The 72,089-nt window shown below is 39.3% G+C and overlaps 2 protein-coding genes across 2 annotated transcripts in view; one reads left to right on the forward strand and one right to left on the reverse strand.

Moving 5' to 3' along the window:
* The first annotated feature begins 11,661 nt into the window (after positions 1 to 11,661).
* On the forward strand, positions 11,662 to 13,451 carry LOC131158211 (thaumatin-like protein 1). The gene is made up of 4 exons (XM_058112915.1): positions 11,662 to 11,774; positions 12,111 to 12,196; positions 12,300 to 12,972; positions 13,088 to 13,451. The coding sequence occupies exons 1-4, from the start codon at positions 11,677 to 11,679 to the stop codon at positions 13,281 to 13,283; spliced, it is 1,053 nt and encodes a 350-aa protein (XP_057968898.1). The 5' UTR covers positions 11,662 to 11,676; the 3' UTR covers positions 13,284 to 13,451.
* A 58,379-nt stretch (positions 13,452 to 71,830) lies between these two features.
* LOC131162621 (calmodulin-lysine N-methyltransferase) overlaps positions 71,831 to 72,089 on the reverse strand; it is a 5,325-nt gene continuing 5,066 nt past the window's right edge. Inside the window, exon 7 of the mRNA XM_058119231.1 lies at positions 71,831 to 72,089. This exon is cut by the window's right edge and continues 372 nt beyond it. The gene's annotated coding sequence lies outside the window, so the exon portion shown is untranslated.

The following is a 72,089-nucleotide window of genomic DNA, read 5'->3' on the forward strand; positions in this document are numbered from 1 at the left end:
TAACTTATTATTGCCCTTCTTTGAAGCATATACGCTTTCGAGGTTGTTCCACAGAGTACGTGCATATGTCTCTTGATCAATGCGATTGTAAACATTTTCCTCAACGAACTGCCAAGGCTTGGTAAACCCAAAAAATTATTTGAATCTCCTCCAAAGAATTGGAATTTAATAATCAATAGTGCATCTTCAAAAGTTTAAAAGAGAACATCTTATATGGTATGATGGTAGACGGTTCATGCAAGAGACATAAATAAATGTAATTTTTTTAAAAAAATTTATAAATTATATAATAAATTACCACAAATTATGACTCATGTTTCATGTCGCTACCTCTAAACTTTATTTTGTCTCATCATTAATTAGTCCCAAACTTCAAAAATAGTTTAAATTTTGTCTCACTATTAGCCTAAATTCAAAATTTTGGATAGAGTTAGTCTCCAAATTATTAACTAGGTTTAATACTCATATTAATTATGTTTCATGCTAAATTTTTTTTTAATCTTGTAACATCCGTCAATATTTTGAGGACTATTGGACCAAATATATATATATATATAAAATATGAAGTATATATGGAAGATGTCCGACTGGGGCATGGGCTGGTGGGCTTAGCCCATCGTGAAGAGAATCCACCATCATATCATGTGAGCTGCCTCCTCTTTCCACGCAACTTCTTCCTTCCTCGGGGACTCTAGGCTCTAGGTGTCCGCTCGTTACCTGTCGGTGAGACACGGGCGCTGACCAACGGTCGGCGAATTTCTCAGTGAAAATATCCAGGCAGAACTGACTTTCTTTTAACTATCAATTATTCCTGAACCACTCATCGTTCGACACGTACAATCTCCTGATGTACCATGTCCAATCACGTGTTTCTTAGAAAATTTATATATATTTAAAATAAAGAAAAAGTGGTTTTTGTATCTCAATTTTAAAGAAAAATATATTAAAAACTAAAATCAATGTGTTCAATTTCGATCTCAACTCAAATTTTGAAGCTCCAAAACTACGGAAATTTTGATAAAAATTTTGGTTTCGATGTCAATTTCTTTCAATTTGAAAAAATAACGAAAATTAGTAATAAAGCATGAAATTCTTTGTAAAAATTTAAAAATGGTTAATAAATATAATAATATTAATTTTAGGACTAATATATTACAAATTAAATACATCAATGTTTTACAGAGATGAAAATATTGTAAAATAGTATGTGTATCAAACATATTTGTAAGGTAACGTACATTTAATATATTCAGTTAATACAAATGAAAATTATAAATTATTTATTATACAAATAATGATAATTTAGACATGAATGGTTAAATAAAATGTTATCATAAGTTTATTTTTTCATATAATTTCAAAAGCACTTGTAATAATATTTTGTTTTGATAAAATAAATTAAGATAAAATTTTCACTTCACTTCTAAATTTCTCATTTGAATTATGACCAAATTTTATTATATAGTTAAAACTTCGACAAGTTTCGCTGAAATTTCGAGGTTTCGATAAATTTTGGATAATTCGTTGAGATTTTGATGGATATTATGCAAACAGAAATCGACGACCATTTCGATTTCGAGGGTGACGAAAATAAAAAATTACGATTATTTTGTAAGAATTTAAGACCATAGCTAAAATCACCAAATATGTAATATAATGTTAATATTTTATAACCCACTAAGATGACATTTGCTACAAATTATTAGAATTCTACATCGAAGAGTACATTATAGTTGTATGAGTTAAAAGTATTAGCATGTTATCTTGTGGTTAATGAGTTTTAAATTTTATTAATCATTGTTTATTATGGTAATAATGCTAAAGATTATAGACATGTGATCATGCACATGTTATATTAGAGGTGACTTCTTATAATATTGTGAATCTTATAAATTATTCTGTTACACGTGAATTCATGATGTTATGGACACATTCTCTTTGGCGTATTCTTAATTATTATTATTTTTTTCTTTTTTAAATTTTTCTAGGAGTATCATGTTTCTAACTATAAAATAAAATAATTTTTTCTTTAATTATTTACAAAGATAAGAGAAAAAAATAATACGTAACAAGTTAGTGGATCATATTGATTTTCTTGTTATTAGTTTTTTAAAAATGTCAATGATATTTGAAACATTTTTATGTATTATATTTTATATATTTAAAAATCATATCAAATTAAAATTTTCTTTATTTTAATTTTATGTAATTTTTATACTAAATAGAATATACGATGAATTGTATGTGAATAGCCCGCAAACAAGGCGAGCAGAGCCGAGCAATGGTAGCTCGAGCTTGGGTCATTTATTTAAAAGCAAGTTTGAGTAAAACTCGAACTCAACTCGAGTTTAAAGTTTTCTCTACGAATTTGACTCTTTTTAGCATTTATATATATATATATATATATATATATATATATATATATATAAATTGAGTTCAGCTCAGACTTACTCAACTAAAGTTGAACGAGTCTAGATCGAGCCCAAACTCGACACTATTGAAACTCATTTCAAACTAATAAACGAACCAAACCAATAAGCTACTTAAATTAATTGATAGTTACTAAATATAATTTGATAAAAATATATTTTAAATTAAATATTTTATATGATTAATATTAATTCTTTTTATTAGCCTAATCTTGAGATAGTTCACGAGCCTAATATCAAGTTAGTTCACGAGTTTCTAACAAATTAATGAACAAGTTGATAAACGAGTCGATTTGCAAGGCTAACAAGTTGAGTATGAACTAACTCGAACTCAACTCATGTAGTTGACGACTTCGAAATTTGAGGTCAAACTTGACTTATTTAACTTAATAAACGAGTTTGAATTAACTATTATCGAATCGAACACCGAGTAGCTCATGAGTAGTTGTCACGCCCCGAACCCTAAAATGGAACCCAAGGGTGAAAATGTAATCTAACATGTCCCTGTATCACACAAATCACCACAAATACAGTACAAAGGATGAGGGTCCGACTCCGTGGGGTTCCTAGGCACCCTAAACACATCCAAACAAAATCATATACGCAGTGGAAAAATGTCATCTATATACATATGCAGTACCATACCAGAGTCTATAAAAGAGCAAACACAATACTCTATCAAAAAACGTACAAACGGGTGCCTAACACATCCCAAAATGGCAACCCACCAAAATTACAGTCCTAGCACTTACCTAGCGCTAAACGTGGTACACCGGTACTACGCTCCCTACACTAGGACGCTAGTTCCGGTTACCCGAAAGACCTGTAAAAATGTACCTACAGCAAAGGTGAGATACCTCTCAGTAAGGAAGAACACAGATTACATCGGTGTGTGGCATTTGAGTGTTATCATGATATAACATACACGCAGTTAAATGCATTCCAGTACTAATTTACACAGTGCATACACGCACACATACAACGGCTATTTATACGCAGCCCCGTCACAATACATACACATGATCAGTAATCCTCAGTGTTGCCACACTCTTCGACCCGAAGTCGGCTCGTGACATACGGCGTTGCCCCGTAGCCAACCCGCGAACACGGCGCCACCAGCACATGGCTAGTCCCCGACTTCCATGGCATCGTACTGACGCTAAACTGGTGGATCCACACCCTTCGACCTGATCTGCCGGAATAGGATCACGCCCTTAGATATAGAGCCAGACAATCTCAGTACCTGGGACAATTTCGGAACCGCGTTCTTACTAGCATTTCAACATATCACACACACATGCATGCTCATATAACCGAACAAACCACACTCATTTGGTAATATAAATCATGGTTTTCTAAGAAAATACAGTTTAAACAAAGTCAAGGCACGACCATCCCAATCACGCAATATAAATCACACATATACTCGATTTTCAACAAAACCCGAGATTCAGCCTGTCGCCCCCTTTTTCCCAAAACTGCAATAATAAAAAACCCATAGTTTTCCCCATTAGATCTCCCCAAATAAGTAGCCAAAACACACACAGGACTGTGGACCACAGTTCCACCGAGTCCGATTTCAAAAATAACCAATATAACACAGTTTTCCCTTACCTTAACCCCGTAAGCAAATCCCAAACTCCAAGGTCCCTAAACAGTGAACCGAGTTCCAAAACCTACAAATCACAGTACAGAATATGTTCATAAGACAGTTACCTACAAATCTACCAAATCAGAATTGAAAACCGAGCCTTACCTTGATTTTATGCCGAAACCCGAAAATCTCCGAAACGAGATTCTGATCCATAGAAGTTGTAGAGAATCCTTCCACGATCCTCGTGGTAACTTTCATTTTTCGATTCCATCAACGATCAGCGAAGAAATCTAGAGAGAGAGAGAGAGAGTAGGGAGAGTTTAGAGAGAGAGAGAGAGAGAGATAAAAATCTAAGTTTGCTTAGTTTGGAATAAATGAGAATTTCCTTTTATAGCCCTTTGACCCGGGAATTTCCAATTTTGCCCCTCTCTTAATATATTTAAACCTATTTTTCATATTTTGGGTTCTTACAATCTCTCCTCCTTACAAAAATTTCGTCCTCGAAATTTGCCATTTCTCATTCCCATATTCATACATACAATCAAATACATAGACACAACTCAAGAGCGAACTTGCAATCATCACAGCACAGTTCCATCATACACATACACATAGACACAACTCAAGAGCAAACTGGTGATCATCACAGCACAATCCCATCATACACATACACATACATACCCTTACTTATGGTGGAGGAATACCATGGTTACATATACAACAGTCTCATGAGTTCACAATACTCACACTCCCGATGACTAACCACCTATCCCAACCCACAATAAGATCATGTACAAGTGCTCAAAATAACTATGGATACTTCCGGCGTATATCCGTTTCCAGTTCCCAAGAAGTTTCCTCAACCTCGTGGTTTCGCCACAATACCTTCACTAACGGTATCTCTCTGGTACGAAACTTCTTAACTTTACGGTCCAGAACCTGAACAGGTATCTCCTTATACGCTAAAGTATCCCCAATTTCCAACTCATCATAACTAATCACATGTGAAGGATCCAACACATACCTCCTCAACATGGAGACGTGAAACACATCATGTACCCTCGAAAGTTCTGGAGGTAATACAACTATGTAGGCTACCGGACCCACTCGCTCAAGTACCTTGAATGGTTTGATATACCTCGGCCTCAGCTTGCCCTTCCTGCCGAATCTCATCACTCCTTTCATCGGAGCAATACACAGAAATACCTTACCTCCCACTTCAAACTCTAACTCTTGGCGGCGAACATCTGCATAACTTTTCTGCCGGCCTTGAGCCGATTTAATCCTCTCCCGGATCAAACCTACCTTCTCAGACGCCTGCTGCACAAGTTCAGATCCTAACACCTGACGTTCACCAACCTTATCCCAACACAAAGGAGATCGACACCTCCGACCATACAAAGCCTCGAACGGTGCCATCCCGATACTAGATTGGAAGCTGTTGTTATAAGCAAACTCCACAAGTGGCATAAATTGTATCTAGCTACCACCGAAGTCTAACACACAAGCTCGCAACATATCTTCCAATATTTGTATCGTCCTCTCCGACTGTCCATCAGTCTGGGGGTGGAACGCTGTACTGAAAGTAAGCTCATCCAGAATCGTGAAGTAAACCTCAAGTCCCGATCTGATACTATGGACATCGGTATCCCGTGCATTCTCACAATCTCATGCACATACAAATCTACTAGCCTACTCAAAGGATAGCTAACTTTCATAGGTATGAAATGAGCAAATTTCATCAATCTATCCACGATCACCTAAATAGCATTCTGCCCTTGAAGTGTTGGTGGCAAACCGGTCACAAAATCCATGGAAATATGCTCCCATTTCCATATCGGAATAGGCAAAGGTTGCAACGGCCCTGCCGGCCTCTCATGTTCAGCTTTCACCTGCTGACACGTCAGGCACTGCTCCATGAACTGAGCAATCTACCTCTTCATACCAGATCACCAGAAGGTCTCGCGCAAGTCCCGATACATTGTACTACCAGGATGTACCGTATACATAGAATGATATGCCTCCTCTAGAATCATCCTTCTAATCTCATCATTGTTCGAAACACACAGTCTGGTCCCAAACCCCAGCACACCTCCTTCAGAGATGTTAAACTTTGTAGCCAATCCCTACTGTACCTTTTCCATAGCCTTTGCCAACTCTGCATCACTAGCCTGCGTGGCTTTTATACGCTCAAATAGGGTCGGTTGGACCACCAAACTAGCAAAGTAAGCCTGATGATCACCAACCACCAACTCTATACCTGAGCTCTCCAAATCCCGTCTGATGTGACATTGAGTTACAACTGCGGATACAGATATAGGTCCTAACTTCCGACTCAATGCATCAGCCATCACATTTGCCTTCCCCGGGTGATAACTGATCGTGCAATCGTAGTCCTTAATCAACTCTAGCCACCGCCTCTGTCTCATATTCAACTCCTTCTACGTGAAGAAGTACCTGAGGCTCTTATGGTCAGTGAAGATCTCACATTGCACCTCGTACAAATAGTATTACCAGATCTTCAGTGCATACACAACAGCAGCCAACTCCAGATCATGCGTAATGTAATTCTTCTCATACTCCTTCAGTTGCCGAGAAGCATACGCCACAACCTTACCCTGCTACATAAGCACACATCCTAAGCCCTTTAGAGACGCGTCGCTATAAATCACAAATCCACCATCTCCCAAAGGAATGGTCAACACTAGAGCAGTAACCAGCCGGTGCTTCAACTCCTAAAAGCACTACTCGCAATCATTGGTCCACTCAAACTGGACTCCCTTCCTAGTCAATCAAGTTAGAGGTCCAGACAGTTTAGAGAAACTCTCTACGAACTGACGATAATATCCTGCTAGTCCTAGAAAACTCCAAACCTCCTGCATATTCTTTAGCCTTACCCAGTCGATCATAGCTTCAATCTTTCTAGGATCAACTGATGTTCCATCCCCAGTAACCACATGGCCTAAGAACGCAATCTGACTTAACCAGAATTCACATTTCTTCAACTTAGCATACAACTTCTTCTCTCACAGAATATGTAACACTAACCTCAAATGTTCCACGTGTTCTTCCGTACTCCTCGAGTATATTAGAATGTCATCAATGAATACCACCACGAACCGATCTAGGTACTCATGGAAAACCCTGTTCATCAGATCTATGAACACCACTGGAGCATTCGTCAACCCAAAAGGCATGACTAAAAACTCGTAGTGGCCATATCTGGTTCGGAAAGCCGTCTTCGCTACATCCTCCGCTCTAACCCTTACCTAATGATATCCTGACCGCAAATCGATTTTCAAAAAGACCCGCGTCCCCTGCAACTAGTCAAAGAGATCATCTATACGAGGTAAAGGATAACGATTCTTCACAGTTACCTTGTTAATCTCACGGTAATCAATGCACATCTGCATCGACCCGTCCTTCTTCTTCAAAAACAGTACTGGAGCTCCCCAGGGCGAAATATTAGGTTGAATGAATCCCCTGTCTAGTAATTCCTGCAGTTGCTCCTTCAACTCCCGAAATTCTTCTGGAGCCATCCAATACGGAGCTTTAGAGATCGGCGCCTTACCAGGCAGCAACTCTATCGCAAACTCCACCTCACGATCCGGAGGTAAATCGGGTAAATCATCTGGGAACACATCTAGGAATTCGCTAACTACCTGAATATCCTTTCGAGTCTCAACTCATCGCGCGGCGGTTCCTCCACACAAGCTAAGTACCCCTAACATTCGTCCAAGAGTAGCCTCCTCGCCTGTGATGCCGAAAGAATCCGTGATGTTGAACGCACACACGATCCCACGAATTCGTACTCCTGCTCTCTAGGAGGTTTGAAAACTACCACCTTCCTAAGACAGTCAATCACGGCATAACTGGAGAACAACCAATCCATCCCCAGAATAACATCAAACCCTGACATGTCATATACCATAAGATTCGCTGGTAGAAGCTTCTCTTGAATTTCCACTGGGCAGTCTACCCATATCTTCCTACAGAAGGATACACTCCCAGATGGTGTAGTAACAGATAACACCTCATTCATATATCGAGTCTCAACCTCACACCATCCCACAAAATTCATAGACACAAAGGAATGGGTTGCACCCGAATCAAACAAAACAGAAGCTTTATTCGAAAGTAATAATATGGTACCTGTCACCACGTTACCTGCATGCTCAGAGTCCGTTGGAGTAAAAGAATATACTCTGACTGGAACTGTATTCGTCTGAGCAGTTCCCCGAGGCATCTAATTACTCCCTCGATCCCCACTAACTGCAGGCACGTCTCGCCTCGGTGCTCGACAATCGCGAGACATGTGGCCTGGCTGATCACAGTTGTAGCAACTACCCCCAAATGACCGGCACTCACCCTCGTGCCATTTGTGACATCTGGTACAATGACCACCAGTCTGGCTCATCTGAGAGTCCTGGCGCTCAATATTCTGGCGGTAACCCGTGCCTTTGCTCCTCTTCTTCCATGATCCTTGATGAGATCCTGTCTGAGAACTAGAAGGTACAGTCCTCTTCCTCGATTCCTGATCCACCTCGTCCTCTCAGATACCAGTCTCGATCACCATGGCTTTATCCACCAACACTGAGAACTCGCGGATCTGAAGCATACCCACTAGTCTGCGGATATCCTTCCTCAAACCCTTCTCGAACCTCCGAGTCTTCTCATACTCACTTGAGATCATACATGGTGCAAAGCAGGACAGCTTTATGTATCGAGCCGCATACCCCTGCACCGTCAAACTCCACTGAGTTAGCGTAGAAAACTCATCTGCCTTCGCATCTCGTACGGAAGCTGGGAAGTATTTGTCAAAGAACACCTCCTTAAATCGGCTCCACGTCATCTCCTCAGGACCAGCTCTTTGCTTCTCCAACAGATTCACTGCAGTCCACTATCGACCTGCTTCCCCAGACAGCTGGAAGGTAGCATAAAGAACTCGCTGCCTATCCGTGCAGTGCAGGACCTCCAAGATTCTCTCATTCTTTTCCATCCAGTCCTCTGCTGTCGTCAGGTTAGGTCCTCTAGAGAACGTCGGAGGATGCATGCGTGTGAACCTCTCAATGGTGCACCCCGCGGCAGTAGGAGAGTGCTTGCGTCTCCTCACACTCCGCTCGATCTCCCGCAATACCTGCCTCGTCAAACCCCGAGGCACAAAAGGAGACTCAGCACTCGCAGTCTCCTCGGAGCCACTTCCTAAATTATTATCCTTGGGCTCCATTCTACAACACAATAGGAATCTATGAGTATCCCTATAACATATACAGTTAACACAATGATCTACACTAATCGTGTTAACTACTTCCTGCCAGGTCTAGTTCTGTCCTATCACACCGACACGAAAGTCATCAATGATCTGCCCTGCTTTTACTGGAATCGTCATCCTAGGAAAAACACGGAATACCGTCGACAAATTTCGATTTAGCAACCGAACAACCCTCAACCAACTCTACCCACATCCACTTCCTATACTTTAGTATGTACTCATAACTAAACTTAACCAAGTCTACAAGATCTAGTAACCTGGTTAGCTCTGATACCAAGTTGTCACGCCCCGAACCCTGAAATGGAACCTAGGGGTGAAAATGTAATCTAACTTGTCCCTGTATCATACAAATCACCACAGATACAGTACAAAGGATGAGGGTTCGAACCCATGGGGTTCCTAGGCACCCTAAACACATCCAAACACAATCATATAAGCAGCAGAAAAATGTCATCTATATACATATGCAGTACCATACCAGAGTCTATACAAGAGCAGACACAATGCTTTATAAAAAAACGTACAAATGGGTGCCTAACACACCCCAAAATGGCAACGCACCAAAATTACAGTCCCAACACTTACCTAACGCTAAACGCGGTACACCGGCCACTACACTCCCTACACCAGGACGCTAGTTCCGGTTACCTGAAGGACCTGTAAAAATATACGTACAGCAGGGGTGAGACACCTCTCAGTAAGGAAGAATATAAGTTATATCGGTGTGTGGCATTTGAGTGTTATCATGATACAACATACACGCAGTTAAATGCATTCTAGTACTAATTTACACAGTGCATACACGCACACATACGGCGGCCATTTATACGTAGCCCCATCACAATACATACACATGATCAGTAATCCTCAGTGTCGTCACACTCTTCGGCCTGAAGTCGGCCCGCGACATATGGCATTGGCTCGTAGCCCGCGAACATGGCACCACCGACACATGGCTAGTCCCTGACTCCCAGGCATCGTACCGGCGCTAAACTGGTGGATCCACACCCTTCGGCCTGATCTACCGAAATAGGATCACTCCTCGGATATAGAGCTGGACACTCTCAGTACTTGGGATAATTTCGAAACTGCGTTCTTACTAGCATTTCAACATATCACACACACATGCATGCTCATATAACCAAACAAACCACACTCATTTGGTAATATAAATCATGGTTTTTCAAGCAAATACAGTTTAAACAAAGTCAAGGCATGGTCATCCTAATCACGCAGTATAAATCACACATATACTCGGTTTTCAACAAAACCCGGGATTCAGCCCGTCGCTCCCTTTTTCCCAAAATTGTAATAATGAAAAACCCATAGTTTTCCCCGTTAGATCCCCCCAAATGAGTAGTCAAAACACACACAAGACAATGGACCACAGTTCCACCGAGTTCGATTTCAAAAATAACAAATATAACACAGTTTCCCCTTACTTTAACCCCGTAAGTAAATCCCGAACTCGAAGGTCCCTAAACAACGAACCTAGTTCCAAAACCTACAAATTGTACAAAATATGTTCACAAGACAGTTACCTACAAATCTACCGGATCATAATTGAAAACCGCACCTTACGTCGATTTTATGCCAAAACCCGAAAATCTCCGAAACGAGATTTCGATCCATAGAAGTTGTAGAGAATCCTTCCACGATCCTTGTGGTAACTTTCGTTTTTCGATTCCGTTAACGATCAGTGAAGAAATCTAGAGAGAGAGAGAGTAGGGAGAGTTTAGAGAGAGAGAGAGAGAGAGAGAGATAAAAATCTAAGTTTGCTTAACTTGAAAGAAATGAGAATTTCCTTTTATAGCCCTTTGACCCGGGTAATTTTTAATTTTGCCCCTCTTTTAATATATTTAAACTTATTTTTTATATTTCGAGTTCTTACAAGTAGTTCTACTTATTTGTAACTCTATATAAGAAAATCTTAAGGATAATATGAATGATGATGATAAATAAATTATGAATCTAAGGTATAGGGTAAATCACGACTTTTGAACTTTATTGAAAAGGTGGAAAGTTTCAAAAATCTTGACTTAAGTATTGAATATTATTCCTGTCCTAAAATTTGAATGTAAAAAAAATCTGTAAAATTATTAAAATTTTCTAAAAAAAAAGCATAATTAAAAAAAAAAAAAATTAAAAACTTTGCATCATTTGATTGAAACTCGCCAGCGTGCTTGTCTTTTGCAATAACATATATATTATTTTCTTAAATCTTTATCCAGTCCTTCAGGAAATGAAGAATGAATTTTATAATGAACCATTAACGAAATCTGAAAGCTAATTGGTCGGCGGAGGGAACTGATCTGTCCCACCACCACCACCAGCAGCTGCAGTGAGGCGGTCGTCGCCTCTGCCCGCTTTTATAAATAGCGATGCAGAGTGAGGATTTAGATTCTCCACTACGCATCGCTCACGGTTGCCAACCCCCCCCCCCCCCCCCGGCGGCCTTTTTCATCTCCTTCTTTCTAGAGTACGTTCCCAGAAATTAACATTAGTTTATTATAGCCAAAGAAAAATTTTACGGTACCATATATTAATTTTATGCAGTTTTATGGGTGGTAAGCCTCATCTTCTTCTCCTCCTGCATTCCTCCTCTCTCACGGCTATCTACCTTAGCAAGAAGCCCTGCCTCGGCTACTGTTCTTCTTCTTCCTATGCAATTTCCCTAATACACTGACGCCATAAACACCCCTTCCTTCAATCTTAGCACACAATTAAGCACGACTAAGATATTCCAATTGCAGCCATTTATATCTAACTGATTGAGAATATTAATTATGTGTTCTTTTTATTGAAAAAAATTAAGGAGTATCATTGATATGGATCTCTCCCTGTTCCGTTCTTTTAATCTGGTGTTGATCGCTCTCCTTCTGTTGCAGCTCATTTGTCAAGGTGATTATACTTTTATTTTCGTTAATTTGAATGGTTTATTGAACTGGGTGTTAATTAATTTGCAGTAATGGTTTGAGATGTTCATCTGGTTCTGTAATTTCAGGCGTTTCAGGTACTACATTTATATTCGTCAACAAGTGCGATTTCACGGTATGGCCCGGAATCCTCGCCGGCTCCGGCAGCCCTAAGCTAGACAGCACGGGGTTCGAGCTCAAAAAGGGAAGTTCCCGGTCCTTCCAGGCCCCCACCGGCTGGTCCGGCAGGTTCTGGGGACGAACCGGCTGCGACTTCGACGGCTCCGGCAATGGCAAGTGCGCCACGGGCGACTGCGGCTCCGGCCAGGTCGAGTGCAACGGCTCCGGAGCTTCTCCTCCGGCGACTCTGGCAGAGATCACCCTCGGCTCCGGCGGCGGTCAGGACTACTACGACGTGAGCCTGGTGGACGGCTACAATCTGCAGATGATCGTCGAAGGGAGCGGCGGGTCGGGCTCGTGCGCCACCACCGGCTGCGTCACCGACCTGAATCGGCGGTGCCCGACGGAGCTCCGGATGGGGGACGGCGAGGCGTGCAAGAGCGCGTGCGGGGCGTTCGGGACTCCGGCGTATTGCTGCACCGGAGAGTACGGAACGCCGGACAAGTGCCGGCCGTCGGAGTACTCGCAGGTGTTCAAATCCGCGTGTCCGAAATCGTACAGCTACGCCTACGACGACGCCACCAGTACGTTCACGTGTACGGGTGCCGACTATACCGTTACATTTTGTCCTTCAGTCCCAAGGTAAACTAATTAAACACTGGTTTAATTTCGATCGTTTACCCTAAAATTATGATTATTTGTAAAAATAAGCAAATTCTGTGAGGCTTTTTAATTTGGAAGATTTGTGGTTTTACAGTTTGAAATCATCGCAAGATTCGTCGCCGAAGACGGCGGAGGGGACAGGGTCGGAGCCGGTGGAGCAGGCGGTGTTGGCCGGCGGGTCGTGGTTGGCGAACTTGGCAAGCGGAGACGGGAGGAGAACCCACCACCCCGGAGCTCTTCAATTTGTATTGTCCGTTACTGTTGCAGCCACCTCTCTCCTTCGCAGATAGAAAGAGAGAAAGGGTTGAACGTGGGGATGCACGGACATGAGAATCATGTCAGATGAGGCATATGTAAAGTTTTTTTTTTTTTTTTTTTCAGTTTAATTTTGTAATTCCTTGCTTTTTATGTTTGGAATAAAGGGTGGAATGTGATGGGCTTTTGTGTTTTGCAAGAAATTTGGTGATGCTTTGGAGCATTTACAAAAGCAGAAATTCCGGAAAGCAAAAGAGAGACGAGAGGTGTAAATTGCCTCTTTGCCTTTTGCCTATGTCACATTTTCATTCATTTTATTTCTCTTTCCTTCTTTTCAACAAAGAGAAAAGGTATTGCTAACATAAATCCCTAAATGGAATTTACTCCGAATTCAAAATAATTTACTCCAAATTCAAAATACAACTTACTCGTTATTAAATTTTACTTACCTGTATATAAAGTTGGGCGACTCTCGCTCATTGACATGTTATCTGGATGACAATACAAAATTAGACAATAACTTGTTATTAGTATACCAACATGAAATCATAGAAAACTATTTCATATAAGTTGAGATCAATAATTGTAAAAGGCTCCTTTGCAATAATTTTAAGTCAGACAATTCATTCACCTCAACTAAATTTTTATCAGACTATTAAAGCTAAAATTAGATCAAATTAATCAATCTATATCTTCAAAATAACTCTTGAATCAAGAACCATGCCTGATTCAACTCATCAATTTTCAATTTTTTTATTTTGAGTTCGTTAAACACATAATCAACTCTACACTACGTAACGAGTAACAACTTTTTTTCGAGACCTTCTATCCATCGATTCTAATTTATAATTTTTTTTTTTCATATCCTAAAAAAATGGGACTTTACTTTATGGAAAGAAAAGGGTGGTGAGAATGGTAAAAGGTGAGCTCCTGCTCTCCCCGCCATTGAACGGGTGAAAAGGGAGACACAAAGCTTTGCCTAATATTATAACATAAAACACGATTTAGCATCCTCACAATCTTTCTTCGTCACTAATAAAATTAGTGTGGGATTCGACAGCTTGAAAATATTCTTTTAGGTCATGCAATGTGAGTTGCAAAAGTGTTACAGTGCTCAAATATTTTCATAATAAATAATACGAGATTTTTATGAACTGCTAAAAAGGTTTATGCAACTGTATTAAGATATTTTAAGAATTCAGATAAGATATTTTTATTATTTTAATTGCGCTGATATTTGTTTTAGTGATTTAATTGATTATTTTAGAAGTTTTCATCAATAATTTTTTAAAATTATTTTTTAAATATTATATACTTATTTACCTCCTACTTTGTGCATATTGTATTATATATTGTATGTACACTACTATATAAAACAGTAGATAAGTAAAAGTGCGATATTTGTTAGATAAGTGTATAGAGTTGCTCTAAAATTAAAATAGAATGACTATGTAGATTTAAAATATAACTAAAATAAAAGATACCCATAAAATTTTTAAAAATTAGAAGAAAAATGATACAAAATTTAAAATATTTTTACTATTTTTAATTTTAATGTACAACAAGATTTATCTTGTCGCACTTAAAAGTGAATTTAAAAAAATAATAATTAAGTAAAATAATCATAATTTTTATATAATATATTAAATTTTAATTATTCTAATTATTATTTGATTCAAGGGCAAAAATGAAATCTTTTTTAATCAAACTTTTAATTTATATTAATTTTGAAATATTAACCAAACAAGTTACTGATTAGTTTTTTGTTTCTATTTTTTTTTTTTTTGAAACAATTTAGTACCAAAATATTTGTACATATTATGATAAAAATTTATAAAATTATTAAGTTAAGATATTTTAATATTTAATAATACACCATTTTTGCTCTACCAAAAGTTTATGTGAGAGTGATGTAATGACCCGAAGAATAAAAGTATTTAAATAATAAAGAGTGGAGGAAATGGAAACAGAAACAGAAGGAGGCAGCAGGCTTCGCTTTCGTCGACGACATTACACTTTAAATATAATAACTCGGAAGATTTTTACACAAGGCCTCGTCGACGAATACAGAGAGTTCGTCGACAAGCGCATAAGTAGGCCTCGTCGACAAAAAAATACCGAGAGAGGTTTTTGGGGCAGTCTGAAATTCGTCGACGAGGGAGGAAGTTCGTCGACGAAATTCCTTAAAGACTCGTCAACGAGATGACGTGTCTCGTTGACGAATCCGACTCTATAAATTGCTAAAATTCAGATTTTTTACAGAATTTCAGCGCAAATCTTTCCTTTCTCTCTCTAAAACGCACCCCTCTCCTTCTCTCTTCGATCCTGACTCCATTTCACGCCGGATCGATGATCTGAAGCCACCATGACACTCTTGGCGAAGTTCTCTACAAGTCTGCCATAGCAGATCGTCGGTGGAAGAGGTTTGAAATTCGTCCCAAATTCAGGGTAAGGTGTTTTGTTCAGAATATGTTTCCCCTACAGTTATAAGAAATGTTGTAGGCAAGAAAATACTGATATTTTGTTCTGAGAGATGTCATTTTTAGGATGTTAAGTGGAGAACCCTACGGATGTAGGGTTAGAGTTCAGTGAGAGGTTTTTCAAATTTAAGGTAAGGGAAATATGCTATGCTAGGAAATTTGAATATGTTAATAGAAATTTTACCAACATATATGTATACTAGTTATTATGTAGTTTTTTAGAATATATGTTCTTAAAGTATGTGTGGCCTGAGTAGATAATATTTGATGTAGAACTTTATACAGTTTTTCTAGTATATGAAGTTATAAAGAACATACAGATATAGCTAGATATTCACAAGGATTATACAGACAGATATACGTACATATACAACTTTTATGCAAATAGTTTCACAAAACAGATATATATACATATATATATATATATATGTATACAGATGTTTACTTAGATCAATATGTTATAGTTTTATACAGATCAGTATATTGCAGATGTTTATCTAGAATAGTATATTTACAGTTTTGCTCAACATTTGCAGTATGCCATGTCTCCTATTACCATAACATTCAGAGTATACAAACATGGTGTAAGAACCCAAAATATGAAAAATGGGTTTAAATATTAAGAGAGGGGCAAAATTGGGAATTTTTGGGTCAAGGGCTATAAAAGGAAATTTCTATTACTTCTTCATTAAGTAAACTCAATCCTATCTCTCTCTCTCTCTCTAAACTCTCTTTACTCTCTCCTTCTCTCTAGAATTCTTTGCCGATCATTGATGGAATTGAAAAATGGAAGCTACCATGAGGATCGTGGAAGGATTCTCTACAACTTCTACGGATTGGAATCTCGCTTCGGAGATTTTTGGGTTTCGGCGTAAAATCGAGGTAAGACTCGATTTTTAATTTTGATCCGGTAGTTTTGTAGGTATCAGTCTTGTGAGTATATTCTGTACAGTGATTTGTAGGTTTTGAAACTTGGTTCGCTATTTAGGGACCTTGGAGTTCGAGATTTGCTTACAGGGTTAAGGTAAGGGGAAACTGTGTTATATTGGTTATTTTTTGAAATCGGACTCGGTGGAACTGTGGTCCACAGTCCTATGTGTGTTTTGGCTACTCATTTGGGGGGATCTAATAGGGAAAACTATGGGTTTTTCATTATTGCAGTTTTTGGGAAAAAGGGGGCGACGGGTTGAATCCGAGGTTTTGTTGAAAACCAAGTATATTTGTGATTTATACTGTGATTTGGGATGGTCGTGCCTTGACTTTGTTTAAACTGTATTTTCTTGGAAAACCATGTTTTTGATTACCAAATGAGTGTGGTTTTTTTGGTTATATAAACATGCATGTGTGTGTGATATGCGGAACTGCTGATAGGAGCGCGGTTCCAGAATTGCTGATTGGATCGCAATTCCAAAATGATTCCAGGTACTGAGAGTGTTTGGCTCTATATCCGAGGGCGTGAGCCTTTTCTTGCAAATCAGACCGAAGGGTGTGGATCCACCAGTTAGCGCCGGTACGATGCCATGGGAGTCGAGGACTAGCCATGTGCCAGTGGCGCCGTGCTTCGCGGATGGCTTCGGGCCAACGCTGGATTGTCGTAAACCTGCTTCGGGCCAATGAGTGTGATGAAATTGTGTACTGATCATGTATGTGTATTGTGATGGGGCTGCATATAAATGGCCGCCGTATGCGTGAGTATATGCATTGTGTGTATGAGTACTGGATTGCATTCAACTGCTTGTATGTTGTGTCATGATAACACTCAAATGCCACACACCGATATAACCTGTGTTCTTCCTTACTGAGAGGTGTCTCACCCCTACTGTACGTACAATTTTACAGGTCCTTCGAGTAACCGGAACTAGCATCCTGGTGTAGGGAGCATAGTGGCCGGTGTACTATATTAGCGCTTAGGTAAGTGCAAGGACTGTAGTTTTGTTGGGTTACCATTTTGAGTTATATTTGGGCACCCAGTTTGTACATTTTGTTAGAGCCATGTTCTGCTCTTATATAGACTCTGGTATGGTACTGATATAGAATGACTTTTTCCGCTGCGTATATGATTATGATTGGATGTATTTAGGATGCCTAGAAACCCCACGGGGTCAGACCCTCATCCAGTGTACTGTATCTGTGATGATTTGTATGATACAGGGACAGGTTAGGTTATAATTTTCACCCCCGGGTCCCATTTCCGAGTTCGGGGCGTGACAGCTTGGTATGAGAGCTAACCAAGTTACTAGATCTTGTAGATTTGGTTAGGCTTAGTTATGAGTACATACCAGAGTATAGGATGTGGATATGGGTAGAGTTGGTTGAAGGTTGTTCGGTTGCTAGACCAGGAATTGTTGATGGTATCCTATGTTTTTTCTAGGATGACGATTCTAGTAAAAGCAGGGCAAATCATTGATGACTTTTGTGTCGGTGTGATAGGACAGACCTAGACCTGGCAGGGAGTGGTTAACACGATTAGTATAGATCATTGTGTTAACTGTATGTGTTGTAGGGATACTGATAGATTCCTATTTTGTTGCAGAATGGAGCCTAAGGATAATAACCTGGGAAGTGGCTCCGAGGAGACTGCGAGTGATGAGTCTCCTTCTGTGCCTCAAGGTTTGATGAGGTAGGTATTACGGGAGATCGAGCGGAGTGTGAGGAGACGCGATCGCTCTCCTACCACTACGAGGTGCACCATTAAGAGGTTCACATGCATGCATCCTCCGATGTTCTCTGGAGGACCTGACCCGATGATAGCAGAGGATTGGGTGGAGAAGAATGAGAGGATCTTAGAGGTCCTGCACTGCACGGATAGGGAGTGAGTTCTTTATGCCACCTTCCAGTTGTCTGGGGAGGCGGGTCGATGGTGGACTGCAGTGAATCTGCTGGAGAGGCAAAGAGCTGGTCCCAAGGAGATGACATGTAGCCGTTTCAAGGAGGTGTTCTTTAATAGATACTTCCTGGCTTTAGTACGCGATGTGAAGGCAGATGAGTTATCTGCGTTGACTTAGGGGGGTATGATAGTGCAGGGATACACGGCACGGTACATAAAGTTGTCCCGTTTTGCACCATGTATGATCTCGAGCGAGTATGAGAAGGCTCAAAGGTTCGAGAAGGGTTTGAGGAAGGATAACCGCAGACTGGTGGGTATGCTTTAGATCCGCGAGTTCTCAGTATCGGTGGATAAGGCCACCATGATTGAGACTGGTATTCGAGAGGACGAGGTGGATCAGAAATCGAAGAAGAGGACAATACCTTCTGGTTCACAGACTGGTTCGAGTCAGGGATGGTGGAAGAAGAGGTGCAAGGGCTCGGGTTACCGATAGAATACCAAGCGCCAGAATTTTCAGGTGAGCCAGACTGATTGTTATTGTACTAGATGCCACAGGCGGCACGAGGGTGAGTGCTGGCCATTTGAGGGTAGTTGCTACAACTATGGCCAACCAGGCCACAAGTCTCGTGATTTTTGAGCACCGAGGCGAAATGTGCCTGCAGTAAGTGGGGACCGAGGGAGCAACCAGATACCTCGGGGAACCATTCAGACGAATACAGCTTCGGCCAGAGTATACTCTCTTACTCTAGCGAATGTTGAGCATGCAGGTAACGTGGTGATAGGTACCTTATTATTCCTTTTGAATAAAGCTTCTGTTTTGTTTGATTCTGGTGCGACTCATTTCTTTGTGTTTATGAATTTTGTGGGACGGTGTTGGGTTAAGACTCGAGATATGAATGAGGTGTTATCTGTTGCTACGCCATCTTGGAGTGTATCTTTCTATAGGAAGATGTTGGTAGAGTGCCTAGTGGAAATTCAGGGAAAGCTGCTATCGGCAAATCTTGTGGTATATGACATGTCAGGGTTTGATATCATTCTGGGGATAGATTGGTTGTTTTCTAGTTATGCTGTGATCGATTGTCGTAGGAAGGTGGTAGTTTTCAGACCTCCTAGAAAGCAAGAGTAAGAATTCGTGGGATCGTGTGTGCGTTCAGCGCCACAGATTCTGTCGGCATTACAGGCAAGCAGGCTACTCTTGGACAGATGTCAGGGGTACTTAGCTTGTGTGGAGGAACTGCCATGGGATGACTTGAGACTCGAGAACATTTGGGTAGTTAGTGAATTCCCAGATGTGTTCCCAAATGATTTACCCGGTTTACCTCCAGATCGTGAGGTGGAGTTTGCGATAGAGTTGCTGCCTTGTAAGGCACTAATCTCTAAGCTCCATATCGGATGGCTCCAGTAGAACTTCGGGAGTTAAAGGAGCAGCTGCAGGAATTACTGGACAGAGGATTCATTCAACCTAGTGTTTTGCCCTGGGGAGCTTCAGTACTATTTGTACAGAAGAAGGATGGGTCGATGCGGATATGCATTGATTACCGTGAGATTAACAAGGTAACTGTGAAGAATCATTATCCTTTACCTTGTATAGATGATCTCTTTGACCAGTTGCAGGGGACGCGGGTCTTTTCAAAGATCGATTTGCGGTCAGGATATCATCAGGTGAGGGTTAGAGCGGAGGATGTAGCAAAGACGGCTTTTCGAACTAGATATGGCCACTGCGAGTTTTTGGTCATGCCTTTTGGGTTGACGAATGCTCCAGCGGTGTTCATGGTTTCGATGAACAGGGTTTTCCATGAGTACCTAGATCGATTCGTAGTGGTATTCATAGATGTTATTCTGGTATACTCGAGGAGTATGGAAGAGCACACGGAACATTTGAGGTTAGTGCTACAGATTCTGTGGGAGAAGAAGTTGTATGCTAAGCTGAAGAAGTGTGAATTCTAGTTGAGTCAAATTACATTTTTAGGCCATGTGGTTACTGGGGATGGTATATCAGTTGACCCTAGCAAGATTGAAATTGTGGTCAACTGGGTAAGGCCGAAGAATGTGCAATAGGTTCAGAGTTTTCTGGGACTGGCGGGTTACTATCGTCGGTTCATAGAGGGTTTCTCTAAACTATCTGGACCTCTGACACGATTGACCAGGAAGGGAGTACAATTTGAGTGGACTAGTGATTACGAGTAGTGCTTTTAGGAGTTAAAGCACCGGTTGGTTACTACTCTAGTGTTGACCATTCCTTTTGGGAATGATGGATTTGTGATTTATAATGACGCATCTCTGAAGGGCTTGGGATGTGTGCTTATGCAGCAGGGTAAGGTTGTGGCGTATGCTTCCCGGCATTTGAAAGAGTATAAGAAGAATTACCCTACGCATGATCTGGAGTTGGCTGCTGTTGTATATGTACTGAAGATCTGGAGACATTATCTGTACGGGGTGCAGTGTGAGATCTTCACTAACTATAAGATCCTCACGTATTTCTTTTCGTAGAAGGAGTTGAACATGAGGTAGAGGCGGTGGCTAGAGTTGATTAAGGACTACAATTGCACGATCAGTTATCACCCGGGGAAGGCTAATGTGGTAGCTGATGTGTTGAGTCGGAAGTCGGAGCCTACGGCTGTATCTACGGTTGTAACTCAGTGTCACATCAGACAAGATTTGGAAAGCTTAGGTATAAAGTTGGTGGTTGGTGATCATCAGGCTTATCTTGCTGGTTTGGTGGTCCAACCGACTTTGTTTGAGCGTATAAAAGTCGCGTAGGCTAGTGATGCAGAGTTGGTAGAGGTTATGGAAAAGGTACAACAGGAACTGACTACAAAGTTTAACATCTCTGAGGGAGGTGTGCTGAGGTTTGGGACCAGACTGTGTGTTCCGAACGATGATGAGATCAGAAGGATGATTCTAGAGGAGGTGCATCATTCTATGTTTACGGTACATCCTAATAGTACGAAGATGTATCAGGACTTGCGTGAGACCTTCTGGTGGTCTGATATGAAGAGGCAGATTGCTTAGTTCGTGGAGCAGTGTCTGACGTGTCAGTAGATGAAAGCTGAACATCAGAGGCCGGCAGGTCCGTTGCAGCCTTTGCCTATTCCGCTGTGGAAATAGGAGTATATTTCCATGGATTTTGTGACCGATTTGCCACCAGCGCTTCACGAGCAGAATGCTATTTGGGTGATTGTGGATAGATTGACGAAATCTGCTCATTTTATACCGATGAAAGTTAGCTCTCCTTTAAGTAGGCTAGCAGATATGTATGTGCAGGAGATTGTGAGAATGCACGAGGTACCGGTGTCCATTGTGTCAGATCGGGATCCGAGGTTTACTTCTTGATTCTGGATGAGCTTGCAGGAGGCATTGGGGACGAAGCTTACTTTCAGTACAGTGTTCCACCCCCAGACAGATGGACAGTCGGAGAGGACGATATAGATTTTGGAAGATATGTTGCGAGCTTCTGTGTTAGACTTCGGTAGTAGCTGGATACAGTTTATGCCACTTGTGGAGTTTGCTTATAACAATCGCTTCCAATCTAGTATCGGGATGGCACCGTTCGAGGCTTTGTATGGTCGGAGGTGTCGATCTCCTTTGTGTTGGGATGAGGTTGGTGTACGTCTGGTGTTAGGACCTCAACTTGTGCAGTAGGCATCTGAGAAGGTGGGTTTGATCAGGGAGAGGATTAAATCGGCTCAGAATCGGCAGAAGAGTTATGCAGATGTTCACCGCCATGAGTTAGAGTTTGAAGTGGGAGGTAAGGTATTTTTGCGTATTGCTCCGATGAAAGGAGTGATGAGATTCGGCAAGAAGGGCAAGCTGAGCCCGAGGTATATCGGACCATTCGAAGTACTTAAGCGAGTGGGTCTGGTAGCCTACAGAGTTGCATTACCTCCAGCACTTTCGAGGGTCCATGATGTGTTTAACGTCTCCATGTTGAGGAGATACGTGTTGTATCCTTCACATGTGATTAGTTATGATGAGTTGGAAATTGGGGATACTTTAGCGTAAGAGGAGATACCTGTTCAGGTTCTGAACCGTAAAGTTCAGAAGCTTCGTACTAGAGAGATACCGTTAGTGAAGGTATTGTGGCGAAACCACGAGGTTGAGGAAGCTTCTTGGGAACTGGAAAAGGAAATACACTGGAAGTATCCACTGTTATTTTGAGCACTTGTACATGATCCTACTATGGGTTGGGATAGGTGGTTAGTCGTCTGGAGTGTGAGTATTGTGAACTTCTGAGACTGTTGTATATGTAACCATGGTATTCCTCCACCATAAGTGAGGGTATGTGTATGTGTATGTGTATGATGGGACTGTGCTGTGATGATAGCCAGTTCGCTCTTGAGTTGTGTCTAGGTGTCTGTGTATGATGGGACTGTGCTGTGATGATCGCCAGTTCACTTTTGAGTTGTGTCTATGTGTATGTGTATGATGAGATTGCGTTGTGATGATCGCTAGTTCGCTCATGAGTTGTGTCTATGTATTTGATTGTATGTATGAATCTAGGAATAAAAGATGGCAAATTTTGAGATCGAAATTTTTTGTAAGGAGGGAAGATTGTAAGAACCCAAAATATGAAAAATGGGTTTAAATATTAAGAGAGGGGCAAAATTCAAAATTTTCGGGTCAAGGGTTATAAAAGGAAATTTCTATTACTTCTTCATTAAGTAAACTCAATCTTATCTCTCTCTCTCTCTCTCTCTCTCTCTCTCTCTCTCTCTAAACTCTCTTTACTCTCTCCTTCTCTCTAGAATTCTTCGTCGATCATTGACGGAATCGAAAAATGGAAGCTACCACGAGGATCGTGGAAGGATTCTGTACAACTTCTATGGATCGAAATCTCATTTCGGAGATTTTTGGGTTTCGGCGTAAAATCGAGATAAGGCTCGATTTTTAATTCTGATCCCGTAGTTTTGTAGGTATCAGTCTTGTGAGTATATTCTATACTGTGATTTGTAGGTTTTGAAACTTGATTCGCCGTTTAGGGACCTTGGAGTTCGGGATTTGCTTATGAGGTTAAGGTAAGGGGAAATTGTGTTATATTGGTTATTTTTTGAAATCGAACTCGGTGGAACTGTGGTCCACGGTCCTATGTGTGTTTTGGCTACTCATTTGGGGGAATCTAACGGGAAAAATTATGGGTTTTTCATTATTGTAGTTTTTGGGAAAAAAGGGGCGACGGGCTGAATCTCGGGTTTTGTTGAAAACCGAGTATATTTGTGATTTATACTGTGATATTGGGATGGCCATGCCTTGACTTTGTTTAAACCGTATTTTCTTGGAAAACCATGTTTTTGATTACCAAATGAGTGTGGTTTGTTTGGTTATATGAGCATGCATGTGTGTGTGATATGCGGAACTACTAATAGGAGGGTGGTTCTGGAATTATTGATTGGACCGTGATTCCAAAATGATTCCAGGCACTGAGAGTGTCCGGTTCTATATTTGAGGGCGTGTGTTTATCGCCTGCCACGTAGGTAAGGGTGATCAGCTCTATATTCGGGGGCGTGAGCCTTTTCCGGTAGATCAAGCCGAAGGGTGTGGATCCACCAGTTAGCTCCGGTACAATGCCATGGGAGTCGAGGACTAGCCATGTACCGGTGGCGCCGTGCTTCGCGGATGGCTTCGGGCCAATGTTGGATTGTCACGAACCAGCTTCGGGCTGATGAGTGTGACGACACTGTGTACTGATCATGTGTGTGTATTGTGACGGGGCTGCGTATAAATGGCTACCATATGCGTGCGTATATGCATTGTGTGTATGAGTACTGGATTGCATTCAACTGCTTGTATGTTGTGTCATAATAACACTCAAATGCCACACACCGATATAGCTTGTGTTCTTCTCTACTGAGAGGTGTCTTACCCCTACTGTACGTATATTTTTACAGGTCCTTCGAGTAATCGGAACTAGCGTCCTGGTGTAGGGAGAGTAGTGGCAGGTGTACTGCGTTAGCGCTTGGGTAAGTGCTAGGACTGTAGTTTTGTTGGGTTGCCATTTTGAGTTGTATTTGGGCACCCAGTTTGTACGTTTTGTTAGAGCCATGTTCTGCTCTTATATAGACGTTGGTATGGTACTGCATATGTTGATATAGAATGACTTTTTCCGCTGTGTATATGATTATGATTGGATGTGTTTAGGGTGCTTGGGAACCCCATTGGGTCAGACCCTCATCCAGTGTACTGTATCTGTGATGATTTGTATGATACAGGGACAGGTTAGGTTACAATTTTCACCCCCAGGTCCCATTTCTGGTTTCGGGGCGTGACACATGGTATATAGATATATATTTTATAGACAAATATATAGAGATAGCATCAAGATGCTGCAAATACAGAATACGATTACAGAATTTACAGTATAGAAAGATAGCGTTATGGTAATTTTGGAAACATGATTGAAAAAGTAAAAGAGCATATATGTATATATATAGTATCAGATCCCTGATGAATGAATACAGATAGATACAAATACTAAATATAGAGCACGGTACCGTTGCTAATACAGATAGAGTGCAACCACATATCTCAGATAGTGTGTGGGTATCGTCAACCGTGCTTGGAGATTATGCAACTCCCCAGTTCGTTGGGTTGAGGGGGGCGGTTTGACGAGGTAGCAGCCAGTACCGTGCCTAGGAGAGTATACAGTTTGGTCGGGGTGAGGTAGTGTAGAGTATGGTGACTTACCTGGAGGGCCGACCGGGTTAAGTCCCGCCTACGGGTCACACAACCCTGTCATGAGGGGTTAAATCATGACATACAGAGTTTCAGGGATAAAACACAGTTATGTATATGTATACAATTTTACAGCTTTTGTTGTATATAATATGATATTAGTAGTATGAATGATAGAAAGTTCAGATGATACATATATTTTAAGCTACTGTACATGTGATATATAAGCTTCACAGATTTACCAGATCATGCAGTTTTAGATACTATTATTATAGTTTTACGATTCGGTCACCACACATTAGTAATAACATATATCCACTTACTGAGCGTCATCTCATCTCATTACTTTATCATTTTTCAGGTGAGCCACCTAGGCGAGCAGATCAGGCTCGCAGATAGGGAGTTTATTTGATTACCCTGGTTGTAGGGTGAGTTTTTAACAGAGTTTTGTATTTTTGGGGTAGATGATACTGGAGGGAATTATTTTGTATGACTATGGTCTATTATACTGGATTCTGATATTGTATAGTATATATGGTTATATGATTTATGTTTCCACTGCGTAGGTATGAATACTGTATACAAGATTACCCTGGTGCTTGCTAAGGCCCGAGTTTCATAGCAAAGGGTATCAGAACAGTTTATATATATATATTAATGAAAAAAAATGATGATGATGATGTAAATTTTGAGGTCGTTACAAGTGAAGTGTTGAAATATTTTAAGGATTTCAAAGAAATTTTTATTACTTTTCTAATGAATTAAAAGATATTTTTATGAATTAATAAAATTTATATAAAAGTTAAGGCTATAAATGAGTCGAGTATTCACAAATTACTCTGTTCTCGACTTGATAATAACTCGTTCATAGAGATAAATGAGACGAACTCAAACTTATATTTTTAGTTCAAAAATTAAACGAGTTTAGCTTAAATTGTTCCGCAATTAGAATTGTTTAAAAATACAAGTAATAGACTTAAGAGTTAACTAATAAAGTGAATTTATGAACTTTCTAGTATATAGGATAAAAAATAGACTTGTATATTCCCTTATTAGGAGGCTCATTAATTTATATATTTGATTTTGATTTCAAATTAATTCATAAAAATGTGCACACATATACACACATCATAAGGTTTTTTTTTTTTTACATAGGAACTTCAGCCACCAACAAGCCCTTTGGATCCCTTGATGCGGCACCAAACCTACGGATTAGCGTCCTCCTCCTAGGTCTCGCTAATTAGGAAAAGTCCAGAATGCGGACACGGCTTCCGTGCATCAGTTGGACGTTCGGCCAACCCGACCCCCGGGACACTTCTCCATTACCATTCACGGTCCCCGCTGGCTCACAGAATAAATTCTCACCATCCACAAGTACCGTTGGTTCCGTGAGTATATCTACCTAGAATTGAACCTCCAATACTCCTTCTTACGTGTTTTCCACCGAGCCATGCCCGTGGGGGCCACATTATAAGTATTTTCTCTTTAGTCATCTCTAATCGCATATTTTATTTATCATTTAAAAATTTTTAATCACACAAGACAATAAATACACAAATTAAAATACTGAATTTTTTAATTTTAATGAACTAAATCATTTATTTGTCTATTTTCATGAGCATTTTCATATTTAAGTCTAAAGTTCATTAATGTATAATCAAAATTTTAATAAAATTAGTTTTGACTCATTTAGATTCCTTTTGAGCTCGATTAATAAATGAGTCAAACATGAACATCGTTGAGCTCAACTCCTTTAATAATTGAGCCTAACCCAAGTTCGATCTACAAGACTTGTTTATTAAATGAGTCAAGCTTTCGAGTCGATTCAGACTTATTGCAGCCTTAACAAAAGTTAGTGGTAATTGCATTGAGATATTCATAAAATTTATGAGATATTTTTGTAGATATTTTCTAAAGAAGCGAGATTTTTATTATTTTAAGGATTTAGGGGATTTATATTTTTTATTTATCAACTCCTCTTGCCCAACAATCATTTCATCATTGAATTGCCTTTTTTAACTTTAAAAACTGCAAGGCATAATGGCATATTGGAGCCAAAACTTTGCTCCTTATTTTCTAATCATGCCCTAAAAGGCCCGCCCTTTAGGATTATTATACTCTTGCTATTCTTTTTCTAGAAAATATCCAAGAGAGTAGCGCCAATTAACAACTTAGTGCATGCTTAGATCCGTCCAATAAGTAACGGAAAGAACTCAAAGCACTAGTTCAGATATGGGACCACAAATTTCAAATTTTAGATTTGAATATGTACGTAATTTGATACAATTTTATAGAACGTTTTATCTAAATTCATACAAATTCAAAAGTAAATCTTGAAATTCATGCTTCCAAAGATAATAATATTTAATCATTTCAACCCCTTTTTCCTTTGATAATTAACAAAAAAAATGCCTTTTCCAATATATATATATTATAAGAAAACCAACTATTTCATTCAAAATAAGCAAAGAACACACATTATATGTGTATTTCATTGTTGAAAATAATATTTAAAAACTTGTTAATTCCATTTTACATTATTGTGCAAAATCATATATAAAGACAAATTCAATGATGAGTTAAGTAAACTTACCATATCAGTCAACTTGTAAATTTGTCACCAACTTTAGTTTAAAATATGCACTAGAAAACGTGTATTGCTAATACCCATTTCTCCCATACTCGCTTTCACGCCCCGAAGCCAAGAAAACGTGTGGGCTGTGGCTCCGAAGCCACGAAAAATGTGGTTCGCCGAAATCCTACCTCTTCTAATACAATGGAATTCTTGTGGCCAAATTGAAGGTATCACTATTAGTAACCAACAGGGAAGGAAAGAAAGAAAACAAAGAAGCCAAAAAAACAAAACACATAATCCAAAAAATGGCCCCCCCAAACTGCTTGTAATTGTATGATGAGATTCTTCCAGACTAGCTGATAGGAGAAAGGTGTGAATCTTAACCAACTTGGGTGGGGGGAAGCCGCCCCTGCACTATTTTAGCAGTAGAAACTAGAAAGGAAGAAGCCCACTTTCCCCCAAAGATGATAAGAAGACTGCAATTCGTTTTCAGTGGTCCTTTCCTGTTTAACCTTTTTCACAATTTACAAAGCCAAGAGATTAGAAACAGAGGAGAAGAGAAGTTGAGAACAGAATCTTCTCACCTGAAGGAAAAGGAAAAGGAAAAGAGAAGTCAGGAGCACCAAGGCTGCGTGCATTCTCGCTATTAAAATACAAAACTTGCGAGGCAGATTAGACTCCAACCTTACAAATACGTCCACTTTATCCCCACCGCATAAATTGAGAACTACTAATATCAATCAATGACTCCCCTTTCTGATTCCTTTACTTTTGGGTGGCTTCCAACAGGCTAATCAATTTTAAAAGGAAAATCCTTGCCTTCTTCACGACTTCGCAAACATATATAGTCAAGAGGTGAGGACCAAATACCCTTTGGAGGACCCGATCCCAGTTGTTTTTTTGTCCCACATTGGTAGAAAATTTTCACATGGGTAGAAAAGTTGTTATAAATTTTTACTTTGTTTGTCTCACATTAGTGAGAAGTGTTTTTTGAACTTGAAGTTGAAGTAATATAAAGAACTCAACTCTCTATTTGTAAAACACACTTCAAAGTTGTACTTTATCAAGAAGAAATTGATTGATCGTCGGCAGCCGAGGACGTAGGTAATTCTATATCGAACCTCGTTAAATTCTTGTCTTATTTTTTTTACTGTCTTTTATAATTAGTTTTTACATTACTTTTGTTTTTTATATATTCAATAGCATTAGTTGTAGTATTGGTGTCTGACACAAGTAGGGTGCTCGGCACAACAATTAGTACTAGAGGTAGGTTGAATAGTGTCGATACAGAGGTATTTCTCTATTAGGATCCTTGATTCCATGTTTGATGCCTAAAAAAGACCTCATCAAAGGGAGAGCTTAGAGACCATTGCGGCTCAATCGTTCCTTGGAGATCGGTCTGATCAAAGTGGAATTTCTTAAGATAAAACAGAGTAGACACAGTTGGTGCGTACTATTCATCCTAAGCCTTTTGCTTTGTTGGTTGCTATTGAATATATAGAAGATGGTAGAAACTAGTGCAGTAGTAGAATAAACTCTATCCACACGAACTCCAACTCCTTCGGCTTCGACATCATCGTCAAAGACGATAGCTAATGCTTGGTTTGAGGTGGAGAAATTTGATGGTACTAATAATTTTGGTATGTGGCAATGTGAGGTGATGGATATTCTGTATCAGCAAGAATTGGATATTGCTTTTGTTATTTGTGGCTCTTATATTGCTATTTTAATAAGTAAAGAAGGAAGACAGAAAAACATGAAGGGGGCAGCAGAGCAGGCCTCGTCAATGAAGGTTATGTGTTCGTCAATAAGGAGACAGCAGAGATTTGTCAACGAAGGCTCTGAAGTTCATCGACAAATAATTAACGAGAGCAAAAAATTTCAAACTTTTGGCATCATCGATGGAAGTCTTGTATTCGTCGACGAAGGTTCTTCCTGGTCTCGTCGATGAAGTCCTATGTTCATCAACGAGAGGCACCTAGACTGCGGTAGTTTCTTTAGAAATTTGAATTTTTAAACGTTAGGTGGTTGGGAAAATGGGGGAAACCTCTGAGGAACCTCTATATAAGTCATCTGGGCATATTTTGAGAGTGTGAGTGATCATTTGAGAAGTGTATTGTGTACATTTTGATTTTCATAGTGAAATTTATGTGTCATTGCTTCCATGGATGTAGGCTTTGACGAACCACGTAAATCTTCGTGTTGATCTTGTTCTGGTTATGTGTTATTTACATTTACTTATTGTTTATTCCGCTGTGTATCTTCATTATTCGATCCATATTACAACAAATTGGTATTAGAGAGATTGTTGTTATGGCATCAGGATCATCTTCTGCAAGATTTGATGTTGTCAAATTTAATGGAATCGGGAATTTCGGTTTATGGTAGAGGAAAGTGATGGACATTCTTGTGCAACAAGGAATGACTAAGATTTTGCTTGATACTCAATCGCAAGTAATGGATGAGACAACATGGGTAGATTTGAAAGCAAAGGCAGTGTCTGCAATACACTTGTGTTTGACCAACGAAGTTCTCTATCAGGTGATGGAGGAGGATTCTCCAGCAGTGATCTGGAGAAAGTTAAAAAGTCGGTACATGTCTAAATCCCTCAATAACAAACTTTTTCTTAAGCAACGTTTGTATTGGCTTAAGATGATTGAAGGGTCAAGTCTGGATCAACACATTAATACCTTTAATCAAATTATAAGTGATTTGATGAGGATGATAACGCTTTAATGCTGTTAAATTCTTTGTCCTCGACTCATACCTACTAAAATCTTGTGACCACTCTTATGTGGGGAAAAGAAACTCTTGATCTGGAAGAGGTAACAAGTGCCTTATTAAATTTTCATCAAAAGTTGAAGATATGTAATGAAGGAGCAGGACTTGTGGTAAAGAGTAGCAATGAGTGAGGCAAAGGAAAGTTCAAGAATGGGTTTAATCAGAAATCTCAAAATCAATCTAAGAAGAAGAAGGAAATCAGGTGTTATAAATGCGGTAAAAAGGGACATATGAAACCGGAGTGTCCAGATTACAAGAAGTGAAAGGCTAAAAAGCATGAAGGGATTTCAAAATCTATGAATATTGTTCAAGAAGAAGATTCAGTAGATGGTGATGTTCTATCAGTTTCAGCAGAGTCGGATAATCTAACGAACTCTTGGATACTTAACTCGGCATGTTATTATCACATGACTCCGAACAAGGAGTGGTTTAGCACTTACAGGTTAGTGAATTCTGGATCAATTCTTATGGGTAATGATTCTTCTTGCAAGATCGTTGATATAGGAAATGTAAAGATAAAAATGTTTGATGGTGCTGTAAGAACTTGTGTAATGTAAGACATATACCTGAGTTGAGAAAGAGTTTAATATCTCTTGGCACTTTGGAACTACCATTGAAAGGTAATCTGACTGTAATGAAAGGGCAGAAACTAGATGAAAATATTTACATGTTACAAGGAACTACCATTGTAGGTGGAGTTGCAACTGTGTATGCTGAATCAGATGAGACCGTCTAGTGGCATATGTTCCTTGGGCATATGGGAGAACATGGCATGAAAAAACTACACAAGAGGAAACTCTTAAAGGGCTTGAAATCATGTCAGCTAGAATTTTGCAGGATATGCATTCTTGGAAAACAGAACAGGGCAAAGTTTAAACCAGTTATTCACAAAACAAAGGATATTCTTGACTATGTATATTCAAATGTTTGGGGCCCAGTTAGAGTTGCATCAAAGGGTAGACATGTGTATTATGTGAGTTTCATTGATGATTACTCATGGAAGGTCTAGGTTTACTTCATGCGTCACATATCAAGTACATTTGCCAAGTTTAAGATTTCGAAGGCTGAAGTGGAGAACCAGAGGAGGAGGAGAATCAAATGTTTAAGATCAGATAATAGGATTGAGTACGCTGATTCTCGGTTTATGGAGTTTTGTGCTGAGTAGGGCATCAAGAGACATTTTATAGTTCGCTAGAAACTTCAACAAAATGGTGTGGCAGAACAAATGATCAAACTCTTGCGGATAGGGTTCGATGTCTTAGATTGAATGCAAGGCTACCGAGGAACTTCTGGGCCGACGCAGTTAGTATGGCTTGCTTTCTGGTAAACCGATCATCAAAAGCGTCACTAGAGGGTAAAGTGGCGGAAGAGGTATGGACGAGAAATGCAGTAGACTATTCTAAATTGAAAGTATTCGGGTGTCCAGCCTATGTCCACGTGTCTAGTGAGGAGAGGTCTAAGCTTGACCCGAAGTCTCGTTGTTGCATTTTTTTGGGGTATCCAATAGGTGTAAAGGGGTACATACTATGGGACCCAGTCGCAAACAATGTGGTGATCAGTAGGGACGTAGTTTTTGATGAGAAGGTTATGGTAAAGCATACTCAAGAATGAGATGAACAAAAATAGGAGCCAAAAAGCTAGAGCAATATTGAACATATCATGTAGGTGGAGTTGGAAGCTTAGTGTGACGACCTGCTTAATTTTCACACTTTTTTTTTCATAATATAATAAAATCAATATCACAAAACTCAGTAGATCATAATCCACCTGAACCCATGGGTACCAAGGATACATCATAACACATTACGGAAGCCTAAGCAACAGGAAACATAAAATCATGAACACCTCATTAAACCATACATCACAATACCAGAGTTACTACAATCACTGTATATATGTATACGCAATACTCAACCCAAAAGATGTCTTAGGGCCATTTCCACAAAATACATCCGACTCTATCAAAACACTTACCCTTCTGGAAGGGCAGATCGACCGTACTAGATCAGCAAGGCTTTACCCGCTCTCCTATTAGGGGCTCCTAAAATGTTTATAAAATTCGGGGTGAGAAACCTTTCAGTAAGTGAAATAAACTAACACTAGTGTGTGGCAACATGAGTATTCTGTGTTATATATATACCATACAGAACATATTTAATAAACTGTTGTATTATATCTGGGAAAACATATATATCATCGTAGCATGGTAGAACATACTGCATTTTCATAAACATATATCATTTCATATAATAATAATACAAAAACATTCCTAATAGGTTAGCTGGTTGTTATCATGTATTACCCCCACATGACTAGGTTGTGTGGCTCAAAGGCGAGACCTGACAATGGTTGGCCAACCACTACCAAGTCAAAAGTACAATCTGTAAGTCTGATGGGTCTTCTAGACTTGGTTCGTACACCAGGGGCACTCAAACACTTCTTAAAAACCACATCAACCATCCAATCTCACACCACTCCATACAGCGGCGTTAACACAAATATCATGATCATGATGACCATAGATACATAGCAACGGTACCGTGCAAGTAGCCTAGACCAAGCCAACCAAGTTTTGATATCATATAACATATATTGAAACTGTGATACATGGATATTTCATATCATTAACTATCAAATCAATCATATCATTTGCATATATACGTATATCATGAAAATCTTCGGCCCGTACATCGATATTTCACATTTTTCAATAGCTCGGCCTGTACGCCGAGAAATCATATCCATAGCACAGCCCATATGCTGGAAAATCATTTTCATAGTTCGACCCATTTGCCGGCAAATCATACACATAGTTCGGCCCATACGTCAGCAAATAAATATAAAAATCTCAGCCCGTATGCCGGTTTTCATCATAAAAATCCATATCATTAACACATTCTCAGAAAACAGTATATCATAACAATTTCTACTCATGCCACACTAAACAGGTTTTTCGTATATTTAACATACCATCATTTTCAACAATATTTTTCCAAATATAAATCATATATAAATACATTTATTTCCCTGAAATCAAATACTATAATATTATACATACTTTTCATAAAATACTAGCTTAGTTTATGCCCTTATCTGATTCTTGGAAAAGCCTCTAAGAAAAGTTGTCCTGCACTCGCAGGGTTCCCCATTCAACACCCTGAAAACGGCATTTCCCAGAACTAAAATTCAGTATTTTTAAGCGTACTATGCTTTCTACAACTGTCAAAAATCCAAATACTGAGTAGAAAGTCTTACCATGGATTTGGGATGGTTTCCAACTCAGCCCCATCGACAATCCGCTCCGGCAGATTTGCAGAGAACTTTCCCAGGAGCGTCATGGTGGCTTTAGATCATCGAATCGGCAGAAATTCGACCCAAAAACTTAGAGAGAAGGAGGGGAAACCAAAGGATTAGAGAGAGAGAGAGATTCCGCACAGAAAATGAACTGAAAAATCACGTTTAACCCTATTTATACTACGAGATTTGTCAATGAGCCACGTCACCTCATCGACGAGTCCTATAGAAAGTTCGTCGACGAACTTCAACCCTTGTCGACGAATTTCAGGTTTCCGAAAATCCTCTCTTGGTATCTTCTCGTCGACGAGATCCTAAAGAACCCTTCTATCTCATCGACGAGATCCTGAAGAACCCTCGTCGACGAAACCCCTATGTTCGTCGACGAGGCCTGGAAAATTTCTCAGGATTATCCCATCCAAAATGCAACGTTGTCGACTGCCTCCTTCTGTCCCTGTTTCCATTTCCCTTTATTCTTATTATTTAAATACCGTTTTTTTTTTCAGGTCGTTACATTCTCCCCTCCTTATAAAATTTCGTCCTTGAAATTTACTGTTCACGTAACTCATTATCCCTTAATGGGAAAAGGGTTTACCTATTTTATTACTTACCCTCACTTATGGCGTAGGAATACCGTGGTTACTTTTCGAGTCTTGGGAGATTACATATATAAAAGAAAAATTCTCCTAAAACTAAAATACTACACTAATTAAACCATTACATGTACCTGCAAAAGAAATATTAGCTCACTACTTAAGCTTCTTGAAATAGTTGTGGGTACTTCTGCTTTATTTGCTCCTCAGGTTCCCAAGAAGCCTCTTCAACTGTATGATTCCTTCACAAAACTTTTACCTAAGGAATCTCCTTGTTACGTAACTCCTGTAGTTTCCTATTCAGAATCTGTACTGGTACCTCCTCATACACCAGTGAATCACTGAACTCTAATTCACCATAACTGATGATATGAGAAGGATCTGGGACGTATTTCCTCAATATAGCAACATGGAATACGTCGTGGATCCTGGACAACACAGGTGGCAAAGCTAGCCTGTAGGCAACCGGCCCCACTTTCTCTAGAATCTCAATTGGACCAATAAACCTAAGACTAAGTTTACATTTCTTCCCAAATCGCATAACCCCTTTTAACAGAGCTATCTTCAAAAACACATGATTATCCACATCAAATTCCATATTCCTATGGCGATTATCAACATAACTTTTCTGCTGGCTCTAAGCTGCACTGATCCTGTCTCTGATAAGCCGAACCTTATCACACGTTTGCTGCACAAACTCTGGCCCCACTACTCGCCGTTCATCCACTTCATCCCAAAATAAAGGAGAACGACATCTCCTACCGTATATAGCCTTAAATGATGCCATACCAATGCTGGTCTGATAACTGTTATTATACGCAAACTCCACCAACGGCATGAACTGAGTCCAACTACCCCCAAAATCCAATATGCACGCTCGGAGCATATCCTCCAATATATATATCATCCTCTCAGTCTGCCCATCTGACTGAGGATGGAATGTCATGTTAAACGATAACTGAGACCCTAGAGCTTCCTGCAAGCTCCTCAAAAAACGTGATGTAAAACGTGGGTCTCGATATGACACAATCAATACTGGCACCTCATGAGAACGAACTATCTTATGAATGTAGATCTCCACTAAACAGTTAAGGGAGTAGCTGATCTTGATAGGTAAAAAGTGTGCGGTCTTAATCAAACGGTCAACAATCCCCCAGATGGCATTCTGACAGTGTAACACCGTCGGTAGTCCTGACACGAAGTCCATAGATATATGATCCCACTTCCACTCTAGGATAAATAATGGTTGCAACTAACCTGTCGACATCTAGTGCTTAGCTTTTACCTGCTGGCACGTCAAACACTGCGTTACATACTCGGTAATCTCTTTCTTTATACCACTCCACCGGTACAACTCTCACAGATCCTTGTACATCTTCGTACTACCAGGATGAACTGTATACAAAGATCTGTGAGCCTCCTCTAAAATAATCTTCCTGATCTCAGTATCGGCAGGAACGCATAATCTGGAACGGAACCGCACAGCCCCATCATCTACAATACTGAATTCCTCCCCATGACCATTCTGTATTCTATCCATCACCTCTACTAATTCTGGGTCTTCTTTCTGAGCAGCTTTAATTCTTTCTTGCAGAGTAGGCTGCACCACTAAATTGGCAATGTGAGCCTGAGAATCACTTTCAACTAACTCAATGCCAAATCTCTCTAGATCCATCATGATCGGATACTGGATCTCCATAGCAGCCAACATTGATTCCCTGGACTTCCTGCTCAACGCATCAGCTACCACGTTTGTTTTCCCTGAGTGATAATTAATGGTACAATCAAAATCCTTAATTAACTCCAACCACCTTCTCTGCCTCTTATTCAGTTCCTTTTGAGTGAAAAAGTACTTCAAACTTTTATGGTCAGAGAATATCTCACACCGCTCGCCGTACAGATAATGCCTCCAAATTTTCAAGGCGTATACTATTGCAGCCAATTCAAGATCATGTGTAGGGTAGTTCTTTACATATTCTTTCAATTGCCTGGATGCATACGCCACCACCCTACCATGCTGCATCAATACACATCCAAGTCCCTTCAAGGACGCATCACTGTAAATGACATACCCCTCACCCCCTAACGGGATGACCCATGCTAGTGCTGTGACTAATCTTTGCTTTAGTTCTTGAAAACTCTGCTCGCAGCTGTCATCCCACTCAAATCTGACATTCTTCCTCGTTAGTCATGTCAAAGGCCCTGACAAAGCTGATAATCCCTCAACAAAACGGCAGTAATACCGAGGTAGCCCCAAGAAACTCCTAATCTCCTGGACATTCCTCGGTCTAACCCAATTCACTACGATCTCAATATTACTAGGATCCACAGAAATACCATCTCCAGATACAACATGCCCCAAAAACATGACCTTCTCAAGCCAGAATTCACATTTACTGAACTTAGCATACAACTTCTTTTCCCGAAGCGTCTGCAGAACCTGCCTCAAGTGCATCTCATGCTCCTCATAGCTCCTCGAATAGACCGGTACATCATCAATAAAAACAACAACAAATTGGTCTAGGTATTGGTGGAAGACTCTGTTCATCAAGTCCATAAATACTGCAAGAGTATTCATCAAACCAAATGGCATAACAAGAAACTCGTAATGCCCGTACCTAGTCCTAAAGGTCGTCTTTGAGACGTCTTCTGCTTTCACTTTTACCTGATGGTAGCCAGATTTGAGGTCAATCTTCGAATACGGCCGTGTACCCTGGAGCTGGTCAACAAATCATCGATACGGGGTAGAGGATACTTGTTCTTGATTGTCACTTTATTAATCTCCCTATATTCTATACACATCCTCATCATCCCGTCTTTCTTCTTCAAAAATAGAATTGGAGCTCCCCACGAAGATACACTGGGTCATATAAAGCCCTTATCAAGCAGATCTTGCAACTGATTCTTCAACTTTACTAACTCCGCTGACGCCATTTGGTAAGGTACTTTGGAAATCGGCGCTGTACCTAGAAGTAGATCAATAGGGAAATCTACCTCACAATTGGGTGGCAAGCCTGGTAACTCATCTGGGAAAACATCTACAAACTCATTTACTATATGCATGCTAGCAAGTTTCAATTCATTCTCTGACATCTCCTTCACAACTGCCATAAACCCCTGACAACCACTCAGCAATAGTCTCCTCGCCTGGATAGTTGAAACTAGCAGAGGCGGGGATTGCATCTGCGATCCTACAAACCTGAATTCTGCTTTCCCCGAGGGTCTAAATATCACTTCTCGTGCTCGGCAATCTGTGCTAGCAAAATTAGCTGCTAGCCAATCCATGCCAAATATAACATCAAACTCGTGCATGTCCAGCACTATCAGATCAGCAGATAGAATTTTCCCTTGAATATCAACTGAATAATCCCGGAGTACCTTACTACATCTCACTACAGATCCAGTTGGTGTAAACACTAACAATTTAACACCTAATGGTTATGTTTCAGCCCCACATAATTTAACACACCCCGAAGACACGAACGAGTGTGTAGCTCCTAAATCAAACAATGCAATAACTTTAAAAGAAAGCATAATAACCATACCTGTCACCACGTCACCTGCCATCTCAGCCTCATCCGGCATTAGAGTAAATATCTTGGCTGGAGCCATATTCCTCTGCTGGCCCCCACGTGGAGCCTGATAACCTCCCCAGTATGGTCTGGGAGCTGGAACTGCATCTAGTGGGGTAGGTCAGTCTCGCACCATGTGCCCCGATCTTACGCAACGATAGCACACCACCCCACCTGCTCGACACTCTCCCCAGTGTCTCCTCCCATAAGTCTGACAGACTGGAGGACCGTACCCTACCTGCACCTCGTGTCCTCCAGTCTCCTACCTCCGCCCTTTGCCATGATTACCTCTCCTCCACTGGTTCTGTCTAGGACCCTGCTGGTAGTCTGTCGATGCAGATCTCTTCCTCTGTCCCTGGTACTCTACATCAAGACGCTCACCAATCTCTACCAAGGCTACCCTATCGATTAGCTCAGCAAAATCTTGGATCCGCAACACCACCACCTACTTGAATATACTCCGCCTCAAGTCTCTCTCAAACTGCTTCGCCTTCTTCACTTCATCAGGGACAATGTACGGGGCGAAACGAGAGAGCTCGATGAAACGCGCCGCATACTGCTGGACGGATAGCTGTCCTTGCTTTAGACTCAAAAACTCTTCTACTTTAGCCTCCCTAACAGTAGCTGGAAAATATCTATCAAAGAACAATTCCTTAAACCGATCCCATGTCATGGCTATTGGAGTCACCCTCTACTACTCCAACAGTCTCACCGCAATCCACCACCTCTCGGCCTCTCCTGTCAGTCTATAGGTGGCAAAAAGGACCCTTTCTTCCTCAGTACACTACAATACGGCCAAAACTTTCTCGATCTCCTGCATCCAATTTTCAACGGTTGCAGGATCGACTCCTTCTGAAAAGGTCAGAGGATTCATCTTCGTAAACTTCTCGATAGTGCACCCATGGCCTGTAGATGGACCACCCTGCTCCCTCGAGCTCCTAGCGATCTCAGCTATAACTTGCTGAGCTACGCTATGCAATACCACGTCAGAGTCGGTCCTAACTGCACCTGATGGCCCTGCTCCATCACTACCACTCGCATAGGCACTACTTCCTCCTGGATCCATCCTAAAAACAAAAAACGCAACTTAGAAATCCTATCCTTATAATTTACCCACCTATCCTCACCACTTATCTTTACAATTCCAACTTATTTCTAATCCCTATTCCTACCTTCTAGGAACACAACCCGACAATAGCTTACTATGGTTTTCTTGAAATCGTCACCCCAGGAAAAACACAGAAACTACCACGGAAGTCCTGTCTCCAGACTGTAGAAAAAAACCTCAAATCATTTCCTATACTCTGGTATTGTTTCCGCTGCACTCTAAAGTCTACATAACCTAACAACCTAGATTCTGATACCAAACTGTGATGACCTACTTAATTTCCACACATTTTTTTTTTATAATATAATAAAATCAATATCACAAAACTCAGTAGATCATAATCCACCTGGACCCGTGGGTACCAGGGATACATCAGAACACATTACGGAAGCCTAAGTAGCAGGAAACATAAAATCATGAACACCTCATTAAACCATACATCACAATACCAGAGTTACTACAATCACTATATATATGTATACACAATACTCAACCCAAAAGATGTCTTAGGGCCATTTCCACAAAATACATCCGACTCTATCAAAACACTTACCCTTCTGGAAGGGCAGATCGACCGTACTAGATCAGCGGGGCTTTACCCGCTCTCCTATTAGGGGCTCCTAAAATGTTTATAAAATTCGGGGTGAGAAACCTCTCAGTAAGGGAAATAAACTAACACTACTGTGTGGAAACATGAGTTTTCCATGTTATATATATACCATACAGAATATATATAATAAACTGTTGCGTTATATCTAGGAAAACATATATATCATCGTAGCATGGTAGAACATACTGCATTTTCATAAACATATATCATCTCATATAATAATAATATAAAAACATTCCTAGTAGGTTAGGTGGCTGTTGTCATGTATTACCCCCACATGATTGGGTTGTGTGGCCCGAAGGCGAGACCTGACAATGGTTAGTCGACCACTGCCAAGTCAAAAGTACAGTCTGATGGGTCTGCCAGACCTAGTCCGTACACCAGGGGCGCTCACACACTTCTTAAAAACCACATCGATCATCCAATCTCACACCACTCCGTATAGCAACGTTAACACAAATATCATGATCATGATGACCATGGACACATAGCAACGGTACCGTGCAAGTGCTAACCTAGACCAAGCTAACCAGATTTTGATATCATATAACATATACTGAAACTGTGATACATGGATATTTTGTAACGTCCCTTAATTTCTTAACATAAAATATCACATAATAAATAAAATGGTCAACCCAAACCCGTGGGTAGCGGGGACACCTGTCAAACACAGCAGAAAACCTAGCAGCAGTAAACATAAAATCTCAAACATCCAATCATAAAACATAATACCAGAGCATTCTATACATCCTCACATACATCAAAATATTTCTAGGGTCAAACACAAAATAACTCTGACCCTATTACAAAATCTTACCCTTCTCACAGGGTAATCTCACTAGCTCAACGGCGGCCCTGACCCGCCGGTCTCTCAAGGGCTCCTGAAAAATTAATTAAGTTTGGGGGTGAGACACTTCTCAGTAAGGGAAAATAAACTAAATACAGCTGTGTGACAACATGAATATTTAATGCATTTATACGTATATAGTACATTTCATAATTCCATAAACATCATCATATCGTACTGGGTAAACATATATTTTCACATCTGTTAATAATTCATATCATATATAAAATCATCTATTATAACTGTAGTACTGAAAACAAACCTAGGATGACTAGCTAGCTGGTGTCATGTATTACCCCCCATGACGGGTTGTGCAGCCTGAAGGCGGGACCCGACAATGGCTGGCCGATCACTGCCGAATCAAATATGTCTGTAAGTACGATGAGCCCGCCACACCCTGGTCCGGACTGCCAGGTGGACGTCCACACTCTACTGAAAGTCACATCGACTATCCATCTCCCATCCCCTCGTGGGACGGTAGCACTAATAAGGCCTCGTGCCAAAATTAACCCATAGCTACGGTACCGAGCTCCTGGTTTGAATTAAACTAACATCCTGGTTGTGAAAACATATAATACATGATCATACGTAACATCATTACGACCTCGTGCCGAAAACATAGATACGGCCTCGCGCCGAAATCATACATATGGCCTCGCGCCAAAATCATAGTAAATATGGCCTCGCACCAATAATATAAATACGGCCTCGTGCCGATAGCATAAATACGGCATCGTGCCGATAACATAAATACATGGCCTCGCGCCAATAACATAAATACGGCCTCGTGCCGATAACATAAATATATGGTCTCGTGCCAAAAACATAAATACGGCCTCGTGCCGATAACATAAATATATGGCCTCGCGCCAAAATTGTTTCAGGTATAATATACTGAAAATACATCATTTATCACATAATCGTCAAAACCATCACAACATAACTCATATTTTCATAATACCTGAAATTATGCTTTGTTCGTAAAATCTTTCATATCATAATACATTTCACATAAAATAATATTCATGCCACACATATGCTGTTAAAAGTCATACTTCATATTCTAAAATCGTGAATTACTTACATCTCCTACATACATATACGTTTTAATTATCATAGCAGTATTTTCCCAATCGTACATTTCATTCGTAATACACAATATAACATATGCTTTTCTGAAAATAAATTTACTCATAATCAATAATAATTTGTATGGAAAATTACTGCTTTAGTTTATTCCCTTACCTGCCTACTGAGAAATTCCTTAGGACCCAAAATTTCACGCCCTTGGCGCCCGAAATTTAATTCCTGCAATTTACATTTTCCCCAGATTAATTAATTTATTTCTCCAAAATAATACTCATCTAACCTTCCCTAGGCTCCATATATTTCAAATTAATATTTAAACTATTATTTAACATCCCCACTTAATTTTCCAAGTTTTGCCTGCGGGTCCCAAAATTAGACCCGCGGCGCTCACCCGGTCCCTAAATTCCAGAAATCCTACTTCAGTCCCAATTGCTTAATATTTTAGTATTTCTAAATTAATGCTAATTAATTGAAAATAAGCCCCTTAATAATCGCCGCACCCCAAATTTGGGGTTTTGGCCCGACACCCTCACGAGAATTCCATCCCACTAGACTTATAGAGAATCATCCCTAGATTCTCGTGGTGGTGTCCGTTCGTCAATTGGGCTTATATTTTGCAAGAAATTAAAGAAAAAGGGGGAAATGGCTTACCCCAGGGAATACGCTTACACCGCTCCTACCACCGATCCGCTCTTGTAGAAATGACGGCAGCGGCGAATGGAATCCAGTGGTATCTTCGGATTTTCGATCGGGTGAAAATCCGTCACGAAATCGAGGAGAGAGGGAGAGAGAATGTGAGGAGAGAGAGAGCTGCGTTGCAGCAAATAAGGAAAAGAAATGAGAAGTACAGAGGAAGAAGTAGAAGAAGAAGAAGAAGAATGAATGAACCTTTTTTTTTTATAAAAAGGTCTCCTGAAGCTTCTTTAAGCTTCAGGAGATAGTTATAATAATAATAATAATAATAATAATAATAATAATAATAATAATAATAATAATAATAATAATAATATATTTAATTAATATTAATAATAATATATTTTATTAATAAAATAAAAATAAATTTTAATTAATTATTTTTTTTCTTTTAAAATCTGATTAATTAATTAATTAATTAATAATATTATTTTTTTTATTTTTATTTATTTATTTATTATTTTTTTTTTGGAAATCAATCCGCTAATCTTTTATATATCTTTTTGGGGTTTTTACATATTTCATATCATTAACTTTCAAATTAATCATATCATTTGCATATATACGTATATCATGATAATCTTCGGCCCGTACATCAGTATTTCACATTTTACCATAGTTCGGCCCGTACGCCGGCTAATAATGTCCATAGCATAGCCCGTACCCTGGCAAATCATTTCTATAGCTCTGCCCGTACACTGAAAAATCATATCTATAGCACAGCCTGTACGCTAGCAAATCATTTCCATAGCTCGGCCTGTACGTCAGCAAATCATACACATAGCTCAGCCCGTACGCCAGCAAACGTATATAAAAATCTCGACCCGTATGCCGGTTTTCATCATAAAAATTCATATCATACACATTCTCATAAAACAGTATTTCATAACAATTTCTACTCATGCCACACTAAATAGGTTTTTCGTATATTTAACATACCATCATTTTCAACAGTATTTTCCCAAATATAAATCATATATAAATATATTTATTTCCCTAAAATCAAATGCTATAATATTATACATACTTTTCATAAAATACTAGTTTAGTTTATCCCCTTACCTGATTCTTGGAAAAGCCCCTAAGAAAATTTGTCCTGCACCCGCAGGGTTCCCCATTCAACACCCTGAAAACGACATTTCTTAGAACTAAAGTTCAGTATTTCTACACGTACTATGCTTTCTACAACTGTCAAAAAGCCAAATATTGAGTAGAAAGCCTTACCCTGGATTTGGGATGGTTTCCAACTCAGCCCCACCGATGATCCGCTCCAGCAGATTTGCAGAGAACTTTCCCAAGAGCGTCGTGGTGGCTTTAGATCGTCAAACCGGCAGAAATTTGGCCCAAAAACTTAAAAAGAAGGAGGAGAAACCGAAGGATGAGAGAGAGAGATTTCGCGTAGAAAATGAACTGAAAAATCACGTTTAACCCTATTTATACTGCGAGATTCGTCGGCGAGTCACGTCACCTCGTTGACGAGTCCTATAGAAAGTTCGTCGACGAACTTCAACCCTTATCGACGAATTTTAGGTTTCCAAAAATCCTATCTCGATATCTTCTCGTCGATGAGATCTTGAAGTACCCTCGTCGACGAAACCCCTGTGTTCGTTGACAAGGCGTAGAAAATTTCTCAGGATTATCCCATCCAAAATGCAACGTCGTCGACTGCCTCCTTCTGTCCTTGTTTCCAGTTCCCTTTCTTCTTATTATTAAATACCATTATTTTTCGGGTCGTTACACTTAGGACAACGGAAATGATCACGGTCCCGTGGTTGCAAGGAGCTCTAGCTTGGAAATTCAGCAAGTCGATGATATTCCATTAAGAAGATCCAGACGCACTATTCGACATCTGCCAAGGTATGGGTTTGAAGAGTTAGTGTCTTATACTTTTCTTACTAGTTGCAATAATCCAACTACATTTCAAGAGGCAGTGCACAGCCAAGAGAAAGATAGATGGATGAGAGCAATGATTGAGGAAATGGAGTCACTACGTAAAAATCAAACTTGGGAGTTGGTGGAGCTTTAAGATGGGAAGAGATTGATTGGGTGCAAATGGGTGTACAGGAAGAAGGAGGCAATATCAGAAAAGGAATGTGAGAATTTCAAGGCATGGTCGATGGCAAAAGGATACTCACAGAAGAAGGGGATAGATTATGATGAGATCTTCTCTCCAGTGGTCCGACATACTTCTATCAGAATAGTGTTGGGGTTAGTAGCTCATTATGATCTTCATTTGGAACAAATGGATGTGAAGACTGTGTTTCTTCACGGTGTCTTAAAAGAACAAATCCACATGGTTCAGCCTGAGGGATTCATTGAACCGCGAAAAAAAAATTTTCTTTGCAAGTTGAAGAAATCTCTTCATAGGCTGAAACAATCTCCAAGACAATGGTATAAACGGTTTGATTCCTACATGATCAAAATTGGCTACAAACGATGTGAGTATGACTGCTGCGTATATGTGAATAAACTTGATGATGACTTACTTATTTTCTTGTTATTGTATGTCGATGATATGTTGATAGTTGCAAAAGATTTAACTGAGATGAATCAGTTAAAGAACTTGTTGTATAAGGAATTTGACATGAAGGAATTTGGTTTAGCCAAGAAAATACTTGGGATGGAGATTTTCCGAGATAGGACTACAGGAAGATTATAGCTATCTTAGGGCAATTATGTGCAGAAGGTGTTGGAGAGGTTTAGCATGGCTTATGCAAGACCGGTGTGTAAACCTCTAGCGAATAATTTCAAATTGTCTACTGCAGATTGCCCAAGTTTGGATGAGGAACTATGGTACATGTTAAAGGTTCCCTATGCTAGTACTGTGGGAGTTTAATGTATGTCATGGTGTGTACGAGACCAGATTTAGCTCATGCAGTGAGCATGGTAAGCAAGTTCCTCTCTAATCTAGGAAGGCAGCATTGGGAAGCTATAAAATGGATACTCAGATATTTGCGGGGTACATCGGGATATGGCATCATGTTCGGCAAGCAACAAGGTTGTCCTTCAGTTATGGGGTTTGTCGATGCAAATTATGCTGGAGATATGGATGACAGAAAGTCTATAATGGGATATGTGTTTACCCTTGTAGGAGGACTGGTATGTTGGAGATTCATGGTACAGTCTTTAGTAGCATTGTCCATGACTGAGGCAGAATTTATGGCAGTTTCTGAAGCTACAAAAGAGGCCTTATGGCTTACTTTTTTAGTTAAAAACCTGGAGTTATAGCAAGATGGTGTGGTGCTGCATTGTGATAGTCACAGTCATTTACTTGGCGAAGAATCAAGTATACCATGCTAGAACCAAGCACATTGATGTGAGGTTTCAAAGGATTTGGGAATTAATTGCTTTGGGTGAACTTGTGTTGGAGAAAGTTCACACGTCTGATAATGCAGTGGATATTCTGACCAAATTAGTAACTTCTAAAAAGTTCAACCATTTCTTGGACTTACTCCATGACTCCAAGTGATAAAAGATAGACAAGCCCAAACCTAGCATTTTCAAGTTCAAGGGGGAGAAAATCATGTTTTTCGGGACTCTCCTAAGAGGAGTATAATCACCAAGGTGGAGATTGTTTTTTGTGGCTCTTATATTTCTGTTTTAATAAACAAATAAGGAAGAAAGAAAAACATGAAAGGGGCAACAGAGCAGGCCTCGTCGATGAAAGTCATGTGTTTGTTGACGAAGGGACAACAGAGGTTCGTCAATGAAGGCTTTGAAGTTCATCGACGAATAATTACCAAGAGCAGGAAATTTCAGACTTTTGGCATCGTCGACGAAATCCTTGTATTTGTCAATAGAGGTTCTTCTTGGTCTCGTCGACGAAGTCCTATGTCTGTCGATGAGAGGCACCTAGACTGCGGCAATTTCTTCAAAAATTTGAATTTTTAAACATTGGGTGGTTGGGCAAACAGGGGAAATGTAGTGACCTAAATAATTATAATAATTAAATGATAATAGAGAGGGAGGAAATAGAAATGGGAAAGGAAAGAGGCAGCTCACGTTCGTCGACGAAGTTACAATTGGGCTCATTGACGAGGGTACGTTTCATTGACGAGAAAATACCGAGAGAGGTTTTGGGAGGTTCTAAATTTCATCGACGAGGAGAGGGTTCGTCGACGAGTTGTCTTCATGACCTTGTCGACGAGGTGACATGGCTCGTCAACGAAAGCCAGTGTATAAATAGTGTTAAACACCATATTTTGGTGAAATTTGGCCGCAGAAATCTCTTCTCTCTCCTCCTTTGGTTCCCTACCCTTCTCTCTAAGATCTCGGGCTGATTTTTCACCGGTTCGACGATCTGAAGCCACCACGATGCTCCTGGGAAAGTTCTCTGTAAGTCTGCCGGAGTGGATCGTTGGTGGGGCTGAGTTGGAAACCATCAAAAATCCAAGGTAAGGCTTTCTACTTAGTATTTGGTTTCTTGAAAGTTGTAGGAAGTGTAGTACGCACAGAAATATTAAACTTTATTTCTGGGGAATGTCTTTTTCAGGGTGTTGAACAAGGAACCCCACCGGTGCAAGGATGTTGATTTTAGGGGCTTTTCAGGATTCAAGTAAAGGGATAAACTAAACTAGTCATTTTATGAAAATATATGTATGTTATTACAGTACCTGGTTTCAGGAAAATAAATATATTTATATATGTTTTATATTTGGGAAATACTACTAAAAATGATGGTATGTTAAATATACGAAAAACCTATTTCGTGTTACATGAGTAGAATTATAATGAAATATTGTTTTTTGGGAATATGATAATAATATGGATATGGTTTGCCGACGTACGGGCCGAGCTATGGATATGTTTGTCGACGTACGGGCTGAGCTATGGATATGTTTGCCGACGTACGGGCCGAGCTATGAATATGAAATACCGGTGTATGAGCTGATGATTTTCATGATTTACGTATATATGCAAAACGATATGATGATATTGATTTAGCAATTAATAGTATTAAATATCCATGTATCACTGTTTCAATATATGTTATATGTTATCAAAACCTAGTTGGCTTGGTCTAGGCTAGCACTTGCATGGTACCGATGCTATGTGTTCATGATTCATCATGATATTTGTGTTAACGCCGCTGTACGGAGTGGTGTGAGATTGGATGGTCACTGTGGTTTTAAGAAGTATGAGTGCCCTTGGTAATCGGACCAGGTCTGGCAGACCCATCGGACTTACAGACTGCACTCTTGACTTGGCAGTGGTTGGCCAACCATTGTTAGGTCCTGCCTTCGGGCCACACAACCCAGTCGTGTGGGGGTAATACATTACAACAGCTAGCTAACCCGCCAGGGTTGTTTTTGTATTATTATTTATATGAGATGAATTATGTTATGGAAACCATTATGTTCTGCTATGTTTTGATTATACATGTTTTTCCCAGAAATGATATATATACAATTTTACTAGTTATGTTTATGATTATATGTATACCACAGAAATGTTAATGTTGCGACACACTAATGTTTGTTTATTTCCCTTACTGAGAGGTGTCTTACCCCGAATTTCATAAACATTTCAGGAGCCCCTGATAGGAGAGCAAATAAAGCTCCGCTGAGATAGATATAGCTGAGTTGCCCTTTCTCAAAGGGTAAGCGTTTTGGTAGGGTCAGACGTATTTTGTGGGAAATAACCCTAGGACTCCTTTTGGGTTGTAAATATAATTATAGTGGATGTAGTAATTGTGGTATTGTGATATATGGTTTAATGAAGTGTTTATGATTTATGTTTCCTGCTGCATAGGCTTCCGTTTTGTGTTCCTGTTATATCCCTAGAACCCACAGGTTTAGGATGATTATAATCTGCTGGATTTATTATATTGATTTTATTATGAAATAAAATAAAATGTATGGAAATTAAGTAGGTCGTTATAGTTTGGTATCAGAACCTAGGTTTCTAGGTTCTGTAGGCTTTAGAATGCAGTGGAAACGATACCAGAGTATAGGAAAAGATTTAAGGATTTGTTCTACAGGCTAAAGGCAGGACTTCCGTGGTGGTTTCTGTGTTTTTCCTGGGGTAATGATTTCAGGAAAACCATAGTAAACTATTGATGGATTATGTTCCTAGAATATAGAACTGGGGTTAGAAATAAGTTAAGAGTGTTGAGATAAGAGGTTAAGTTAAGTAGGTAAATTATAAGGATAGGATCACTGAGTTGCAATTGTTATTTTTCAGGATGAATCCAGGAGGAGGTAGTGCCTATGCAAGTGGCAGTGATGGAGTAGGGCCATCAGGTGCAGACGGGACAGACTCTGACACAGTATTACGTAGCATGACACAGTAGGTTATGGCTAAGATCGCTAGGAGCTCGAGGGAGCAAGGTGGTCCGTTGGTTGGCCATGGGTGCACTATCGAGAAGTTTACGAAGATGAATCCTCTGGCCTTTTTGGGAGGAGTCGATCCTGCAGCCGCTGAGAACTGAATGCAGGAGATTGATAAAGTCTTGGCCATGTTGCAGTGCACAGAAGAATAGAGGGTTCTCTTTGCCACCTATAAACTGACAAGGGAGACCGAGAGGTGGTGGACTGCTGTGAGACTCTAGAGCAACAGAGGACGACTCCGATGGTTATGTCATGGGACCAATTTAAAGAGTTGTTCTTTGACAGGTATTTTCTAGCTACTGTTAGGGAGGCTAAAGTAAAGAAGTTCCTGAGTTTGAAGTAGGGACGGTTATCAGTCCAGCAGTATGCGACACGCTTTATCGAGCTCTCTCATTTCACTCTGTATATTGTCCTTAATGAGGTGAAAAAGGCAAGGTAGTTTGAGAGAGGTTTGAGGCGGAGTATCTTCAAGCAGGTGGTGGTATTTCGGATTCAGGATTTTGCTGAGTTAGTCGACAGGGCAGCCTTAGCAGAGGTTGGTGAGCGGTTGGATGCAAAGGAGCAGGGACAGAGGAAAAAATTTGCATCTTCGGGCTACCAGCAAGGTCCTAGACAAAATCAGTGGAGGAGAGGAAACCATGGTAGAGGACAAAGGCAGGAGACTGGAGGAGGCGAGGTGGCAGTGCAGGGTCCTTCTGTCTGTCAAACTTGTGGTAGGAGACACTGGAGAGAGTATTGAGCAGGTGGTGTGGTCTGCTATCATTGCTGTAAACCAGGACATATGGTGCGAGATTGCCCTACACCACCAAATGCAGCTCTAGCTCCCAGACCATACGGGGGAGGTTATCAGGTGCCACATGAGGGCCTACAGAGGAATATGGCTCCAGCTAGAGTGTTTGCTCTGACGCTGGGTGATGTTGAGACAGCCGGTGATGTGGTGACAGGTATGGTTAGTATACTTTCTTTCAAAGTTATTACATTGTTTGATTTAGGAGCCACACACTTATATGTGTCTTCGAAATGCACTAGACTTTGTGGGGCAAAAACACAATTGTTAGACACTGAGCTGTTGGTATCTACACCGACTAGGTTAGTAGTGAGGGGTAGTAGGGTACTCCGGGGTTGTTCAGTGGATATTCAGGGGAAAATCTTGTTTGTTGATTTAATAGTGCTGGATATGCATGAATTCAAAGTGATCTTCGGCATGGATTGACTAGCAGCTAATTTTGCCAGCATAGAGTGACATTCACAAGAAGTAATATTCAGACCTCTAGGATGAACAGAATTCAAGTTCATAAGGTCACGAGTGCAATCCCCGCCTCAGCTAGTTTTAGCTATCTAGGCCAAGAGACTACTGTTGAGTGGTTGTCAGGGGTTTGTGGCAGTTGTGAAGGAGATTTCAAAGAATGAATTGAAACTTGCTAGTTTACAGATGTTTTCGAGATGAGTTACCAAGCTTGCCACCTGATCGCGAGGTAGATTTTCTTATTGATCTACTTCCAGGTATAGCGTCGATTTCCAAAGTACCTTACTGAATGGTGCTAGCAAAATTAGCAGAATTGAAAAACCAGCTGCAAGATTTGCTTGATAAGGGCTTTATACAACCTAGTGTATCTTCGTGGAGAGCTCTAGTTCTATTTGTAAAGAAGAAAGACGGGTCTACGAGGATGTGCATAGATTACAGTGTAATGTCCTCCTAAACTGATCACATAATAAACATAAATAATAATAACATCAACCCGAACTCATGCGTAGTGGGGAATAACCTAACATAAACAGCGGAAACCTAAGCAGCAGTAAAAATAATTTACATCCATCACAACATTAATTACATAATACCAGAGTTTATTACATCACCAAAATACTGTATTTATATACAACCTCCAAAAACATCAAAACAATCCCTTGGATCACACAACAAAAATCTCCTGATACTAGTACAAGATTTACCCTCCTAACGGGGTAACTCGATAAACTCAACGGCGGCCACAACCCGTCGATCTCTCAGGGTCTCCTGAAAAATCATTTAATCTCAGGGGTGAGACACTTCTAAGTAAGGGAAAATAAACTAAATACATATGTGTGACAACATGAATATATATGGCAATTATATATATACAATACATTTCATATTTCTGGAAACGTTCATCATAACGTACTGAATAATCACATACTTTCATATTTGCTAATAAATCATATCGTACATAAAACATCTGTTATAAGTAATAATACTGAAAACATACCCAGGATGAATAGTTAGCTGATGTCATGTATTACCCCCTATAACGGGTTGTGCAGCTCAAAGGCGGGACCCGACAATGGCTGGCCGACCACTGCCGAGTCAAAAATGTCTATAAGTACAATTGGCCTGCCACACCCTGGTCTGGACTACCAGGTAGACGTCCACACTCTACTGAAAGCCGCATCGACTATCTATCTCCTACCCCCCTCGTGGGGTGGTTAGCACCAATTTGATCATCGATATCTGATCTATAAGCTACGGTATCATGCTCCTAAACTGAACTAAACTAACATCCGGGTTCTGATAATATATAATACATGATATTATAGCATATTTAATAATTTCATAAATATGGCCTCGCACCGAAATCATACATAAATACGGCCTCGCGCCGAAATCATTTCATATATGTATAACATTCTGAAAATAATTAATTTATCATGTATTTTCAACATCATAATGTACTATATTCTTTCATAATTTCTCAAAACATATTTCATTCTTATCATTGTCATATCATGATATTCTTCTATGTAAAATAATATTCATGCCACACATTTGTTGTATAAAACCATACATTGTATTCTAAAATCATAGTTTCTGGCATCTCATACATATATATATATATATATATATATATATATACATTTCAACATAATAGCAGTATTTTCCAAACGTGCATTTCCTTCATAATAAACAGATATAATACATGCTTTCCTGAAAATGACTTTTCTCATAAATAATAATAATAATTTGCAAGAAAATTTACTGCTTTAGTTTATTCTCTTACCTGACTACTGAGAAAAATCGCTATAAATTCTGAACTCACACCCGTAAGATTTCCTGATCAATACTCTGAAAATGAAAACTCCAAGTACTAAACTTCAGTAGTTTCACGTGTATATCATTTCCTATAACTGCTGTAAAACCAAATTTGGCTAAAAAAGTCTTACCACAATTCAGGGATGAATTTCAACAAAGTTCCACTAACGATCCACTTCAGCAGATATGCAGAGAACTTCTCTAGGAGCGTCGTGGTGGCCTCAAATCGTCGATCCGGCGAGCAACAGAGCCAGAATCGAAGAGAGAGGAGAGAGAAATTGAAGGGGGAGAGAGTGTGTGTGAGGATTTCTTAATTTTCATGTTTAATTCTGGATTTCTACTATTTATAGGGTCAGATTCGTCGATGAGACACGTCACCTCGTCAACGAGTCTTGTAGAAATTTCGTTGACGAACCTGCACCTTCATCGACGAATTTCAAACTTCTCCAAAACCCTCTCTTGGTATCTTCTCGTCAATGTGCTCCTGTTATACTCTCGTCAACGAGTCCCCTGTATTCGTCGACGAAGTGCTGAAAATTTCCCCAGGATTATCCTTTCCAAAATGCAACATCGTTGACTACCTCCTTTTGTTTCTAGCTTTCATTTCCCTTTCTTTTTATTATTTAAATCTCATAATTATTTGAGTTGTCACATTCTCCCCTCCTTATAAAATTTCGTGTAACACCCCAACCCTGAGGGGTTTGGGATATTAACTTTTTACTATTGATTTATAGCGGAAGCAAATAAACTCAATTTTTATTAAACCAGAGCGCTAATTACCCATATTACAATTATTTATTTCAAAAGAAGAAAAATTACACAGTCATAAATAGCTAACATCATACTAATATTTCTAAACAATCTTTATTTTTCTACCCCCACCCGCATGCTTGCTAAGCCTGATTTCCAACATACTCTTCAAAGTTATTTGAAATAAAAATATGATGGGAGTGAGACGACGCTCAGTAAGTAAATAAAATTATTATTAGTGTGTAGCCAAAATGAGCTTTTTAAAAATTTCGTAAAACAATATTTAATATTATAACTTCAAAACTGTCTCTAGAATAAATATAAATTTAAAAATTTCTATATAAAACTTTTACCATCAACTATAACAGTAAAATTTTATAATCATATACTATAACTGCTAAATTAAACTTTTAACTTTAAAATTGTATAAATATTTAATGATAAATATACATATACTTTTCCTTATACGTTTTCTTTAGATCGTCATTTAAGTACTAGAATGATCATTTTCATGTAAACTTACACTTTTCTTTCAAATCATTAGTAACTTTGTACACATAATTAATTATGTATAAACATATATTATAAAAACCACCCTTAGGCCTGTTTGCCGTAAGTCATGTTTACCCCCATGACTGGGTTGTGCGGTCCGAAGACTGGACTTAACTGGTTGGCCGACCAAACTAAATCAACGTACGTAAACTTTAAGTAAGATTTTCCTTATTATGTCCTGATCCGGAACTAGGTGTGCACTCAGGAGAAATCCACTAACATAAATAACCATTCTGTAAACAGTGTGGGTGCATTCTGATCCGTATAAACTTTAAACTGCGGTACTGAGCATCTGTAACTTTGAACTTTCGTTGTCATAAGGGGTTTTAAAATCATCTTATTATAATTTATGTAATTTAAAATAATATCATGAAAATCTCATCTTTATTCATATTTTCATAAAAAAATGCAACGTAAAAATAAACTCATGCCACACAATTTTTGTGTTAAAAATATATATAATTTTATTTTTGAATAGAAAGAAATGCTGAAAATTTACCCGAGAGGATTAGAACATTTCTTAACCCCAAAATAGATGCAAGTATATTAAAGAAAGAACTGGTATAATTAAATATGCGTAAAAATAAACTCATGGAAATTTTGTGGAACTAATTAACATAATTGAAATTTACTTATAAAATAAACTCGGGTATGAATTTTAAATAAAAAAAAACTAACATAACCAAAATTTACTTACCTTGTTTTTTTACCTTGTGTTACGAACACAATAACTATCTCTAAGAAATGAAATCGGAAAGAGTGGGTGAGTGAGAATTTACTCAAAAATTCTCTCTCCACCACAAATTCTTTCACTCACTAATCCTTCTCTTCCTTGAAAAATTATTGTGAAGAATGAAGGTTGAGAGCTTCCTATTTATAGGGAAATTTTGGGAAAGAAATTGAATTTATAAAAGTGTGGGGAGATGGGTGAAATTATAATTTTTTTAAAATTAAAGAATGGGCAAGGGATGGACAAGGTATGGGTTGAGTATGGGATGGGGATGGAGGCCATGTGAGAGTGCTTGCCACAATTCCCATTAAATAAATTTTTAATTAATTACTTACCTAATTAATCAATTCGTTAATTAATTATTTTATTATTTCATTATTTTTCTTAATCATTATTATCATTGTTATTACTTTTAAAATATTTTTAGTATTTATTTATTTTATTTTTTTGAATAAGAATTAAATTTGAATTTTGAAAACTCATGTGGGTCCCACATGGTCTTGTAGGCCCCACACAACTTCGAGACCCAAATGGATCCTACGTAACTCGAATAACTCTCATACGATTTTATGCATCCTACATAACTTTGAGACTCGTGTAAACCTCCATACAGCTTCGGGACTCATGTGGGCCCCACACAATCTTGTGGGCCCTGCATAGGATACTTATATTATTATTATTTTATCATATATTTTTACAAATTATGTCAGTCAAAACATTATTTTATGTACTTATTTACGTATATAAACCGTGTCTACCCTGTTTATCTTATGAAATTCCATTTTGATCAGGCCGACCTCCAGGGAGCAACTGAGCTGTAATGTTCTCTGAGCACTCGCTAAAACAAGGTCTTTCTTAGGCATCAAACATGGAATCAAGGATCCTACAGAAAAACACATCTGTATTGATATTAACTAAATGACCATTTTTATTATTTTATTATTATTGTGCTTTAATCATATATATATATATATATATATATATATATATATTTTTGGGTCATCACATTTCGTCCTCGAAATTTACTATTCATATAATTCATCATCCTTTATTAGGCAAAATGGTCTACTTATTTTATTACTTACCCTCATTTATGGCGGAGGAATACCGTGGTTACATTTCAAGTCCTGGGAGATTACATATACCAAAAGAAAATTTCTCCCAAAACCAAAATACCACATACTACCTAAAACATTACATGTACCAGCAAAAGAAACATCACATATTTACTCACATTTCTTAATTACATATGGACTTCTTGGAACAATTGAGGATACTTCTGTCTGATCTATTCCTCGAGCTCCTAAGAAGCCTCTTCTACTGCATGATTCCTCCATAGAACCTTTACTAGAGGAATTTTCTTATTACGTAGTTCTTGTTCCTTTCGGTCTAGAATCTGCACTGGTACCTCCTCATATACTAGCAAATCACTGAGCTCCAACTCACCATAACTGATAATATGAGAAGGATCTGGGAAGTATTTCCTCAACATGGATACATGGAATACGTCGTACATCCTGGATAGTGTAGTTGGCAAAGCTAGCCTATAGGCCACTGGCCCCACTTTCTCTAAAATCTCAAACGGACCAATAAACCTAGGGCTAAGTTTACCCTTCCTACCAAACCTCATAACTCCTTTTAATGGAGCTATCTTCAGAAACACATGATCACCAGTATCAAATTCTAAATTCCTACGGTGATTATTGACATAACTCTTCTGTCGGCTTTGAGCTGCACTAATTTTTTCCCTGATAAGTCAAACTTTATCATACACCTGCTGTACCAACTCTGGCCCCACAACTCGCTGCTCGCCCATCTCGTCCCAATACAAAGGAGATCGACATCTCCTAGTGTATAGTGCCTCAAACAGTGTCATGCCAATGCTAGACTAGTAACTGTTATTATATGCGAACTCTACTAGTGGCATGAACTGAGTCTAACTACCCCCAAAATCTAATACACAAGTTCGGAGCATATCTTCTAATATCTGTATCGTCCTCTCAGTCTGCTTGTCTGACTAAGGATGGAATGTCGTGCTGAAAGATAGCTGAGACCCTAAAGCTTCCTGTAAGCTTCTCCAGAACCGTGACATGAAACGCAGGTCTCGATCTGACATTATAGATACTGGCACCCCATGAGAAGGAACTATCTCCTGGACGTAAATCTTCGCTAAATTGCTGAGGGGATAGCTGATTTTGATAGGGAGAAAATGGGCGATCTTAGTCAACCAATCTACTATCATCCAAATCGCATTTTGGTCATGCGATGTCGACGGCAGCCCTGAAACGAAATCCATAGATATATGATCTCACTTCCACTTTGGGATATATAACGGCTGCAACTGACCCGCTGGCCTCTAGTGCTCAGCTTTTACTTGCTAGCACGTCAAGCACTAGGCTACATAGTCGGCAATCTCCCTCTTCATACCACTCCACCAGTAAAACTCTCGCAGATCCCTATACATTTTCGTACTATTGGGATGAACCGAATACAAGGATCTGTGAGCCTCCTCTAAAATAGTCCTCCTAATGTCAATATTAGTAGGAACACATAATCTGGAACGAAATCGTAAGGTTCCGTCATTTGAAATGTAGAATTCCTCTCCCTAACCACTCTGCACTCTGTCAATTACCTCTACCAATTCTAGATCTTCTTTCTAGGCGGCTTTAATTCTTTCTTAGAAAGTAGGTTGTGCCACTAAGCTGGTGATACATACTGAAGTATTACTCTCTATCAATTCAATGTTGAGTCTCTCTAGATCCATTATGACTGGACACTAAATCTCCATAGCTGCCAACGCTGATTCCCCAGATTTCCTACCCAATACATCAGCTACCACATTTGCTTTCCCTGGATGGTAACTGATAGTACAATCAAAATCTTTAATCAACTCTAACCACCTTCCCTGCCTCATATTCAATTCCTTCTGGGTGAAGAAATACTTTAAACTCTTGTGGTCGGAGAAAATTTCGCACTGCTCACCGTACAGATAATACCTCCAAAATTTTAATGTGTGTACCACTATAGCCAATTCAAGATCATGGGTAGGGTAGTTCTTTTCGTATTCTTTCAACTATCTGGACGCATATGTCACTACCCTGACATGCTGCATCAATACATAGCCAAGTCCCTTCAAGGACACATCACTGTAGATAGTATAACCTTCACCCCTAGACGAGATGATCAATATAGGCACTATGACTAACCTCTGTTTCAGTTCTTGAAAACTCTGCTCACAACTGTCATCCCATTCAAATCTAGCATTCTTCCTAGTTAGTCGTGTCAGAGGCCCTGATAAAGCTGAGAACCCCTCAATGAAACGATGATAATAACCGGCTAACCCCAAGAAACTCTTGATCTCCTAGACGTTCATCGGTTTAGCTCAATTCACTACTACCTCAATCTTACTAGGATCTACAGAAATTCCCTCTCCTGAAATAACTTGCCCCAAAAACACAACTTTCTCGAACCAGAATTCACATTTACTGAATTTTGCATACAACTTCTTCTCCATAAGCATCTGCAAGACCTACCTTAAATGTATCTCGTGCTCCACATTGCTCCTCAAATAGACCAATACATCATCAATAAAAACAACCACAAACTGATCTAAATATGGATGAAAAATCCTATCATCAAATCCATAAATATCGCAGGAGCATTCGTCAGACCAAATGGCATAACAAGAAACTCATAATGCCCATATCTGGTCTTGAAAGCTGTCTTCAATACATCCTCTGCTCTCACCTTTACCTGATGGTAGCCTGTCCTGAAATCGATCTTGGAATACCCCCGTGTACCCTGGAGCTGGTCAAAGAAATCATCGATACGGGGTAGAGGATACTTGTTCTTGATTGTCACTTTATTAATCTCTTCGTAATCTATACACATCCTCATAGACCCGTTCTTCTTTTTCACAAACAGTACTGGAGCTCCCCACGGAGATACACTAGGTCGTATGAAGCCCTTATCAAGCAAATCCTGCAACTGATCTTTCAATTCTGCCAACTCTGTTGGCGCCATTCGGTACGGTGCTTTAGAGATCGGCGCTGTACCTAGAAGTAGATCAATAGAGAAATCTACCTCACGAACAGGCGAAAAACCTGGTAATTCAACTGAGAACACATTTGTAAATTCTTTTACCACAAGTGTATTGATAATCTTCAATTCATTTCCTGACCATTCCTTCAAAAAAGCCACAAATCCCTAACAGTCACTCTAGAGCAATCTCCTTGCCTGAATAGTTGAGACCATCTAAGGTAAAGATTGCACTCGTGACCCTGTAAATCTGAATTCTGGTTTCCCTGGAGGTCTGAATATCACTTCTCTTGCACGAAAGTCTATAATAGCAGAATTAGCTGCTAGCCAATCCATGCCGAAGATGATATCAAACTTGTGCATATCCAGCACCACCAAATCAGTAGATAAATTCTCCCCTGAACATCAACTGGACAACCATGAAGCTTCCTACTACATCTCACCGCTAACCTAGTTGGTGTAGCCACTAATAACCCGACATCTAGTGATTGTGTTTCAATCCCACACAATTTAACACATCCCAAGGACACAAACAAGTGTGTGGCACCAGAATCAAAAAGTGCAATAACTTTAAATGAAAACATATTAACCGTACATGTCACCACGTCGCCGGCCGCCTCAGTATCGCCCGGTGTCAAAGGGAAAACGCTAGCTGAGGCTATATTCTTCTACTGGCCTCTATGTGGCTTCTGGTATCCTCCTTGAGTAGGTCTAGGAGCAGGAGCAGCACCAATCTGTGTCAGACACTCCCTCATTATATGTCCTGGCTCCCCGCACTTGTAGCAGACACCTCGCCAGCCACGACACTCCCCCAGGTGTCTCTTCCCGTAAGATGGGCAAGCTGGAGATGGCTGCACACTCTGGAAACCGTGATTCCCGGTCTCCTATCTCCGGTCTCTATAATAGCCACCTCTCTTCCACGAAGCACGACCGACTCCCTTCTGGAAATTGGAAGGTGCGGATCTCTTCTTCTGCCTCTGCTCCTCAGCCTCCAACCGATCACCAATTTTTACTATAGTGGCTCAGTGAACCAGCTCGGTGAAGTCCTGCAACTTCAATATCGATACCTGCATATAAATTTCTCTCCTCAAACCTCTCTCAAACTGTCGTACCTTCTTTGCTTCATCTGGTATAATGTACAGGGCGAAGCGAGATAGCTCAATGAACCTCACCGCGTACTGCTGCACTGACAGCTATCCCTACTTCAGATTCAAGAACTCCTCAATCTTAGCCTCCCTGAACGAGGCTGGAAAATACCTGTCAAAGAATATCTCCTTAAACCGCTCCCATGTCATCTCCATAGGTACTATCTTTTGCTGCTCTAAGAGTCTCACTACCGACCACCATCTCTCAGCCTCCCCAGTCAGTCTGTAGGTGGCAAACAACACCCTTTGCTCCTCTGAACACTACAGAACTGCAAATATTTTCTCTATCTCCTGCACCCAGTTTTCAGTGACTGTAGGATCCGTTCCCCTTGAGAAAGCTGGAGGATTCATCTTTATGAATTTCTCTATTGAACTACTGTGGCCTGCCGATGGACCACCCTATTCTTTCGAACTCTTGGCAATTTCAGCCATAACCTGTTGTGCCACGCTGCGTAAGATAGCATCTGAATCATGACCCGCAGCGCCTGAGGGTCCAACGCCCTCACTCCCACTAGCTTGGGCACTACTGCCACCAGGGTCCGTCCTGAAAAACAAGTAACTTAACTTAGAATCCCTTCACTACATATATCCCCCAACCAATATAGTATTTATTCCCAAATTAATTCATCTCTCCTGATCTTAATTCAAGGTTTAATCCTGCAACCTAGATACCCAACCCGACAATAGTTTACCATGACTTTCCTGAAATCGTCACCCCAGGAAAATCACACAAACCACCGCGGAAGTCCTGCATCTAGACTACAAAATCAAACCTCAAATTCCCTTATCCTATACTCTGGTATTACTATTGCTGCACTATAGAGTCTACAGAACCTAGTATCCTAGGCTCTGATACCAAACTGTAACGTCCTCCTTAACTTATCACATAATTAACATAAATAATAATAACATCAACCTGAACCCATGGGTAGCGGGGAATAACCTAACATAAACAGCGAAAACCTAAGCAGTAGTAAAAATAATTTACATCCATCACAACATTAATTACATAATACCATATTTTATTACATCACCAAAACATTGTATTTATATACAACCTCCAAAAACATCAAAATAATCCCTAAGATCACACAACAAAAATCTCCTGATCATAGTACAAGACTTACCTTCCTAACAGGGTAACTCGATAAACTCAACGGCGGCCACGACCCATCGGTCTCTCAGGGTCTCCTGAAAAATCATTTAATGTTCGGGGGTGAGACACTTCTCAGTAAGGGAAAAAAAACTAAATACAATTGTGTGGCAACATGTATATATATGGCAATTATACATATACATTAAATTTCATATTTATGGAAACGTTCATCATATCGTACTACATAATCACATACATTCATAATTGCTAATAAATCATATCATACATAAAACATCTTTTATAACTGATAATACTAAAAACATACCCATGATGAATAGTTAGCTGATGTCATGTATTACCCCCCATGATGGATTGTGTAGCCCGAAGGCGAGACCCAACAATGGCTGGCCAACCACTGCTGATTCAAAAATGTCTATAAGTACTATGGGTCCGCCACACCCTAGTCTGAACTGTTAGGTGGATGTCCACACTCTATTGAAAGCCACATCGACTATTCATCTCCCACCCCCTCATGGGGTGGTTAGCACCAATCTGATCATAGATATCTGATCTATAAGCTACGGTACCGTGCTCCTGAACTGAACTAAACTAACATCCGGGTTCTGATAACATATAATACATGATATTATAGCATGTTTCATAATTTCATAAATATGGCCTCGCACCGAAATCATACATAAATACGGCCTCACACCGAAATCATTTCATATATGTATATCATTCTGAAAATAATCAATTTATCTTGTATTTTCAATATCATAATGTACTGTATTCTTTCATAATTTCTCAAAACATATTTCATTCGTATCATTGTCATATCATGATATTCTCCCATGTAAAATAATATTCATGTCACACATTTGCTATATAAAATCATACATTGTATTCTAAAATCATAGTTTTTGGCATCTCATACATATATATACATTTCAACATAATAGCAGTATTTTCCAAACGTGCATTTCTTTCGTAATATACAGATATAATACATGTTTTCCTGAAAATAACTTTTTCTCATAAATAATAATAATTTGCATGAAAATTTACTGCTTTATTTTATTCCCTTACCTGGCTACTGAGAAAAGCCCCTATAAATTCTGAACTCACACTCGTAGGATTTCCTGATCAATACCCTGAAAATGAAAACTTCCAGTATTAAACTTCAGTATTTTCACGTGTATATCATTTCTTATAACTTCCGTAAGACCAAATTTGGCTTAAAAAACCTTACCTCAATTCAAGGAAGAATTTCAACGAAGTTCCACCGACGATCCACTCCGGAAGATATGCAGAGAACTTCTCTAGGAGCGTCGTGGTGGTCTCAGATCGTCGATCCAGCGAGTGACGGAGCCAGAATCGAAGAGAGAGGAGAGAGAAACCGAAGGGGGAGAGAGAGCGTGTGAGGATTTCTTAATTTTCACCTTTAATTCTAGATTTTTACTATTTATAGGGTCAGATTCGTCGACGAGTCCTCTAGAAATTTTGTCGACGAACCTGCACCTTCGTCGATGAATTTCAAACTTCTCCAAAACACTCTCTCTGTATCTTCTTGTCGACGAGCTCCTGTTATACCCTTGTTGACGAGTCCCCTGTATTCGTCGACGAGGTGTTGAAAATTTCCTTGGGATTATCCTTTCCAAAATGCAACGTCGTCGACGAACGCGAAGTCAACTGCCTCCTTCTGTTTCTGGCTTCCATTTCCCTTTCTTTTATTATTTAAATCTCATTATTATTCGGGTTGTCACATACAGGGAGATTAAAAAAGTAACAATCAAGAATAAATATCCTCTACCCCGCATAGATGATTTGTTTGACCAGCTCCAGGGTACACATGTGTATTCAAAAATTGACCTCAGATCAGGCTACCATTAGGTGAAGGTGAAAGTAGAAGATGTCTCAAAGACAGCCTTCAAGACCAGGTATAGGCATTACGAGTTCCTTGTTATGCCATTTGGTCTGATGAATGCTCCTGCGGTATTTATGGACTTGATGAACAGAGTCTTCCACCAATACTTAGACTAGTTCGTTGCTGTTTTTATTGATGATGTTCTAGTATATTCGAGGAGCATGAGACACACTTGAGGCAGGTTCTACAGACGTTACGGGAAAGGAAATTGTATGCTAAATTCATTAAATGTGACTTCTGCCTTAAGAAGGTCGTTTTTTTAGGGCATGTTATATCTGGAAATGGTATTTCCGTGGATCCTAGTAAGAATGAGGAGGTTGTGAGTTGGGCTGGACCAAGGAACGTTCAGGAGATTGGGAGTTTCTTGGGGTTAGCTGGTTATTACCATCATTTTGTTGAAGGATTCTCAGCTTTATCAGGGCCTCTGACACGACTAACTAGTAAGAATGACATATTTAAAGGGGGCGACAGCTGCGAGCAAAGTTTTCAAGAGTTGAAGCAAAGGCCAATCACAGCGTCGATGCTGATCATCCTGTCAAGGGGTGAGGGTTATACTATCTACAGTGATGCGTCCTTGAAGGAACTTGGTTGTGTATTGATGCAACATAGCAGGGTGGTGGTGTATGCTTCCAGGAAGTTAAAAGAATATGAAAAGAACTACCTTACTCATGATCTTGAATTGGCTGCCATAGTACACGCATTGAAGATTTGGAGACATTACCTATATGGCGAGCGGTGTGAGATCTTCTCCAACCATAAAAGTTTAAAGTACTTTTTCACTCAGAGGGAACTGAATATGAGGCAGAGAAGGTGGTTGGAGCTTATTAAGGATTTTGGTTACACTATCAGTTATCACCTGAGGAAAGCAAACATGGTAGCTGATGCGTTGAGTAGGAAGTCCAGGGAACCAGTATTGGCGGCTATGGAGATCTAGTATCCGATCATGATGGATCTGGAGAGACCCGGCATTGAATTAGTTAAAAATGATTCTTAGGCTTGTATTAATAGTTTAGTGGTGTAGCCTACTCTGTAGGAAAGGATTAAAGCCTCTTAGAAGGAAGATCCAGAATTAGTAGAGGTGATGGATAGAGTACAGAGTGGTTAGGGGTAGGAATTCAGTATAGCAGATGATGGGGATTTACGGTTTCGTTCCAGATTATGCGTTCCTACCGATACTAAGATTAGAAAGACTATCTTGGAAGAAGCTCACATATCTTTGTATACAGTTCATCCCGATAGTACGAAGATGTATAGGGATCTGCGAGAGTCGTACTGGTGGAGTGGTATGAGGAAAGAGATCGCCAAGTATGTAGCGTAATGTTTGACGTGCCAGCAGGTAAAAGTTGAGCACTAGAGGCTGGCAGGTCAGTTTCAGCCGTTATTTATCCCAGAGTGGAAGTGGGTTCATATATCCATGGACTTCATTTCAGGGCTGCCGACGGCGTTACAAGGCCAGAATGCGATTTGGGTGATAATAAACCGCTTGACTAAGAACGCCCACTTTTTACCTATCAAGATCAGTTACTCCCTCAACCATTTAACGAAGATCTACATTCAAGAGATAGTTCGTTCTCATGGGGTGCCAGTATCGATTATGTCAGATCAAGGCCCGCATTTTACGTCATGTTTCTGAAGGAGCTTGCAGGAAGCTCTAGGGTCTCAGTTATCGTTTAGTACGGCATTCCATCCTCAGTCAGATGGGCAGACTGAGAAGATGATAAAGATATCATGTATTTTTGAAAATAGCTCCATTGAAAGGGGTTATGCGATTTGGGAAGAAAGGTAAACTTAGCCTTAGGTTTATCGGTCCATTTGAGATTCTAGATAAAGTGGGGCCAGTTGCCTATAGGCTAGCTTTGCCACCTATGTTGTCCAGAATCCACGATGTATTTCACGTTTCAATGTTGAGGAAGTACGTCCTAGACCCTTCTTATATTATCAGTTATGATGAATTAGGGCTCAATGATTCACTTGTGTACGAGGAGGTGCCAGTACAGATTTTAGATAGGAAAGTACAAGAGTTACGTAGCAAGAAGATTCCTTTGGTAAAATTTTTGTGGAGGAATTATACAGTGGGGGAAGCTTCTTGGGAATCTAAAGAGCAGATGAAGCAAAAGTATCGACATTTATTCTAAGGGATTTGACAAGTGAAATGTAAGTAAATAGGTAATATTTCTTTTGCAGGTACATGTAAAGTTTAGTTAGTAAGTAGTCTTTTAATTTTGGGAGAATTTTATTTTGTATATGTAATCTCATAGGACTTGGAACGTAACCACGGTATTCCTCCGCCATAAGTGAGGGTAAGTAATAAAATAAGTAGACCCTTTCTCTTTTAAAGGATGATGAGTTACGAGAACAGTAAATTTCGAGGACAAAATTTTATAAGGAGGGGAGAATGTAGTGACTCGAATAATTATAATAATTAAATGATAATAGAGAGGGAGGAAATAGAAATGGGAAAGGAAAGAGGTAGCTCGCGTTTGTCGACGAAGTTACAATTGGGCTCGTTGACGAAGTACATTTCGTCGACGAGAAAATATCGAGAGAGGTTTTGGGAGGTTCTGAATTTCGTCGACAAGGAGAGGGTTTGTTGATAAGTTGTCTTCATGACCTCGTCGACGAGGTAACGTGGCTCGTCGACGAAGGTCAGTGTATAAATAGTGTTAAACGCCATTTTGTGGTGGATTTTGGCCGCAGAAATATCTTCTCTCTCCTCCTTCGATTCCCGACCCTTCTCTCTAAGATCTCAGGTCGATTTTCTGCTGGTTCACGATCTGAAGCCACCACAATGCTCTTAGGAAAGTTCTCGGCAAGTCTGCCGAAGTAGATCGTCAGTGGGGCTAAGTTGGAAACCATCTCAAATTTAGGGTAAGGCTTTCTACTCAGTATTTGGTTTCTTAACAGTTGTAGGAAGTGTAGCACACGTAGAAATATTAAACTTTAGTTCTGGAGAATGTCGTTTTCAGGGTGTTGAAAGGGAACCCTGCGGGTGCGGGGCTGTTGGTTTTAGGGGCTTTTTAGGACTCAGGTAAGGGGATAAACTAAGCTAGTCATTTTATGAAAATATATGTATGTTATTACAGCACCTAGTTTCAAGATAATAAATATATTTATATATGTTTTATATTTAGGAAATACTGCTGAAAATGATGGTATGTAAAATATACGAAAAACTTATTTCGTGTGGCAAGAGTAAAATTATAATGAAATACTATTTTCTAAGAATATGATAATAATATGGATATGATTTGCTGGCGTACGGGCTGAGCTATGGATATGTTTGCCGACGTACGAGCCGAGCTATGGATATGTTTGCCGGCGTACAGGCAAAGCTATGGATATGTTTGCCAGTGTACAGGCCGAGCTATGGATATGTTTGCCAGTGTACAGGCCGAGCTATGGATAATTGCTGGCGTACAAGCTAAGCTATGAATATGAAATACCAGCGTACGGGCCGATGATTTTCATGATATACGTATATATGCAAAACGACATGGTGATATTGATTTGGCAATTAATAGTATTAAATAGTCATGTATCACTGTTTCAGTATATGCTATATGTTATCAAAACCTAGTTGGCTTGGTTTAGGCTAGCACTTGCACGGTACCGATGCTATGTGTTCATGATTCATCATGATATTTGTGTTAACGCCGCTGTATGGAGTGGTGTGAGATTGGATGGTCGATGTGGTTTTAAGAAGTGTGAGCGCCCCTGGTGTATGGATCAGGTCTGGCAAACCCATCAGACTTACAGACTGTACTCTTAACTTGGCAGTGGTTGGCCAACCATTGTCAGGTCCTGCCTTCGAGCCACATAACCCAGTCATGTGGGGGTAATACATTACAACAACCATCTAACCCACCAGGGTTGTTTTTGTATTATTATTTATATGAGATGAATTATGCTATGGAAACCATTATGTTCTGCCATGTTTTGATTATACATGTTTTTCCCAGAAATGATATATATACAGTTTTACTGGTTATGTTTATAATTATATGTATACCACAGAAATGCTCATGTTGTCACACACTAGTGTTAGTTTATTTCCCTTACTGAGAGGTGTCTCACCCAGAATTTCATAAACATTTTCGGAGCCCCTGATAGGAGATCGGATAAAGCTCCGCTAAGATTGATATAGCTGAGTTGCCCTTTCTTGAAGGGTAAGTGTTTTGGTAGGGATAGACGTATTTTGTGGGAAATGACCCTAGGACTCCTTTTAGGTTGTAAATATAATTACGGTGGATGTAGTAACTCTAGTATTGTGACGTATGGTTTAATGAAGTGTTTATGATTTATATTTCCTACTGCATAGGCTTCCGTTTTGTGTTCCTGTTATATCCCTGGTACCCACGGGTTCAGGATGATTATGATCTGCTGGATTTATTATATTGATTTTATTATAAAATAAAAAAATGTATGGAAATTAAGTAGGTCGTTACAGGAAACCTTTGAGGAACCTCTATATATGTCATCTGAGCATATTTTGAGAGTGTGAGTGATCTTTTGAGAAGTGTATTGTGTATATTTTGGTTTTCATAGTGAAATTTTTGTGTCATTGCTTCCGTGGATGTAGGTTTTGCTGAACCACGTAAATCTTCATGTTGATCTTGTTCTGGTTGTATGTTATTTACATTTACTTGTTGTTTATTCCGTTGTGCATCTTCATTATTCGATCCATATTACAACGGCTTTGGATGATAAACTAGTGGATATGGGTGACAGAGATTGGGAAAAGATCAATTGTCAAGCATATAGTACGATTCGTCTGTATTTCGCTAAAAATTAGAAATATTGGGTTATGAGGGAGACATCTGCAAAGAAATTGTAGAAAACATTACAAGATACATTTATGACCAAGAGTCTAGAAAATCGACTCTATTTGAAAAAGAAATTGTTTCACTTCCAGTATCAACTAGGTATTTCGATTAATGACCACATAAATGCTTTCGATAAAATTTTGGCCGATTTGTCAAATCTGGATGAAAGGGTGAAAGATGAGGATAAAGTCATATTGTTACTAAGTTCTCTACTTGATGACTATGAACATCTGACTACCACTTTATTGTATGGGAAAGATAAAGTTACTTCTGATGCTATTTTTACTGCATTGATTAGTACTGAGTGTAGAAAGAGGGATCAGAGGGTCCATAAGGAAACAGAAGATGCACTAACAATAAGGGGACGTTCTCAGAGTCGTAAGCCTGGAAGGAGGAGTAAATCTCATGGAAGGAGTAAATCTCATGGGAGACCTGCTAAAGATGAATACGCCTTTTGTTATGAGAGAGGACATTGGAAGAAAGATTGCCCTAAATTACAGTAGAAGAATAAGGGTAAAACACATTCTAATGTCAATATAGCCAATGATGATGGAAGTGAGTCAGATTTTTCTTTTGTTAACATCTTCATCACATTTTTTTGGTGAGTGGATTTTGGATTCTGATTGTTCCTTTCACATGTGTCCCAATAAGGAATGATTTTCTAATTTTGAAGAATTAGATGGTAGATTTATTTTTATAGGAAATGATAATACCTGTAAAACAACTGGAATGGGATCAATACAGTTGAAATGTCAAGATGGAACTATTAAAACCTTGACTGATGTTAGTTATGTTCCAAGTCTAAAGAAAAATCTGATTTCATTGGGTGTTTTGGAATCTAAAGGGTTCACTATTACTTTGAAATATGGAGCCTTAAAGATTAAATAAGGTGTGTTGATGACGATGAAAGGAATAAGGAAAAATAACTTGTATTATTTACAAAGTAGTACACTTATTGGCTTAGCAGCTGTTGTTTCTGAGAAAAATGCAGGTTCATACACAATCAGGTTATGGCATATGTGATTGGCACATGCACGAGAAAAATCTTTGTAACAATTAACTAAGCAAGGTTTGTTGAAGGGTGCAAAGGTGTGCAAACTTGAATTTTGTGAGCATTGTATTATGGGAAAACAGATTAGAGTGAAATTTGGCACTGCAATCCACCAAACTGAAAGGTATTTTAGACTACATCCATACAGATGTATGGGGCCCCACAAAAACGGCTCATTGGGTGATATGCATTATTTTGTTACTTTTGTTGATGATTTTTCTAGAAGAGTTTGTATGTATTCTATGAAGCATAAAAATGAAGTGTGTGAGATTTTCCTTAAGTGGAAAAAATTAGTTGAAACTCAAATTGGCAGAAAGATTAAACGGCTCAAATTAGATAATGGTGGTGAATACAAGAGTGACCTATTTATGAAGGTATGTCAGGATGAAGGTATTGCTAGACACTTCACAGTTAAAGATACACCACAGCAGAATGGGGTGACAGAGCCCATGAATCGGACTTTACTGGAGAAAGTTCGATGTATATTGTCTAATGCTAGGTTGGAAAAAAGGTTTTGGGTTGAGACTCTTAAATATGTGTGTCATATCATCAACCGTCTACCATCATCTGCAATAGGAGGAAAAACACCCTATGAGATATGGTCTAGAAAGTCTGCTAGTGATTATGATTCTTTACATGTATTTGGTACTATGACTTATCATCATGTTAAAGAATCTATGTTGGATCCAAGAGTCAAGAAAGTAATATTCTTGGGGATAAGTGCAAGAGTCAAAGGATACCGTCTTTGGTGTCTATAGACAAAAAAAAAATGATTTTAAGCAAGGATGTAACTTTTGATGAACTTGCGATTATGAAGAAGACAATACGCAAGGAGTCACGATTTGAAGAGAAGACCAATGGTACTCAACAACAGGTGGAGGTTGAGACTATTTTGGTAAACCCAATGAGAAATGAGACTACACATGGTAACTCTCCAGTTATGGTGGGGAATAGTGAACAAGAAGAAAGATTTCAAGTCTAGAATCTTTACAGCAACAAGAATCAATTGTCTCTCAGAGGCCAAGATGAGAAATTTGAAAACTTGCTAGGTGTACTGATATGGTGGCTTATACACTTCCAGTTGTGGATGATAATGTTCCTTACACTTTCAAAAAAGCAATGAGTAACTCTGAATCAAACAAGTGGAAAAGAGTGATGGATGAAGAAATTCAGTCTTTTCATCAGAATCAGACTTGAGAGCTAGCCTAACTTCCCAAGGGTAAGAAAGCAATTGGTTGCAAATGGTTTTATGTAAAGAAAGAAAGATTTTCATATGCAAATAATGTTCTCTTTAAAGCTAGATTGGTAGCTAAGGGCTGCGCACATAATGAAGGCGTTGATTATAATGAGGTATTTTCTCCTGTTATTAAACATTTTTCCATTCGAATTTTATTGGCTTTAGTAGCACAATTTGATCTTGAACTAGTTCAGCTCGATGTAAAAACTACATTTTAACATGGTGATTTGGAAGAGGAAATCTATATGACTCAGTCAGATGGATTTCAGGTTGCTGGAAAAGAAAATTGGGTATGTAAATTTTGGAAATCGTTGTTTGGTTTAAAATAGTCTCCAAGATAGTGGTACAAACGATTTCATCAATTTATGATAGGTCACAAGTACATCAGAAATAAATATGATCATTGTGTTTATTTTCGCAGACTACAAAATGGATCTTCTATATATCTACTCTTGTATATTGATGATATGTTGATAGTTTCAAAGAATATGGAAGAAATCAACAAGTTAAAAAGTCAGTTAAATCAAGAGTTTGAAATGAAAGATCTTGGTGAAGTAAAGTAGATACTTGGCATACAGATTCGTAGAAACAAAATCAGAGGAAGAGTTAGTATGTCTCAGAAACAATATTTGAAGAAGGTAGTACAGAGTTTTGGCATGTCTAAGTAGTCAAAACCAATAAGCCCTATTCTTACTCCTCATTTCAAACTTAGTGCAGCTTTATCTCCTAAATCAAACAAGGAACGTAAGTATATGTCACAGGTTCCTTATGCAAGTGTTGTTGGAAGTCTAATGTATGCAATGGTTTTTACTAGACCTGATATTTGACAAGTTGTTAGTATGGTGAGCAGGTATATGTATGATTCGGGTAAAGAACATTGACAAGTTGTGAAATGGATTTTGAGATATATTATGAATACGATTGATGTTGGTATAGTATTTGAGAAAAATAATATTATTGATCAACAAGTTGTTGGATATATGGATTATGATTTTGCAGGAGATTTGGATAAACATCGATCAACTACTAGATATGTTTTTTACATTTGCTAATGGTCCAGTGAGTTGGAGGTCTACCTTACAGTCTACCATTACCTTGTCTACAATAGAAGCAGAGTACATGACAGTTTCAAAGGCTATTAAGGAAGTTATTTGGTTGTAGGGTTTACTTGAAAATTTGGGAGTTGTTCAAAAACATATTGTTATGTTCTGTGATAGTCAGAATACTATTCATTTGGTAGAGAACCAAATCTATCATACACGAACGATGCACATCGACGTTCGATTTCATTTTATGCAGGATATTATTAATGGAGGTAAGATACTTTTTCAGAAGATTGTTACAACTGAAAATCCCGCAGATATATTGACTGAGACTGTAACAACAATCAAGTTCAAACATTGTTTGGACTTGATCAATATCCTACAAGTCTGAATATTTTTGGAAGGCGCCGATGATGTGGAACTCCAGAGAATGTTGGTGACTAAAAAATTTGTTGAATTTATAGTCAAGGTGGAGATTTGTTATTTTTGGTCCCTACATTGGTAGAAAAGTTTCACATTAGTAGAAAAGTTGTTTTGAATTTTTTCATTATTTATCCCACATAAGTGAGAAGTGTGTTTTAGACTTGAGGTTAAAACTATATAAAGAGCTCAACTCTTCATTTGTAAAACACATCTCAAAGTTATATTTTGTCAAAGTTATATTTTGTCAATAAGTAGTAGATTGATCATCAACGTCTGAGGACATAGGTAATTATGCACCAAACCTCGTCAAATTCTTGTCTTGGCTTTTTTTTTTTTACTATCTTTTATAAGTTTCTGCATTACTTTAATTTTTTATATATTCAATAACATTAGTTGTAGTATTGGTGTTTGATACAAGTGAGGTGTCCAGCACAACCTATTCTCCATTATAGAGCCAAGAGGTGAGGACCTAAGGGCTCTCTCTAAGGCCCACCTCAAGTCCCTCGATTTCACTCCAATAGTTTATTAGAATGAGAAAGAATTGGAATAAAACCAAAATCTAATTCCTATTTAGAATGAAAACATTCAGATTCTAATTTCTAGGGAGCATTCCTAGTTGTGGGTTGCCAAACACCACGTTGGGGGTGAGAGTGATCCCTCACATCCAACACAACATTTGGGACCAAAACTTTCCCCATTCGTGGACATCATAATTACCGCACAACAACTATCCCAGTCCATTAATCTTTTGATGTAGCATACAAACTCTGTTCATAGATTAAGCATTTGATGTAGCATGTAGTCTGTCATGGACATCATAATTACTGCATGAAAAAAATTTTGGTTCGCTAGTCTTGGTGTTTGTTAGTACAGAGGCATGCATTTGCTAAAAGCTAATCTTGATGGTAGAACAACTGCCCTTTCAGTCTAAGCTGCAACATTCACCTGTACCAAAACTGGCTCACAGAAGAAGCTAGTGCAACAGGATAGCAAAATTTATATTTGCCCTTGCGTAACAGCAAAGATTCAAACAATAAAATAAAAAATAAAAAAATGAAAACAGGACAATAAGCTTCCCACTTCCTGTTTAGTTCTACCTCAATTGGTCCAAAGAGCATCAAGTCGCTTTTGGCATTCTCTGGCATCATCTTCCTGGTGGAGGGCCTTTTCATCTTTGTTTACTCGAGGGCAGCTACATCAAAAACCTTTTTGACATACAATTTGATGCCCAGATGGTGATAAGGAATCTTTTTTCCATGTCAAAAAAAGTGTTGGTGCACTCACCTAATATTAAGTTAAAATATGCAATTCCCAGCTAGAAAAGATCAAGGGAAAAAAACAAAGACCCAATGATTTCCTTTACAATTGGCAAAAACTGAATCTGTAAAAGACCTACAAAATAGTGTGGTGGTGAACAATGTACAATAGAAATGTCTCCAGGACTCAGTGAACTAGACAATGTAACAGTGCGCACATGATATTCTAAAGATCC

The sequence above is a fragment of the Malania oleifera genome, chromosome 1 (genome assembly GCF_029873635.1).
Source record: "Malania oleifera isolate guangnan ecotype guangnan chromosome 1, ASM2987363v1, whole genome shotgun sequence".
Lineage (NCBI taxonomy): Eukaryota > Viridiplantae > Streptophyta > Magnoliopsida > Santalales > Ximeniaceae > Malania > Malania oleifera.

Bases quoted from the DNA above. Each gene is read 5' to 3' on its own strand.
- LOC131158211 (XM_058112915.1), top strand. From the start codon at position 11,677: ATGCAGAGTGAGGATTTAGATTCTCCACTACGCATCGCTCACGGTTGC. The intron at 11,775-12,110 runs GTACGTTCCCAG...AAAAAAATTAAG, and splicing joins TTCATCTCCTTCTTTCTAGA to GAGTATCATTGATATGGATC. The intron at 12,973-13,087 runs GTAAACTAATTA...GTGGTTTTACAG, and splicing joins TTTTGTCCTTCAGTCCCAAG to TTTGAAATCATCGCAAGATT.